Here is a 53,142-nt window from a genome sequence, read left to right as displayed (position 1 = left end):
TCGTCACATCCCATCCTAATCTCCCTTTTCTTCCCAATCTGCAGTCACTTTGTAGTCGTTCACCTAGCAGTCTTTTCCAAGGTTGCTATCACCGCCTAGACTCAGGCATCTGCCAAAAAATGTACCTCCATCTGGAGCTCATGCTCAATTGCCTGCTCAGCTCAGTACCTCCACTTTGATGTCATGAACTGTCATGTTCTCCCTGTCTGACCCACCTAACTACAAGGTCTCATGCTATCTTCCTCAGTGTTCCCCATCTCAGTAAATGGCACCGCCCCCCCATCAATCTGCTTATCTTAGAAACCAGGGAGTGGAGTAAAGCTGCATCATTACCTCCCCAAGTGCTCAGTACAAAATGTGCTTAACTCTGTGGTGAAATAAAAAAAAATTAAAGCACATTATAACTAAAGTAAGTCTTTAAAAATTCTGAGTTTCCCATAGCAATTACAATGGTGATTTTTAACAAGGAATATCCAATTCTTTGCAGGTCCCTTCTTTGCTGTTACAGTAAGACCTGTTTGGTAGTTCTGTCCTGCCTAGGAGTCAATAGTCAGACAACATCTCTTGTTGAATCTATGTCCTAAAAATATTTTAAAATTTGCCTGCTTCTCTCTGGTGCCAATGCCCCATATTCCAATCCAGTGTGACTGCTTATCAGAATTTCTGCAATAGCCTTTGAACCCCCCTCCCTGCTGTAATTTATTCTCCACAAAGCATCCAGGCAGAATGGTTCCAGGCATACACGTAACTGGTCTTATTAATTCATTGCTTGAAAGCCCTCAATGGCTTGCCATTGTCCTTAGGATAAAATCTCAGATTTTTAAGAATCCCAACACCCTGACACCTTGCCAGGAGCCAGTGTCACCTATTTCAGATCCTGGGAAGAGCCAAGCTCCTTACGAGCCTTGCGTGCAGTTTACAGGTTTACTCTCTGCCCAGAGCTCTCTCACACTTCTAGTTTCTTTTTTGGTTCTTACATTTAAAGTCTTTCCTTCAGATAAGCTTTCCTTAACCCCTCACACTAGGTTAATGCTCCTTGTTAAACACTTTCATAGTAACTCCCACTTTACTTTGGAAGTAAGTGATTATTTGTATACTGGATAGTCTAATCTCCCCTCCAATTTTAACGCAAACAGACACCCTTTAAAATGTCAGTAACACACTTCCTTACCCACAGGAATTCAGGGATCCTTGAATTCGACCTTGATTCTAAAGGCTATGCCCACAACTACCCTATGTACATAAATTTACTCACCTTGGAAGATGGCTTTTTGCCAGTTTTATGATGGCCGAATTTTGATGTACGGGAAACTAAGGTTTGACTGAAGAAAAATATAACCTCTCTGGCTAAATTCTAGAGCAATGATGTTCTGCTGTTGGTGAATTCTCTTTGAACCTGTTCCTGTCACAGATTGCTCATCTCAGCCTTCTCCTGTTGGGAGGATACAGTGGGGTCATTTAGCATACAGTCTGGACTGGCTAAACTGGCCCTGAGTTCTCCCATTATATAATCTCAACATCCGTAAATGGGGGTAACATTAACCACAATACAACCTATATGCCAGGTTTTGGTTTAGATGCTGGGGATACAAATTCGATTAGGCTGTTTAACAAAGCGCCTATCTCATTTAGTTATGAATGGTCGCCATTACTGGTGTTACAGTTATGCGTGGACATTTGCATATGTCACGGAGCTTGAGTGAGAGCATGTGATATTTATGACGTTTGTCACTTTCCGAACAGTGTCCCTGCGGGGCCTAAACGTCCACGAGAGTCAAGCTTTGGCACTCCCGTGTAGTAGCACGACAACGCCACTCCACTCCTCTGCACCAACAGAGGGTGCGCAGGCTCCTTCAACACTCCGCTGCATCTGCGCCTGCGCCCCATCGGCGGACCGGCTGCCCTCCCCATTACGGCCACCAGAGAGTGCGCGAGCTCTTTCAACAAACTGCTACGTTTGCGCCTGCGCCGCACCCACCGCCACGCAGCTCCTCCCTTCCGCTCCCGCCCCGCCCCCACCACGCCACGCGCACAAACGCTCCACCTCGGTTGCCCTAGGTTGCTGTTTGTTGACTTCCGGGAACGCGGTCGCCTCAGATGCGCACAGTGGCGCTATGGAGGCCCGAGGGGCTATCGGGGCCTGCCTGGTGGCTGAGGGACGGCTTTAGGCGCAACCGAATCGCCCCCGTTGTCTTCTCCGCCCAGGCACAGATTCCCCGTATTGCCCTCGGTATGGGGGAACCTGAGGAGGAAGTGCCCGGTGAGTCGCGCCCGCGGTTGTGGCGGCGGGCCCAGAGGGAGGGCGGACGGCTAGGCCCCGCCTCCGGGCCGGCCCCAATGTGACTGTCTCAGGCGGCAGACACCTGACTGGGGCCAGAGCTGTTGTCGCGTCCCAGTTAAAGACAGGAGCGAGGAAAGGATGGGTGGGACCTGAGGGGAAACAACGGATAAGGGGGAGGGCGTCTGTCTTTTTTTGTTCTTGTTTTTAATCCTCTCCCTACCCGAGGATATCTTTATTGATTTTAGAGAGAGAGGAGGGTGGGAGGAAAGGGAAAGAAACAGCTATGTGAGAGAAAGAAACATCCATGGGGTTGCCCCCGGTACTGCCCGGACCTGGAATCGAGCCCTTTTGGTATACGGACGAGGCTCCAAATAACTGAGCCACTGAAGTCTCTTTTGTTCTTTTAAAATAAGCTTTATATGAGTTTCTTGAAGTTAGAGGCGGTTTTTACCTCCCTGTAAGCTTCCCTAAATTCCTCCTAGATCTCCAGGATCCAGTATGTATTGAATACCTTAAAGAATGAGTGATTGGGGGCGCGAGGTAAAAGAGGATGGGGAATACGACTTAGAGAACAGAGGTGAAGAGGGAGCCATTAGTGAGGTTTTTTTAAAAGACTTTTTGTCTCAGTCTCGCAATATACTTCGTATTCTGACGTCATCGTACTGCGTAACAGAAATAGACTTTTTCCTGAAGCAGTACTTACTCTAACCACTTGGGATGTACTCCTCAGATATTTTCTATAATACATTCCTTTAGAAATGCTCAGTGTGACCCACTAAATTGGTTTTCTGACCCACTAAAATCAGTCACGATTAACAGTTGGAACAAAAACACAGGATTAGAGTAGACTCTTGCATTCACTGAAATACTAATTTTCTATGGCGCTCTTGACTGTACCATAGATTCCTGTCCTCTTGGGGTTCACAGCTTAGTGAGGGAAACAAAATGACAATACTCATACAGTTTGGTAATAGGCGGTCAGGGCACCGGAGCAGAAACACCAAACCCTGACTTGGGTTGAGAGTATCAGAGGACATTTCCTGGGGAGCCAGAGCAGGAAAAAACAGTTAAAATGATTCATTCTGAGCCTATTCTAGGCCTAACGGGCCTACCACATCTCAATTATCAGTTAGAAATTAGATGCCTCACAATTGTTCTCAAAAGGTTTTCCACGTGTCTGGTCTCGTGCATTAATATTTACTATTAATACTTATGTTCACTATGTTTTGTTTTCTGGTACCAATTAGTTTCTTTATGTGTGATCATTCTCTGAGATTTCCTTAAAGGCTGGATCTGGCCTCCTGTTTGGGTGTGCATGTGTATTAAATCATTATTGGTGACTGGTAGGGGTTTTGGCTTCCAAAATGGTACTGGATCAAAGATCCTACATCCTGGTGATGCTACGATGAAACTCAGTATTATCCTGTTTCTATGTGTGGAGAAAGAAAGCCCTCAGTAAGGGGCTTGACTATGATGTGTTAACCAGAGTGACTTGGTCCACCTGGTGACAGCAGGACTATTTGCAATTGAGGACTACCCTCCTTGTGATAGTATATGTCTTACTTTATACCAGTAAATTAATAATACATAATTTAGCAGAGTTCATACATAAAATTAGAATGTGGTGTGAGGAGTGAGAAGACTGAGTGAAGGGAGAGGAAGGAGGGTGTAAACAGTTTTCTAGCAGACACAAAGCTATCATGAGACGAGGAATATTAATAAATTACTGAGGAAATGGAACCAGGTAACATACTAAAAGCTGTAAATTAAAAACTGTCATATATTTGCAGATTCGGGTGCTGTATTTACATTTGGAAAGTCTAAATTTGCTGAAAATATGCCCAGCAAATTCTGGTTTAAAAATGATATACCTACATATCTTGCATGTGGAGATGAACATACTGCTGTTATTACAGGTTAGTATTAAAGTCTTAAATATTATAGATGCAATGTGTTTTAAACATATTGAAAATAACCTAGAAAAAAGGAAAATAATCTAGAAGGCCTTGTTTTTTTTAATTTTGTCAGAGAATTTTTGACAAATTGATTCATCAAGTCTTTTAAATTTCAAGTTTTCCTTAGTGTATTTAAATATGATTTTCAATACACACAACTTTCTTAGAATAAATCTATTTTAATAGATCTATACAATCAAAAAACTATTACTGGCCCTGGCTGGTGTAGTTCAGTGGATTGAGCACGGGCCTGCGAACCAAAGGATTGTGGTTCGATTCCCAGTCAGGGCATATGCCTGGGTTGCAGGCCAGTTTCTGGCAGGGGACACATGAGAGGCAACCTTACATTGATATTTCTCTCCCTCTGTCCTTCCCTTCCCCTCTAAAGATAAATAAATAGTAATTTAAAAAATCTAAAAAAAAACTATTACTGTATATTCTTAGAAACTCTTTAACATCTAACAGAGTCTGGCTGTAGGTATATGGATGAGGTAACCTGTTTCAACATGGAAAACAATGACACCTTTTAAGTGTAGCATTTTCATTAATTTGCAATAACTTCATCTCATTACTTTATATTGAAAATGCTTTAATTTATTTCTTTTTCTTTTCCACCAGGAAATAATAAACTTTACATGTTTGGCAGCAACAACTGGGGCCAGTTAGGATTCGGATCAAAGTCAGCTGTTTGCAAACCAACGTGTGTCAAAGGTTTGGGATCTTCTTTGTCAGTTTAGATACTTAACAAAGTAAAATACTCCCATATTGACTGTGTAGTTCTTTAATATGACATTACAAATGATACATATTGTAAATAATATGATATAAATAAATACTTTATTGTCTGATATTTTCTTGCAATTTATTGTCATTTAACTCTATTTTTATGACATTTAGAACTACTGTTACATGTTAGGATCTAAAAATCACATTGATTTCAAACCTGGATGTTACAAAAGAAGTAATAATTCTGCTATATTGCACTTGAACATTCATTTCTCTTGCTGTTTGTAAATCTACTTAGATAACACTATTCTATATACAGAGAACAAAAATATATTAGAATTTTGGGCTCTGGCTTAGTGATCTTTGTAATCAGGTATGCAAGCACTTAGGATATGTTGTATAAAGGTTTTTTTTGTGTGTGTGTTTTTTGTTTTTTTAAATTTTTTTTTAGATTTTATTTATTTATCTTTAGAGGGGAAGGGAAGGAGAGAGGGAGAGAAATATTGATGTATGGTTGCCTCTTATGCGTCCCCTGCTGGGAACTGGCCTGCATCCTAGGCATGTGCCCTGACTGGGAATAGAACCAGGATCATGTGGTTCGCAGGCTTGCGCTCAATCCACTGAGCTATGCCAGCCATGGCAAATAAAGGTTTTTTTAATGTGTAAATGAATGAATGAAGAACTTTAACAAAGGTATATGCCTATGAATATTGGACTTACGGTGTTTCATTGAGTGAGGTAAAAGGTAAAATTGATGATAGTGATCACAGATTAGGAGAAAGATCGGTTGGTACTGGAGGCAGCATAACAGAATGCAGTGGCTCTCTGCACATATTACTTACCTGTGGAGTTTTTAATAATATATAAAAGCCTAGGTCTTAATTCAGACCTACTGATTCAGAGTCTCCAGTGGTGAGGCTGAGCTATGTGTATTTTTCTCAGAACTCCCCCGGTTATTTTTTTAAGATTTTATTTATTTTTAGAGAGAGGGGAAGGGAGGGAGAAGGAGCAGGAGATAAATATCAGTGTGAGAGAGAAAAATTGACTTGTTGCCTCTCATATGCACCCCGATCGAGAACCAAACCCACAAGTTGGGCATGTCCCCAACTGGAAATTGAACCTTCCACTCTTTGCTTTGCTAGAGGATGTCCAACCAACTGAACCACACCCCAGTCAGGGCTCTCCTGGTTATTTTGATGCACAACTAGTTCTGAAAACTTTTGGCTTAGTTGACTTTACAGTCAGACAGGCTTGGGTTTAAATCTCAGCTCTACCACTTACTTACCATTTGACCTATATTATTTATCATTTTTATAACCATTTCATATTTTAATTGTCATATTTTTAGCCTTAAAACCTGAAAAGGTGAAACTTGCTGCCTGTGGACGGAACCATACCCTAGTTTCAACAGGTATGGCATTCGATTTGTATGACTTCCTGCCCAATTTGAGGTCTTGTTCCATTACATTTGTAACTTTGTAAAGTTAGTAGAAGTGACATCTTGGTAACAACAGTAGGATTTTTAAAACTGTAGATGGATAGTATACTTGTTTGCCTTTGAAAATATGTAGATAAATGGTAAGTGGCTGAAGAAAAAGCTTGTTTCCTTGGATTATGTCAGGGGGCAGCATCTCCTTACCTGTGTGCACACATCAGGGCATGGTTGTTCCTGTTCTTCATTTTCTGAGGCTGAGTGGGAGCCAAACCCACCCTCACAAAAACCTCTTTTACTGTGAGTCAGCACTATTTCAGTTAAAATCTAAAAAGGTTCTCTGTGTGTATAGAAACTGACAAGATGATTCTTTAAAAAAAAAGATTTTATTTATTTATTTTTAGAGAGACGGGAAGGGAGGGAGAGAGAGGGGGAGATAAACATCAGTGTGTGGTTGTGTCTCGTGTGCTCCCTACTAGCGACCTGGCCTGCAACCCAGCCATGTGCCCTGACTGGGAATTGAACCAGCAACCCTTTGGTTTGCAGGCAGGCACTCAATCCACTGAGCCACACCAGCCAGGGCTGAGAACGTGATCCTTACGTTTCTCTGTGTATTGCAGTTGACAACATGATTTTTCAGTTTATATGGAAAAGCAAAGGACCTAGAATGACCAAAACAGTTTGAAAAGAACAAAATTAGAGGGCTAGCACTACCTGAGTTTAAGACCTACTGCAAAGCTACAGTAATTGAGAGTGTGCTATTAGCCAAAAGATAGACAAAGATTAATGGAACAGAACAGAATCCAGAAATAGATCCATATGCATATGCCCAACTAATGTTTGACAAAGGTACCAAGATAATTCAATGGAGACAAGGTAGTGTTTTCAACAAATGTTCCTGGAACAATGAGATATTTAGGCTCTGGCCATTGACTAGTCCTTCCTATCTCCTTTCCCTTCCACAACGTTTCTGTCTTTAGGCTATTTTCCTTGCCTTGGCTCCTCCTCACTTCTCTGCCCTGTTCAGACTTTTCTTGCTGAAAAGTCTTTTCCTCGGATTCTTATCTTTTAAGATGCAGTGTAAGTCTAACTTCTTCTAATGGAGCTTTTGGTGACTATTCAACTTTATACTTATGTGGTCTCTGAACTGCTAAGTATTTGACCAACTCTGGCTTGCCCCATATGTATATATTGTGCGGTCCAATTCCATTTGAAAACTAGTCTCACTTCCCTCAGTTATTTTTTTTTAATCCTATTATTAGCCCTGGCTAGTGTGGTTCAGTGGATTGAGTGCCCGCCTGCAAACCAAAGGGTTCCTGGTTCAATTCCCAGTCAGGGCACATGCCTGTGTTGTAGGCCAGGTCCCCCGAAGGGGGTATGTGTGAGGCAACCACACATTGATGTTTCTCTCCCTCTCTCCCTCCCTTCCCCTCTGTCTAAAAATAAATAATAAAAATTTTTTATATATTTTTTAAGATTTTATTTATTTATCTCTAGAGAGGAAGGGAAGGAGAGAAGAAGAGAAATATCAATGTGTGGTTGCCTCTCGTGGGTCCCCTGCTGGGAACTGGCCTGCAACCCAGGCATGTGCCCTGACTGGGAATTGAACTGAGATCGTGTGGTTCACAGGCCCGTGCTCAATCCACTGAGCTACACCAGCCAGGGCTAATAAATTTTTTTTTTAATCTCATTTTTAATTTGCACTGATTCAGTCTGGTTTTGCCCTCAGTTTCCCCTATTATTTAGTGAAGCTTTGGCTTCGTATGATAGATATCACTAATTTTTAATATGTATGTGTCTCAGAAAATCTCTATTACTTCAGAACTTACTGGCAATATTTATTATGTAGGCATGATATACTTCTTATTTAATTAATAAAGTCATTAACAAACATTTATAGTGCTTCCAATGAGCCAAATGCTGTTCTAAGAATATTATAAATGTTAACTAAATTAAACTTCATAACTGCTCTATAAAGTAGGCACCGTTATTAGCCCTGTTTTGCAAATAAGGAAAGGGAGACAGGGAAAGGTTAAGTACAGCTTGCCCAAGGTTACCGAGCTGATAAGAGGCGAGCCAGAATTTGCACCCAGGAAGTATGGCTTTGGAGTCCTTTCTCCTAAATACAGTGTTGTACTGCTTTTCTACTTAGCTATAAAATTAAAAAATATATACAACATAGACTTTCCATGTTTCTAATTATATTCTTCTTGGATTTGCCTCATTTTACTTATTTGTTACTTATTATATTTTAACTTTAATGGGTATGGAAGTTAAAATTAATGAACTGTATCTTTTAAAATAGTTTGATTTGGATTGTAAACTAACTTGGAAATTATTTTTTTTCTTTTCTGCTCTGAGTTAATAAAGTGCTGCATGAGTAAGAAAATACATTCCACACATTCCACACAATTGCTACTTGGACTCGGGAATGATTTGTAAAATCTCACAGAAATGTATAGCTTTGCTTGTTTTATTTCATTTTTGACAATAAAATGAAGTTATGCACCAAATTACAGGATAATGTCAGCTTTCAACTTTCTTTACTGTTAATAGAGGAAATATCTGGTATATACTGGCTTTTCTCATACAAATGATGACTGCAGTTTATTGATGTTTTCTGTGTGCAGAAGGAGGCAAAGTATATGCAGTTGGGGGAAATAATGAAGGCCAGCTAGGACTTGGTGACACTGAAGATAGAGACACTTTTCATCTAATTGAATTTTTTACATCCAAGCATCAGTTTAAACAGCTCTCTGCTGGATCTAACACTTCAGCTGCACTAACTGGTGAGACTTTTTTTCATTTCAAGCTGGGGCACATCCCTTTCGACCAGGATATGTGAACTCTGTAAATTGAAGAGAGCATTGCCATTTAGTTTTCTTTCATTGATGATGTGTTTTCATAAGGCATTTAAAATAAACTTTAAACCATGACATATATTACAATTTTATACTTATTTAGCATTAGATGTCAACATACACTTTGAAGGTAATTGTTAAATAAATTCTCAGCTATTTTTCTATTTATTCATGATATTCTTAAATGCTATTTTCATTGAATGTTCTGAAAATTATACTTACAGCTTTAATGAAGTTACTTTCAGAAACATCATAGAAATCCATTGGATATATGTTGTTAAAAAATTAAAATTTGTAATGGCCACGTATCTCTCTGCCTCCTTATTAAAAGTCTATATGAGGAACTTCTTTAAAATTTGGATCTAAGATAAATTCGGTCTCACTAAAGAAGCTGCTGGTGTGCTTCTTTGTTCCAGTCTAGAGAACTGCTCTGGAACTTAGGGTGTTGCTCTGGCTGTGAGGAGAGCCAGAGTCAGCTCTGAGGCTCTATCCTTCAATTCTCTCAGTAGCACAGTTAACATTTTGACATCTTTCTGTTGGTTCTTATTTTCAATTTTTCTTTTAATTGCCTTATTATTAAATCAAAGATTTTTTTCTTCATTTTTAAAAAAGATTGTATGTATTTATTTTCAGAGAGAGGGGAAGGGAGGGAGAAAGAGGAGAGGAACGTCAGTGTATAGTTGCCTCTTACACCCCCACAACTGGGGACCTGGCCTGCAACCCAGGCATGTGCCCTGACTAGGAATCGAACTGGTGACACTTTGGTTCACAGGCCAGCACTCAATCCACTGAGCCACACCAGCCAGGGCCAAAGATTAATTTTTAAATTAATTACAAGGTAAATAAGTCTAGATGATTTCTTTCTAAAATACTTTCCTCATCTAGCTTTTCCAGACATCAGAAACCTCATCAGAAAGAATATAGGTTAACCTATATTTGAGATACTATGTATGCTAATATATTTCCTGATCCTCTGAAGCTAGGTTATATGTTTCACATGTAAATTGTTAAAAAAAAAGTAAAGTTAGGTGAATCCATTTATTTGTTTTTATTTAAAGCATCATCTCCTCAGTGTTCTCAGAGCCAGGTCTTCCAGGCCCTTTTGACCTGGGACTTACTTTCCCAGGAGATGATGTCCAGTGTGACTCATGGTGTCACTTAGAAGAAACCGTTTTCTGTTTAGAGGCATTAAAATAAGAAAAGGATATTATAGGAAAGGACATTCTGTCATTGCTATTAAGATAAAAATATGGACATGACTAAAGTGATTTACATTAGGTTAGTCTCTGTCCTTTATCATTATAGAAGCATTTTGTACTAGAAATTGAACTGTTACATAGCTAGCTAGTATATGTCTTAGGAGTACTTTTCTTTCAAACATATAATTTTTCTAAATTACAAAATAAATGAGGCATTATAAATATAATAATTTCATACCCCTGCCACTATTTAAAACCTTTATTCTTCCTTGTGTTTTCTTTTTAGAGGATGGAAAACTTTTTGTGTGGGGAGAAAATTCTGAAGGGCAGATTGGCTTAAATAATGTATCTAATGTGTGCGTTCCTTGTCAAGTGACCTTTGGGAAACCTATTGCCTGGATCTCTTGCGGATATTACCATTCAGCTTTTGTAACAAGTAAGACAGAACATTTTGGATTCATCATGTTATCTCCCATTTCTGAATTCTTAGTTAATAATAAAATGATACAGCATTCTACAGTTCCATAGAAATGCCATGTTAGTCTATGTAATGAAATCATTTTGTTTTGCTTTAACAGTATTTCTCCATTTCAGTAATGAGAGTTTATCATTTCAAATTCTCTTTGACTTGTTAACTTTTTAATGAAATTAGGTACATTCAAAACACAAAATTTATATATTAGAAACCCTTTTAAGTTTTGGATCTCAAACTTGTTGGAATACTTTGGCATGAAAAATAAGACCCGTGGCCCACTTTCCTCTGAATCTACTTGCCTATGTACCTATTCTACTCTTGTCCTGATACTTTGCTTTTATTGTTTCAGTAAATGAAGCATAGACTTTCAATGTGTGAACAAGGATAAAGACTAGATAGAAACGAAGAGATGTCAGCATGGGATATGATTTCTTTTGATGGGATTTTTCTCAGCATACTCAATTTCTCCCTTTCCTGTGCTCACTGGAAACTGTTTCTACCTTAGTTAAAATATTTGAAATATTGAACTTTATTATAGTCTACATCTACAGTAGTAATAATAGAAGTGTGATCATGGCTTTCCATCCTAATGATAGTTTTTTCTAACAGTAAAATAGCTAGAGGAAATAGTTTTGTGGTCCCTCTTAGACCTTTCTCCCCCTAAGATTTTGCTTTATACATTTACTCCTTGTTCCATGTACCTTGGATTCAATTTTAGAAAGTTCCGTTTGATTCATCTCATTGCTGCTCAGACTTACCAGTGAGTTGGAAGCAGCTTAGTACCAAGAGATGGCAAAATCCACCTTGGTTGGTATTGTTCACCACTGTATCAGTTTGTATCTTGAACAAACTGTTAATCAATAAATATTGTCAGATGAGGGAGTAAATGAATGAATGACCAATTAATTGTGTTTCTTGGGGCAATACTATCTACAGACTTATTAGTAACTTTAGGGTCTGTGCTCACTTTGTTCATAAAACAAATCAGAAAAGGAAAGAAAACCACAAATGTAAAAACAATCAAAACAAGCAAAAGTATTATATTATATTTAGGTTTTAATAAAACTTCCAGAATCACTTTTATGATTAAACTCTGCCTTTGCCAGTAAGGGAAGAAGTAGAATTGAGTTGTTCATCTTAACCCACAAGTCTTAAATGGAGCTTTTTTGCTTTGTTTTGTTGTTTTCATGCCTTTAAAAAATAGCTTTATTGAGATATAGCTCACATACCATACAACTCACTCATGTTAAGGTATGAGGAGCACCAGGAGTTTATAGACAGAGGTGCAATGGGACTCTTCTGGACTTAGTATTTCATTTCATGTGAGAGGCAAAAGCCAAAGGAAAGGGAAAGGGCGCTGACTTACTGAACACCAAGGTTTGCTACATACTTCGTTAAAAACCTGTGATAAATCATTATGTCTGTAGTATTTGTCCAAGTTTTTTAAGTAAAATATACTTGGCATACATTATTATATTAGTCTCATGCTTGAGCAAGTTTTAAGTAGTGCATCCCATGTGTATTGGATGTCCTAAAATGTCCCTAAGTTCTATGACTTGCTGGAAGGACTGTCAGGCTTCAATAGCAGGTTACACTCATGGCTAAGATTTATTACAGCTAAGGATACAGAACAAAAGCAACAGGAAAAATAAATATATCAGTGGAGTCTAGGCAGATCCAGCATAAGGCTTCTTAGTTCTTCCTCTTCCTAAGTCAAATAGGATATGCTTTGTCTTTGGTAGCAAACTTCAGAGACGTGTGGAATGTCTCTGCCCAGGGGAGCCCACTTAGTCTCAAGGTCTGATATGCAGGGGACTGGTTAGGTAGGCATATCCTACTAGCAGCTGGCTACAGCCTATGAAACTCAGGTCCTTCGACAGTGAAACCAGGTGTACCTCATCAATGTTGATGTTTGTGCACAGCAATCCTAAGAAGCTAAGCTGGCATAATCCATTGCTCCAGGTGTGCATAACAAAATCACCAATCGCAGACAGAACATTTCAGGGGCCATATTCTTGGGGGTTGATCCATGGTCAATCATGGTTCTCTTGGAGAGATGCAGTTAATAAGCCACAAGACCTGCTGTGTTACCTCTTTCCTCACACCAATGGTGATACATTCTGTGTCATTCTTTAGATTAGATTGTATACTTACAAAGGTTTTTAAATTCCTACTTTATAGAACTCACTTCAGTTCATAGAAATGAATAAGAGAAATTTCTTACTTTTAAGAAGTTCGTAGTCATAGTGGTGACTGTAATAACAAGCAAGACAGTGGTGTTGGTAATGACAAGCCAGCGATTAAGTGTCGGTTTCCTTGATAAGAATCTTTGTGGAGAAGTACCATCTATCAGTAAAATCTGTTATCTTAAGACTCAAAATATATTTACTCAGCTTTCTGAACTGAGTAAATATATTGAATTTACTGAGTTTCCTGAAACATTTAATAAAAAGCAATTATTCATTCATATATTCAACAATTATTAATTTACATGCTCAGTGTAGTAGATAGACACTCTGGGAGGTTTTTAGAATACTTTATGAGCATAACAATATCTGTGTCCTTGTGGGGGCTTAATGTCTATCTAGTTATTTTGTTTTATTTAAAATTTTTTTTAAAGATTTATTTTTAGAGAGGGGAAGGGAGAAAAAGAGGGAGAGAAACATCAGTGTGTGGTTGCCTCTCATGTGCCCCCTACTGGGAACCTGACCTGCAACCCAGGCATGTGCCCTGACTGGGAATCTAATCAGTGACCCTTTGGTTCATAGGCTGGCGCTCAGTCCACTGAGCCACACCAGCTAGGGCTCATTTTGCTTTATTAAAGGGAAGTAGAAGTAAGATAGTCCTCACTCCTTTGTTAAACAGCTAAAATAACTTTCCCGTTGTTTCTTAGTATAATGGTTGTGAATTATTTGTGAAAATTTTGGAGTAGAATAATCAAAGGGAAAAAATTTGGCTTTCTTTCCTCACCATATAGTAAAAATATTTCAAGAAAAGTCAAATTTATTAAGTTGATGTTTTCTACATTTTTTATTGAACATGAGAACATGCACTAAAAAAGGCCAGCGTCTTGTTTGTATTTATGTCATCATTGGTCACTCTTCTTTTTCTTTAACAGTGGATGGAGAACTCTATACATTTGGAGAACCTGAGTGTGGGAAGTTAGGTCTTCCCCAAGAGCTACTGATGAATCACAGAGTGCCCCAGCTGGTGACTGGAATTCCTGAGAAAGTGCTCCAAGTAGCTTGTGGTGGAGGGCACACTGTGGTTCTCACAGGTATGTGGAGACCCTGCTGATCTGTTTCTTGCTTTCTGTGGTAGCTAATGAAAAATTTTTTTAGTATATTTTTATTGTGGTGAGAACACTTATCATCTAACTTACCCTCTTTATTTTTATTTTTTATTGTTCATGCTATTACAGTTGTCCCTGCGTTTTTTCCCTTTGTTCTCCACCCAGCCCCAACACTTCCGCTTTCTCAGCCAATCTCCATATGGTTGTCCACATCCATAGGTCATGCACAAATGTTCCTTGGTTAATCCCTTCACTGTCTTTCATCTAGTTCCCCTCCCTCCGTCAGCTCTCAGTCTGTTCCATATATCTATACTTCTATTTGTATTTTGTTTGTTAGTTTATTGTGTTCATCAGATTCCACATATAAAGTGAGTTTGTATAATACAGTATTATCTATAGGCACAATGTTGTATGGTGAATTACTAGAACTTACCTTGCGTAGCTGAAACTTATACATGTTGATTAGCAGCTCTCCCATTCTCCCTCCTAGCTCCTAGCAACCACACTTCTAGTGTCTGCTTCTGTGAGTTTGACTATTTTAGATAGCTTATATAAGTTGACTTTGGATCTTTTCCTGTTAAGAGTCTCACCTTTTATTCCTGTAGTTAATATACATTTCTGGCCAATGGAAAAATTTCTTAAGTAGAAAAAATGGATTTTGAGTTGTTTTCACTAACATAACTGATGTTTTCATGATCTTAACACCTTTATTGCAACAAGTGACGATGCTTTTAGCTCAGTTTCAGACATACTGTTTTCCATATATATATATAGAAATACAGGTTTTTCCTGTGTGTTGCAAATATATGTTTTTCATACATATGTGTATAGGTTTTCCATATTTATCAAAAATTGACTTTTTCTGAAATATTTTCTTTTGGGGAAGCTTCCTTGTCATGCTGTTTTCTACAGTCACTGATAATTCTTTTCTTTGTGGCATTTACCATGTATAACTTGGTGATTCTTTTGTGATTTTTATGTTCTGTTATAGTAGTTCATTAAAAATGTTAAGATTTTAAATTACAGGTAAGAAAAGAAAGTTCGAACCTGAATAGTAATACCAGTTTTGGCTTCTGAATTTTGTATTTGGTATAACATGTCAGGTTATAACATCTCAGGTTTCTAGTTAATATATTAAGATATACTTACTACTTGATAATATGCTTACTAAATTGATGTTCCTATATTTGTTCAGCATTATCTTTATTTAGATGAGTAGTATAGATGTAATTAGGTAGCGAATTATGACTTTTTTTTGGTTAGAAAGAAGTGAACAGTTTCTGAAATCACCGTTGAGCTTTAGTAACCCAAAGTTAGAAGTATTTTAGATAAATGTTGAATAATGTCCAGTTCTCAGATGACATGCTTAATATTGCAAGGTGATGAGTAGTATTTTATCTTTAGATTTTCCTCTCTAACATAGCTTATCCTTGTCTTCTTTTTCTTTATTGTTTTCTTAATCCTCACCTGAGGATAGCTTTACTGATTTTAGAGAGAAAGGAAGGGAAAGAGTGGGGGAGAGAGAAAGAGAAACATTAGTGTGAGAGAAACACCAATCAGTTGCCGCCTATATGTGCCAATATTTTATAAGCCAATATCAGACAACTTATGAAACTTAAGAGTAATTGTTGGCCAGCTAGAGATAGACAATTGTTTTAATTTACCTGCCATTTTATATTAAGCTGAACATTTAGAACTGGAGATATGCTATGTGATGATTAATTAAACTAAGAGATGGTATTTTTTTAAACTAATAAGCATCTGTTTTGTAATTGTTTCATTGTGGCTTTATATCCTTGACACAGCATATCTTTTACGAATTAATATGTATATGTCTTATTTATGAAATAAACATTCTTTTCAGATAGAAAAAATGTAAGGCTATGATAGTAGATAGTTATGTATTCATTAGTATCTTCCATTGTCAGAATAAGATGAGTTGATTAGAGAATTAATTTTTAGAAAAATATTCTTTTTCTAATTTATTTTTTATTGAATTTGTTGGGGTAACACTGGTTAATAAAAGTATATAGGTTTCAGGTATACAGTTATATAATACATCATCTGGATATTGTATTGTATCTTTACCACCCCAAATCAGGTCTTTTTCATCACCATTTATCCCCCCCTTTACCCTCTTCTACCTCCCCCGACTCCCTACCTTCCCTCTAGCAATACTGTTGTCTGTGTCCATGAGTCTTCCTGTTTTTTTTTTTTTTGCTTAACCCCTCAGCCTTATTGCCAAGCCCCTAACCTCCTTCCCTCTGACAGCTGTCTTCTGTTCTCTGTATCCATGAGTCTCCACTTTGTTAGTTTATTTGGTTCATTAGATTCCACATATAAGTGAAATCATATAGCACTTGTCTTTCTCTGACTGGAATATTTCACTTAGTATAGTACTCTCAAGGTTCATCCATGCTGTTGCAAAAGATACGATTTCCTTCTTTTTTATGGCTGAGTAGTATTCCCCCACAGCTTTTACAACTGAATGTCCTATGATTTCTTAAAATCTGTGTGAATGTTTTCTCATTTAATCCTTCATAAACTCTGTTAGAAAGTGATTATAATATCAGAGAATTTTAGTACCTCTCCAACTTACCACAGCTAGTAATACTAATGCAGATTTGGGCTGTTGCCAGAATCCAAAGCTCTTTTTCTTCTTTGTAACGGAAGAGGAAATGTATGTATTGAACTCTAGAAAAGTAAAGTGATAGAATAAACACTGTGCTTCTTAACATAGTGGCCAGCGAGAGTTGTGTGTCTAAAAATGACTCTTTCATCACCACTCATTTTTCCTGTTTTTGTGTTTTTCCCATTTCTAGAGGATATGTGAGCATAATATTTACTAAGTTATTGGAGGTCCTTTGGAATCACTTAAAAACATTAAGATAGATGAAGGCTTTTTTACCCTCTTTTCATTATTATTGAATTTCCTAGTAAATGTACTTTACTTATAAGTAAATTTAGCATTATCTACTGTGTTTAAGTTCTTGTGCAAATTCTCTTGAAAATGTTTTACAAAACAGACTTCTATTAAACTACCTTTGAAAGTGGGGACTCCTTCTATAGGAAACACTGAATTTTTTTATTAAGGCAGTGAAAAGAATTAACTTAATGGCAGTCGATACTTTTTAAAAAGCTGAGTGGTAATTATAGGGACATTTTAGGTTGTTCACCAACTTAGTATTTTTGGTAATTTCTTTTATAGTTATATGTAAAAGATGACATCAGGCCCATGCCATAATTTTTACAGTTGTGTATCTTTTCATTTTCCCTCTTCCTTTATCATTGAGAAATGTATAGTATATGTAAGTATTAGGTATTCTTATGTGGGCATTTCTTTCAGAGATACATAACCTTCATTATGAAAGTTTGACTACCACAATTTTTCTACATATAATGGTGACAGTGTCTGCTTCCCTACAATCCTTTTTTTTGTATTTGCTCCTTCCTTTTCAGAAAAAGCTGTGTACACCTTCGGGCTGGGACAGTTTGGTCAGCTGGGTCTTGGCACTTTTGTCTTTGAAACCGCAGAACCCCAAATCATTGAATCTGTTAACGGACGGAAAATAACCTCTATTTCTTGTGGAGAAAATCACACAGCTTTGATAACAGGTACAGGTCATATTTCTGGTATATACTTATAAAACTGGGTATATTTTACAAACTAAAGACTATGTGAAATTAACATGTCTAACTTAGAAGAATAACTGTGAAAAATGAATTCCTTTTTAATGTGCCAAAATATAAAGTTTGTAAACTCTTTATAAATTTTAATTCAATTTGAAATCAATGTAAATGGCCCTGGCTGGTATAGCTCAGTGGATTGAGCACGGGGCTGCGAACCAGAGTATCACGGTTCAGTTCCCAGTCAGGGCACATGCCTGGGTTGCAGGCTAGTTCCCAGCAGGGGATGCATGAGAGGCAATCATACATTGATATTTCTCTCCCTCTCTCCTTCCCTTCCCCTCCAAAAATAAATAAATAAAATTTAAAAAATAAAATCAATGTAGATGATCCAGAGATTTAGAACCTCAGAATCCAGAGATTTAGACCATAGTATTATCTTTGGCAGAAAGGTGGAATCTTTTTGAAACTTCATCAATTTGAAGGTTCTTAACTCTGCTCAGGCCAGAGGGAAAAGTCTTACAAGAAAAAAAAACTTACTTTGTGTATATTCTCATACCTATTATTTTTATTACTATTTTTATTACATTTATTGTTGTAAAATTGATTAATAAAATTAGATGGTTTTCAAGTGTATTTCTATATTCTACACATCTTTTTGCTAGAAAAGAAAAAAACTTATATTAAAATATTCTCCCTGTTCAATCTGACAGCTACATTCAGACTGTTTTTATGATGCTTTTGCCACCAGGGGGCGTTTTCAGGAGTGACCCTTTCCTACTTGCTCCACAGTGATAGAAAGGCACCTCAGACACCAAGTGAATACCCGAGTCTTCTAGATCTTCCACTCTGTCTTTTCTCCTTTATCCAGAGGGAGAGAGAGGGAGAGAGAGACTGCATCAGGCCAACTTATCAACCTCAGAAACTAGGTGCTGCTAGTGTAGGACTTCATAAAGGTCTTTCCCTAAGATGACTGATTTGGTTACTTGTAGGTAATTGACATACTCCACAATTTTAATTGCTTTAGAACAAAAGGCTCTGTAACTTCACTATTTCCAGCTCACATTTCTATCTAAAAATGAAACATTTAAAAGCTAGAAATCGTATAGTGTTTTAGAATAATCCAGGTATTGCTATTTCTTTTTTTAATTTAATTTTATTGTTTATTTTATTACAACTGTCCCAGTTTTTCTCCCTTTGCTTTCCTCTGTCCCACCCCATCCCTACTCCCACAGTCCAGATGTTGCTATTTCTACATTTATTTCCCTTCTTGTAAACAAACTGCTGCTACAGTGGAGAAAGCCAGTTTCTCATCTTAGGGGAACGAAGAGTCAGCAAATACAAGGTCCTACAATTCACTGTCTTTTCTTCCCAAAGAATCTTTCAAAGAGACCTACCTGCCCATTTTCAAGTATTGATGTCTTTGTTAATATATCATGAAATAGAGCACATATATAGATACACAAATGTTTATATCCAATTGTATGTGTGTATATATATACAGTGTAAAAAACTGCTATTCATTTATAGTCCTAGGATTTTTGTTATGTAGGTATCCCTTACTGAATTATCTTAATCTCATTTTCTCTGCCCTTAACTGGCATTTTTCATCCATTCTAAATTGCCATTGATGGTAAATACACACTTTTTATGGATCATCTAACATACAATGAGGTTATTTGGCTAAACTTTCATAATATCTTTCCTCCTGATGAAAGACATTATAGCACAAATAATTGAACATTAATGTAGTTTGCTTTTTTGCTCATGAATCCTCCCCAGGGAACAGGTGTTGTGAATATTTTTTCTCTAGGATTAATGAGAGGTATGTAGTGGGTTATCTATAAATTCTTGCCAGTTTCCCATTATAGCCAGTGGCTCATATTTTAAAAAGCTCTCTGAGGTTAGAAGTGGAGTCTGGTGGCTTAGATTGTAGTTCATTTTTTTCCTGACTAAAGATAATCAAAAGAGAAAACTTTAAAAAGCATTTTGGATAAAGAAATCAGGGTCAAAGGAAGGAGAAGGAAAGATGATAAGGAATATACATAAAGAAATAAATACTTTATATTAAGAATTATGCCCTGGCTGGTATAGATCAGTGGATTGAGCTTGGGCTACAAACCAAAGGGTCACTGGTTCAGTTCCCAGTCAGAGCACATGCCTTGGTTGTGGGCCAGGTCCCCAGTAGGGGGTACACGAGAGGCAGCCACGCATTGATGTTTCTTGCCCTCTCTTTCTCCTTCCCTTCCCCTCTGTCTAAAAACAAAATAAATAAAATCTTTTAAAAAGATTTTATAAGAGTATAAATTGAGATCATAAACAATGGTTAATGCTGATTTGTAGGGTATCTATTTATTTTTGTACATTAATTTTTGAACTTCCCACTTTACTGAACTGTGGTATGCTTATCATTTTTCAGTCAGTTCTCTTGGATGTTCTTAGAATGCAATTACTTTGCCATCTTAAACTAGAAGGCCCCAAATTTGATCTTATAATTTTCCAGCTTAAAACCATTCATTTAACTTATTATTGCCCTTAGGATAGAGTTCAGAAATTCTTAAGATGAACTAACAGGATCCTCTGTGTTGTGGTTCCTTCCTACCTCTTCAGACTCATCTTATACCACTCCCCCCACCCCTTGTTTTTCAGGCACGTTGTTGCCTTTCAACTTCTTGACTATCCTATATATATATGTATTTTATTCAGAGCCTTTGTATGTACTGCTGACTCTGCTTGGAAGATTCTTTGTTCTCTATTCTTGCAGCTAAACTCTGATCATCCTTTATGCCACCATTTGAAAGCCTTCCATAGTCCCCAGACTATTGGGAGATCATCCCCCTCCTCTGCATCCATACTGGCACCTTTCTCTTTACTTTTGCTTCCATGGCACTTACCCCACTTGAGGTGAAAGTGAAGAAGAAAGGGCTTGAGGAGTGAAGGTTCAGAGTAGCTGCTACAGCAGTGGAGCAACAGGGTTAACTGAAGAGAGACAACAAGATTACTCATCATCATTGTGGGTCCACCTAATATGGGGGACCCTCAGGATTGATATAGGGCAGGGATATCAAGCTCATTTTCACCAGGGGCGACATGAGCCTTGTGGTTGCCTTAAAAGGGCCAAAAGTAATTTCAACTCCTTAACAGTTAAGGAGTAGTTACATTTATACAGTCCTAAAATTATTTCGGCCCTTTGAAGGCAACCGTGAGGCTGATGTGGCCCCTGGTGAAAATGAGTTTGACACCCGTGGTATAGGGATTCATCTGCATGGTTGGTTTATTGCATTTTTGTCAGCAGCGTTCCACAGCCCAGGAGCAGAACTGATAAAAGAGGCAGCTGGATTGATCTAAGCCTGTAGTTTTCTGCTGGTAGTGATTTTGTCCACCCAGGGGACACATGGCAGTGTCTGGAGACATTTTTGATTGCTACAGCTGTGCAGGGCTGAAAAAAAAACAAACCTAATCAATGAATGGAGGAAGAAAAAAATGAATTGTATTGGGACGTAGAGGGTCAGAATATAGCATTCTCTTTCCCCTTGAGAAGATGGCATGTAACAACAGGAGGTCTCATGCTGGTGTTGCTGCTCCGCACAAGGCTTCAGAACAACTTGGTTTCAACTTTACAAACCACCAAGGGCTTAGTGATTTATTCTCAGAGTATCTATTGTCTAATATTATGTACAGGACCACAGAGACCATAGAGAGTGTGGAAGCATCAATGAATCGGTAAATTCAGTGCATAATGTGAGGGGAAAATTACAATTGCAATGTATGTTAATATATTTGTCTATTTACAAATAAATTAATATAATCAGGACTTTTATAATTCTCTTTTTTGCATTTTAGATGTAGGCTGTATGTATACTTTTGGAGATGGTCGATATGGAAAATTGGGACTTGGAATGGAGAATTTTACCAATCAGTTTGCTCCTACTTTGTGCCCTAATTTTTTGAAATTCAGAGTTCATTTAGTAAGTGTATTAGCATTTCCCCGTTTATATTTTCACATTCCTTTATTTTAGTCTTTCAGTTTTATATAGAAAATAAGCACTTTTAAGTTGATATGAAAGAACATCATGGCTATATCTAATAAATACACTTGTTTCCTAAAAATCAAATGTCAGATATAATGTCACTTTGAAAATCTGTGCCTTTCCTAATTTTCTTCTTTAACATCTTCCTTTGTGCCCTAATCTGGACTCTTTTATTTTATTCTCATATGTCTCTTGTAAGCCAGGACTGTGCCACGCCTGAAAGCTTTGTGACTCCTGTAGCACCCAGCAGAGTACCTTACTCATAGTAGTCATATATAGGTATTTGTTGAATCAGCTATTACTAAGACTCTCAAATTCTGCACAAGAGAAAATTAATGGAAAGTTTTGAAATTATGTTTTGTTGGCTAAATGTTATTTAGATAAGAAGGTATTGTTTCCAGTGTTATTACCAGCAGGCATTTTGTATCCATTATTTCTAACACTTTTGCCAATTAAGAACTATGGATGTGAAAAATCTGTTTCTTTGGTGATGATATTACTTGAAATTTGTTCTCCCAAAACTCAGTGTCTAATGCTATAGAACACTTCCATTCTTTGATTTGATATCCACTTAGTGAACCCTGCTCTGAGCAAGATACAGGGATACAAAGGGATACAGTGCTGAACAAGAACAAGGGATACAAAGCGTACAGTGATGAACAAAACAATCAAATCCTCATTCACTGGGCTTATACTCTTATAGGGAAGATGATTTTTAAAAGTGCTGTACAGAAGTATATAAGTTTTAACTTTGGAAATATTATAAAGGACAGGTTCAGAATATGCTGTCCTTATGCTACCACAGACAGTTTAAAATGGCTAAAACTCTGTGTATTGCAAATACTACACAATGGCTTTTAAGCACTTTATTGGAAATCAGTTATCTCTCACAGTCCTTTGTGTGTTGATTTTATTTTTCATTGTTCCATCATTGTGTGTGTTTGCCTTTTGCTCTAAGGTCTTTTAAAAATGTTCATGTAAAGAAAAAGCTTCAAGCCCTGGCTGGCATAGCTCAGTGGATTGAGCGCAGACCTGTGAACCAAAGGGCCACCAGTTCAATTCCCAGTCTAGGGCACGACCCTGGGTTGCAGGCCAGGTCCCCAGTAGGGGGCATGTGAGAGGCAACCACACATGAATGTTTCTCTCCCTCTGTTTCTCATTCTCTTCCCCTCTCTCTAAAAATAAATAAATAAAATCTTTTTAAAAATCCTACATTTTCTTTAAAAAGAAAGAAAGGAAAAGCTTTGAGCCATAATTAGCTAGCTCAAGAGACTGCCAAGTAGAATTTCTCTGAGTAATTTTTTCAAGTGATTGACTGTTGCTCTCAGATTAAAATAACCTTTTATAACTTGTAAGGAGAATTGTAACATTATGTTTAGTTTTTTATCTATATTATATCAAATAATTTTTGTCTATACTATCTAAAATTGAAAGTAAAATTGTATCTTAAACTTGTTCTAATTTTCAGTCATAGCAATTTAATGAAAAGAATATGTGGTTTATTGATTCTTGAACAATGCAGGGGTTAGGGGCACTGACCCCAAAAGTAGAAAATCTATGTATAACTTTTGACTTTCTTAAAACCTAAGTACAATCATCCCTCAGTAGTAGCCACAGGGGATTGGTTCTAAATACAAAACCCCACAAATGCTAAAGTCCTTTATATAAAATGGCATAGAACAATGCATACAGTTAGCCCTTTGCATCTGTAGATTCCCGCCTGTATATCGGAAATATTTTTTTTTATCTGTAGTTGGTTGAATCTATGGATGTGAAACCCAGGGATATGGAGGGCTGACTGTTTATTTTTTAAAAATTAACTTAGTTGGTTAGAGCATTGCCCCAATACACCAAGGTTGCAGGTTTGATTTCTGGTCAGGGCACATACAAAAATCAACCAAAGGATGAATAAATAAGTGGAACAACAAATCAATGCCTCTCTCTAAAAATCAATAAATAGTCTAAAAATAAAACCATATAAGTGGACCTGTGTAGTTCAAACCCATGTTGTTAAGGGTCAACTGTATGTTATAGTTCATGCAGTTGTGTGTATATATGTGTGTGTGTCTATAGGTAGATATAGTCATTCAGTATAGAAAGTCTGCCACTAAGTAAATGTTTTGAACCTGAAAACTGTTAAACACTTATTTATGTTTAAGGCCAGTAGCAATTGATTTTTCTTTGGATTTATGCTGTAGGTTGCCTGTGGTGGATGTCACATGATAGCTTTTGCCACTCCGCAACAAGTTATAGAAACATTTGAATTTGAGGAAGAGAGTGAGCCTTGCACGTCAGGAGCAATTTCTGTGCCCATCAGCAACGTGACCTCAGGAAGCATACTGCACAGTACTTTATCGGCACGTGTACGGCGAAGAGAGAGGGTACAGTTGTGGTCTATCTATCCTATATAATAGTATTGTGTAGTACTGCAAATAAAACTGGAAGAAAAAAATTCTTTTTCTTTTTAAATCAAAGAAAGATATTGCCAAATATATTTACTAAATAAAATTAGAGTTGAGGACATACAAACTTTTGAAGGGAACTCAGAGTTAAGCTGTTAAATATACACATTAGAAAATTCAAATTATCACAAATAACCTTGGCTTATAGACAGTGATACTTACCACTACCTTATCACCTCAGATTGAATGCTGAGTTGTTTTCTCAATCGTATGTGTATTGATCTTTACTCTCCTTTTATCTTTTAGTTATAGTGCATGAGCAATGGAATGTTATACATTGTAAACAACGAAACATGGAGAACCAAGAAATAAGGTCTTCAGTTTGAGAGAGGACATATTTATTTCTCAATTAAATTTAGAGAGTCTCATTCATTGCTTTAAAATTATTTCATTGATACTAGCATATTTTTAAAAAATAAGATGCAAATAATTTTTACAAAAGGCATTCCGTTTTTAAAAAATTAGTCTAGGGCCCTGGCTGGCGTAGCTTAGTGGATTGAGTGCAGGTCTGCGAACCAGAGGATCGTGGTTCGATTCCCAGTCAGGGCACATGCCTGGGTTGCAGGCCAGTTCCCAGTGGGGGACTTAAGAGAGGCAACCATACATTGATATTTCTCTCCCTTCCTCCTTCTCTTCCCCTCTAAAGATAAATAAATAAAATCTTAAAAAAATAGTTTAGGTTGTAAAATATATTCCTTTTTAGGTTAAAAGGTTAAGTTTGACTTTTTATTATGAAAAAGTAGCTACTGAGAAATACCCCATGAGTATTTTGGAGTTTTTGTTTACGTCTCATGAGTAATTTTTTGTTTCTCAAGGAAGGCAGACAAAACACACACATATTTTTCCCCATTATGTGAAAAACAGGCTTCCAAATTGACAGTTTAAAGCAACTTCTATACAGAGACTATAGCAACATTTGTCAGCTCTTGGAGATTATAAAAAGTGACTTGTGTGGGGCATCAGCTATCTTTGAAGTCTTGCTCTTAAATATTTTTTAGCAACCGCAGGTAGTTGATGTCTGTATTACATATATAAAATCATCTAACAGTTTATTTAACCTTTTATTTTTAAGGAGAAACCCCCAGATTCTCTTCAGATGACACAAACACTACCTCCAGTTCAAAGGACTATTGAGCCATCTGCTTTCCCCCCCCTGAGTTCAGTTTCTCTCTGTGTATCTACAACTAATCTGACAGAAATGATGACTGAAAGGGGGGACCACATTAAGCACGTGGAACCAGGTAATATTTGCTAGACGTTATGCCTGCTCTCAGAAAAAAAAAAGTACCTTTTATTCCTGTTGTTTTCATGTTTACCTTAAGATGTTTTCTACAGTTAAATATTTTTTCTAGTTAAAGACTTACATCTCTCATTTGAATGCAAATCCAGGAATGCTCTTACCAAGAACAAGCCTTGTCATTCACCCAAAAAAATTCCATATAACAGCAGCATATCATTGTAGGGCAGTGTTTGGTATACATAGTGACTTAACTTATGTTATCTCCTTTAAACCTTGCCCTGGGTGGTGTGTCTCAGTGGATTGAGCACGGAATTGTGAACCAAAGGGTCCCAGGTTCAATTCCAAGTCAGGGCACATGCCTGGGTTGCAGGCCAGGTCCCCACTTGGGAATGTGGGAGAGGCAACCACACATTGTTGTTTCTCTCCCTCCCTTCCCCATTCTAAAAATAAATAAATAAAATCTTTAAGAAAAAGGTAAAATAAAAATCCTGAAGCAACTGTGAATTAGGTAAGAGTTATATTCTTAATTTTTATAGATGAAAAAAGCAAGGCTTAAGATTGAGTGACTTGTCCAGGTTGCTCAGCTTATAAATGAAGTGAATAAATTTGAATACAGGTCTTCTGGACCTATGTGAAGTTCGGTATTTAGGCAGTATACCGTAGAGGTTAAGAGCCTGGTTTATGCAGTTGACTTGATTTGGGACCAGATGACAGCTCTAACATTCATGTGACTAACTTTGGGAAAGTTGCTTGATTTTTCTAAACCTCAGTTTCTCTATCTTTGAAATGAGTTCAGTAATACCTACTTTAGGGAGTGACTGTGACAGTTAAATAAGGCATATAATACACTTAGCATTGAGCCTAGCACCTCCAGAAAACTATTAGTAAATATAGTCCTGATTTAGTGTAGTAAATACCTCTACTTCACTACCTATATATAGGTATTATATATGCATCTGTAATGTGTATGTATGTTAAATTATATAAATACGTTTATGTGAACATAAATTTATATATAAATATATAAATATACGAGTATAAATATATAGAAGTATAATATAATACCTACATATTAAATATATATAAATACTATATATTTGGTATAGTAAATATAGTAAATACCTCTACTTTACTACCTATTAGATATAGCTTTCATATCTTTCATGTTTTAAATTATAATCCCAGGTCTTTAGCTATTATATACCTCTTGTAAATAATTTGGTTTACAGACATTTGTGTATCTTAGGAGTGTATATATATTACTTCAGGGCATGTGCTCAAATGATAGGTGTAGGGCAAGAAGCTAAGACCAGGAGATCTGAGTAAGCAGTAGGTTTGGAATTAAGAAAATAATCTGGGCATCTGGGATTAAGTACTGTGGCACGGATAATTTTTAGCATTTTATGGATCAGGAACCTAGACAAATAGTTGAAGTAATAAAAGATGAGGCCCTGGCTGGTGTGGCTCAGTGGATTGAGTGTCGACCTGCGAATCAAAAGGTTGCCAGTTTGATTCTCAGTCAGGGCACATGCCTGGATTGCAGGCTAGGTCTCTGGTAGTTGCTAGGTGAGAGGCAACCACACATTGATGTTTCTCTCTGTCTCTTTCTCCCTCCCTTCCCTTCTGTAAAATAAGTAAATAAATAAAAAATCTTTAAAAAAAAGATCAGGAACTCAGGCAAGAATTTTGGGTGGTGGTAATGGGATATATTGTCTACAACTAGGACCTTGATAATGACCTAGTTTCCTGCATCTCACCCAGAACTTTTGGATGTTTTCTTTTGAGATAAAAATTACTGGCATTTCAGCCCTGTACACAGGAAAAGTTGATTATGACAACAGTGTATACAAAGAAAAGAGAAGTTTTTGGTTTAGGGAAATTATTTCCTACTTTAAGATTTGGTTGTAAAGATATACAGAATTTTGTAGCTATATCAAAATGAAAAGCCATCCCTTATCTATTTGTGACCATTTGCTAAAACTTTCTTAATAAAAAGCATTTTGAAAGTTGTATCTAACATGTTATGTAGCTTTTTCTTAGTTATTTACAGATTTCAGTATTTATCGTAGAGGAAAGGTGGTCACAGAAGACCTTGTTGAGAAGGTGACAATTAAGCTAAAATGTAAATGACACAAAAGACAACCACACAAAGAGAGAGGATTTATGTACTTTGGGCAAAGAAAATTAATATAAGTAAAGATTTGGAGGCAGTTATAAGGAAAGGAAAGACAACCCTTGGGGCTAGAAAGTGAGGGAAAAGGCAGGACAAGGTGATGTTGGAGAAAGACAGTGAGAAATTATTCATGTTTTTTTTTATTTTTTTAATTTAATTATTGTTTTACAGGCCATGACAAGCCAATATTATTTGAGTGTCTTTTAAAATTCCATAGAGTCATTAAAGGATTTTAAACAGTGGGGTGAGATGCTTCTATCCAACCTTCATTTTAAGATGATCAGTTGCCTTTCTGTGGATTGTAGGGAAGTCAGACTGGAAGTAGGACGAAGAATACTTAGGAGCTTTTTGTAAGCTATAATGATGTTTGGACCAAGGTATTCACAGTGGAGATGGAGAGAAAGGGGGCAGATTGAAAGTACATTTTAGACATACAACCGACTGAACTTGCTAAACTTGTTAACGTATTACAGATAGATGTAAAGGAAAGGGAAGAATCAAGGTTGATTCCTAGGCAGGAGGATGGTCGACAAGTTTGAGGGGAAAAAATAAATACTGAGCTTGAGATACCTGTGAAACATCCAAGCAAAAATACCAAGCAGGCAGTTGAAAATGCAAGCCTAAAGTTCAGAAGAGAGGTCTGGACTAGAGATAATATATTTAGAAACTATCAAAATAGAGATGGTATTGTCAACCCACCAAAGTTTGTGAAATCACCCACTAGAGAGTAGAATTGGAAGAAAAGAGAGCCCAGGATTTAGCCCTAAGGACATCTATCATTTAGCTACCAAAGAAGCCTTCTTCAGCCTCCTCAGCCAGTTGGGTAGGAGGAGGGAAATTAGGAGAGAGTGGAGTCATGAATTCAAACTACTTTGCAAACATCAAAGAAAAAGAGCTCAAATAGCCCGTGAATTTAACACCATGAAGATTCCTGGTAGTCTTGACAGGAGTAGTTCCAGGGGGGAGGATCAGGGCAGAATCTGGAGTGGTAAGAGTTGAGGTATAATGGGAGATGAAGAAGTGAAGTGTAGATAGAGTGCGAAGATAGTTTTCTTGCATATTTTGGTCATGAAGAGGGGTACAGGAATCGACTGGCAGCTAGAGGGAGATGTGGGGTCAATGGCAAATATTAGAGCATATTTGTATGCTAATGGACATAAGCCAGTAGTCCCAGAGAGATTGGTAGTACATGAGAGAGATGGTATAACCAAAGGTGCAGAGCTCCTGAGAAGACAGGAGGGGCTCACATTCAGAGAACTCTTTGGTAAGAAGAAAAGCATTCTACATTTTAACAGGAAAATATAGATAAATGTGTACATTTGTTGGTGAGAAGATAAAGCAGATCAGATCTAATGAGTACTAATTTCTCAGTCCAGTATAAGGCAAGGGCATGACCTTAAATGATCTACTATTTTTCAAACCTCCATTCTCTGCCCTCAATCTGTCTTGCTTAGCACTTCATACATTAATCTTCCTCAAATGTTGTTTAGTTCCTATCTGCTCCAGTGCCTTCAGAGGATCCCAAGTATTTTTTAAAAGAAGTGTAAATTTCTGCATATGACTCCTACCTACTTCATTTTTCGATTGTCTTTTTCTTATAATCCTAACTGAGGTCCCAAGCCTATGGACTAGCCCATGAGCCAAATCTAGCCAGACCCCTGTTTTTGTACAGTTTTACTGGAACTCAGTCATGTCCATATCTTTAATGTGTTGTCTATGGTTACTTTCACACTACAGTGGCAGGATTTGATTAGTTAGGATAGAGACTGTATGGCCACAAAGCCTAAAACGTTTACTTTGTGGCCTTTTACAGAAAAAGTGGGCCAACCCCTGATTTTGATCAAACTGAACTTTTCACAGTCAGACTCAGTGGAAAGGCTATGAAAGTTAGACAGACCTGAGATTGACACTTGGCACCACAAGGGTCACTGAACCTTAATTTATTCATTTATGGATTCAAGATATAATACATACCTTTCTTGTTGTAATGGGATTAATTCGACATGTATAAAAGTGTATGTTTCCAGCACATGGTAACCCTTCAACACAAGCAACTCTGCTTCTGTTAGCACTGACCTTCATTTTCTCCCTTGTCCACTTTCATCTCTGCCTCTCAGAATTCTACTCATCCTTCCCTGTACCTCCTTAGTGAAACATTTTCTGATTCCCACCATTCGGATGTGGTTTCTCATTCTCCTATGCCATATATTTAAATTCCCTTATAGATTACAAGTTCATTAAGTATGGGGCCAGGTGGATACTTGAAATATCAGAGGGACTGCTTTGTAAAGTAAAGTACATGATTTCTAACTACCATGCTGTACACCTAAAACTAATACAGAATAATATTGAATATAAATTATAATTGAAAAATAAAAAAGTATAGTTTCCAAAAAAAGAATAGTTAAATTGGTATCACCTGCATCTTATGTCACATGGAACAAACACAAACTGATTATTGGCTTATTTGAACTGAATGAATTTACAAGGGAGAGATCAGTGTGGACTGGCATTTTTAGTGAAGACTTCATTAAGGAGCTCCTCTCAAATAAATGTACATGTTCTAAATGGGGGTATAATAATTGAGGAAAATGTAAGGCAAATAGAGCTTGTAACTTCTAATTACCTTTATTATATAATTACTTTTCAGTTTTCCATGAAAGTATCTAGGAGCTTGTACCTAGTTATCTGTTGCTACATAACAAATGACCCTAAAATTTATGGGTTAAAACAATGACATTCGTTATCTCACACAGTTTCCGAGGGTTAGGACTCCAGGAGCAAGCCCAGCTGAGTAGTTCTGGCTCAGGGTATTTCATGCAGTCACAGACAGGCTGTCAGATGAGGCTGCTTCCATCTGAAGGCTGTACTGGGGCCATTGTTAGGGGGCTTCGCTTTCTCAGCACATGGGCTTCTTGCTGGGTATATTCAAAAGAAGACTTCCCCTGGAGCAGTGATCCAAGAAAGAGAATATTTGGGACCAAGACACAAACCATAATAACGTCACAGTTATGTCTGCTTTATTTTATTGGCCACACAGACCAATCAGGTAAAATGTAAAAAGGAACTTCGTTAGGGTATGCATACCAGGAGGATGCAGGTCACTGGGACCCTTCTTTCAAACTGGCTTTCACAGTGCTTGACACATGGGTAGTGTATTTATCCTAAAGGAGTAGTGTTTGCCTATTCATATGAATGAAGCAGTTGTTATCTCATCAGTGTCAAAATCTTCAAATTTTCAAAAATATTTTAAAACCTGTTATCACTGTGAGTGAATTCTGTTTAATTCCCTAAACGTGGTTAAAGGACCTTCAATAAAATTATATCTGCACTTTATATTACAGAATAATTTCTGTTCCAGCTGTCTTTCATTTTTCCCTTGCAAATCTGGTTTTCTCTTTTCCGTTTTAATCATTCAGGTAATTTTCAAGATAAAATGACCAGAGGGAAGGATACAGACAATTCTTCATCTGCAGATACAGAAAGCCTTGGAGAAACTACTGATGTCTTAAATATGGTAATAGTTTTCTTATTTATGTATTTAGATATAAGTTTGAATTTTAGTTCATCATATATTTGTGTGTGTCTGTGTATGTATATACTTCTGTAATATTATATGCATAAAATGCTTTTTCTTTTGGTTTCATTTTGTTATTTTTAATCAACTTTATTGAGGTATAGATTACATGCAATAACATTTATTTCAATCCACACATTATGTATGCAGTTGAGTCGATTATATTACTGTCTGAAGTGTTTTGTATTATTTATATATATTTTTAGAATGTGTAAGTGTATATATATACACATATATATATATATATATATATACACTTATAGTCTTCATTGTTTTTAGAACATATACTTTTTTTATTTATTTCAGACACATATGATGAGCCTAAATTCCAATGAAAAGTGTTTAAAATTATCACCAATTCAAAAAAGAAAGGTATAATATAGAGATTTATTTTTATCATGGTGGGTAAGAACAGTTTAAATTTTTTTCTTTGAAAAGTTTCTGGAAAGAACACAAGAAAGGTAAGCATTCACTTACTTTAGAACTGAAGAGATAGGACTACAATATAGATCACCTCAACTTGGGTTTGTTCTGTTTGTGTGTATTTTCTTCATTGTAACAAAGAATGACAGAAGGCCAATGCTGAAATGTGCTCTTTGGAGTTACTAACAAGTCAGAATAGCCATACCTTCTTGACATCACAGCACTAAGACTATTGTTGTAGTTCTTAAGCATTGGAAGAGGCTGTTGTTTATCAGAGTGGCTCTCAGACTTCACTTGAGTATTACTTTGGATAAGTAACTGTACTGACCTTACAGAACGAGGTAAACATCTTTCCTAGCTCTAAAACTATGTACTTTTAGTGAGAATATTTAATACCAGTTGCTTTTCCGGTGTTTAGAATCGGCTTTAATTTATCAGGGAATTAGTCATATAAAAATGAGATTAAACATTTAGGAATTAGCCAGAAACTGTGCATGGTTGACAAAAATAGACCTTTAATACAGAAGATAAAGAAAATAAGTAGCATAGATGGTAGGTAAAAAAAATAGATAGGGGGAGGGCAAGAATAGTAGGGGAAATATAGAATCTAAAGAACTTAAGACACGTGGTCATAAAGTAAGAGGGGGAATGGTGGGGGAAGGGGTGTGCAGGGTGGAGGGGAATGAAGGGGGGGAATAGAACAACTGTAATGGTATAATCAATAAAATATATTTAAAAAAATAGATCTTTAATAAATAACAAATGACTAGCAGGAGGAAGCAATAGTCTAGTTGTCAAAACCCTGGAGAGATCAAGGCCTTCCCTAAAATTCTTTACTTTTCCTAGCTTTACTGACCAGGGGGTGAAAGTATGAGGAGTTTGGAAATTAAAAAAGTAAGTTGGAGAAATGTAAATTAAAGGAAGAAGGCTATAGAAAGCATTTAGTTTATATTTCTAGTACCTTTTCTACATTGTTAAACTAAAAATCCTTTAAATCAAAGTCACTGAAATGCAAGAGAATCTTGCTGAATTATAAAATTTAGTGCCAATCCTCATTAGTGTTATCTTTTTTTACTGAGAGTCATGGTGAATAACAGCTTTTTTATGTGTGAGGGAGCTGTTCTAACACAACGTGGAAGCTCATTAAATGCTGTTTATTTAACTCACTTTACTTCTGAGCAGACAGCTTCTCTGTGTCTGTACTTCCTCTTTGATGCTGGGCACTGCCTGTGTTGCTTCATTGTGCTAGGGAGATAAAGGCACATCTAGGAATCATTTCTGGCACCTGGGCCTCTGTCTCTCTTAGGGCTCTTGAAAGAATCATGACTTTTTAAACAGTAGGACCTAGAATAAACAAAAAAATGGCATTTCCTTTTGAACTGATAATATATTTTATACTTCACATAATCCTTTTAAATAGAAGCCTTACCAGGCTTGCTTTGGTGAATAAAAAAAGATTTATTGTAGCATTTGTATATATTAATTTTAACGTACTTTATAAATAATTTCTTTAGCAAAATGTTGACCTCATCCTAGGCCTAACACTCATCACAATTTATAAAACTCGATTTAGTGAGGTTTTACTATCTAGAGACCCAAATTTAGTGAATATTTCAACCCATTAGCTTATAAAATTTAGGTCAACAACTTGATTTTTGCCTTATCTTGTCTAGCAGGAAATTAATTCATACTCTTAAAATATTCAAATCTCAATGTTTCATTTTGTAGTTTTTATTAAAATCTTACATTTTACCTTAAGTATTTTCCTTGTAGTGTTTTCATGTATGTAAATTATTATAATTAAGGATTATAGTAGATAAGAGGGTCCAAATTTTGAAAACCCAAGGTTTTGTTTTGAAAAAATATATTCATTATTATTTAGTATATTGGTAAAGATTTTATTTTCAGTTTTTATTTGTTATTCTAGAAGTAAGCTATTCATTTTTTCAGTTTTTAGAAATTTCACATTTTCATTTATTTTCTTGAATTTTGTGGAATTGAAAGACCAATTAAAAATTGACAATTAAATTATAAGAAAGGTAGAAAAAATTGAACACTGAACGTAAGAGAAGTAGACATTTTTAATAGTATTTTTGCAAAATCAGACTGGACATATATTATATTTAAGAATTTATTTAGATTTAGAAAAGGGTCAGAGGATAAATATTGATGGTACTGTGAGTAATGGCAAAATTATGGCAAGTAGTAAGAATTTAAAAGTTAAACACAGACATGTTACTAAATCAAAATTAGATACACCATAAACTCAGAGAGCAGCATAAATTATCCCCAAAGAAAACAAAATCTGGACAATGTTTGGTAAAACTGGACGTTTTTGTTCATTTAGTAAAACTGGTAACAGTGCAAGTTCTTGGTAGTTTTTGTACTAAATAAGTTACCTTTGTCAACTAATAGTAGTATGATGATTACTTCAAAAAATTTACAGAAACAAGAAACAATTGAGCAACTGAAGCAGCATACAGCTCATACTGAAAAGGATGATAGCAATGAATATGAAAGTGAAGAGATGTCCCATAAAATGAAAGAAGGGAAAGCATATAAACAAATTTTGGCTAAAGGAATATACATGGTATCAACATCTGGGAATGTGGAAGCATGTTCAGATGAGGATGTAGGTCACGACTCAGGCCAACCTGGGCCTCAGGCCAACACCAAAGAGAAGGGCTTGCAAAAAGAGACATTTAAATTTACAGATAAGTGTGTTATTTATCCATTTGATGATAAGAAAATAGAAAATAAAAGTGGTGGAGAATGCAGTCAGAAAGATTTAGAAGCAGAAGAAATAGTCTCTGAGAAGGAAGCTAAATTGGCAGAAATGGCAGGTCTGAAAGGTATAAGAAAAAGTAAAGAGAACATAAAAATTATTGACAGATTCTATGGTGACTTACCAAATAGAGCCATGAATATTGATGAGAATTTTGAAGAAAGTGTTTTTGTTAAGGAAAGGAAAATGACCAAGCAAGATGAGATCTTTGACAGTAAAAGAGAACCTCTAGAGGAATCAGACAGTGACACGGAAGGTGAAAGTGAAAGTGAGCCCAGTACAACTGATGGCTTCGAGCGGCCTGAGTCAGGAGACTGTAGTTGTGGAGAAAAAGATGATGATGATGAAGTGGAAACTTACCAGAACTTGTGTAGCACAAAACTTACTGAACAAGAACGTGAGGAAGAACTCATACTATCCGAATTCATTACAAAATACGATTTTAAGTATGACCGCTTGCCACAAATTCCAGAGGAAGAGGAAGAGGAAGAGGAAGGAGCAGAGGATTTAGAAGGAAGTGGAATAGAGGAGCAAAAGGTAGAGGAAAATGTGGAAATGCCTGGAGGAAAGGACAAGGAGGAAACAGAGATCCTGTCACATGACCTTACAGACAGAGCAGAGGTGAGTGAAGGCAATGGAAAGTCAGGGGGAGAGGCAGAGGATGTGCCTGAAAGTGGATGTGAGGCAGTCTGGAAGGAGGGTAATTCAAGAGTGGGACAGAGGCAAAGTGAGGAGGGAGAGGAGCAGAAAGACGAGGGAGGAGAAGAAATGGAAAGCCAGGGTAAGGGAGAGAAAGATTTAGAAGATGAGAAGAGACAAGAGCAAAAGGAGAGGGAGCATGACCATCAGGAGAAAAAAAACAAAGGGATGGAAAAAGGGGAAGGAGGGGAGGAAGAAGAGAATGAGGAAGGGGGACAAATGGAACAAGGGAAGAGAGACAGAGAAGAGGAAGAAGAGGAAGAAGAGGAAGGAGTGAGGGATGGAGGGGAGGAAGGGGAAGAGGAGGAAGTAGAGAGGGAAGGAGAAGAAGAGGGGAAAGAGGAGGAAGGAGAGGGGGGAGTAACAGAAGGAGAGAGTGAAGGGGAGGAAGAAGAGGGGGGATGGGGGGAAGGAGAGGGGGAATGGGAGGAAGGAGAGGGGGAAGGGGAAGAAGGAGAGGGGGAGGGGGGAGAAGGGGAGGGGGAAGGGAAAGAAGGAGAGGGGGAGGGGGAAGAATGGGAAGGGGAAGAAGGAGAGGAGGAGGAAGGAGAGGGGGAGGAGCAAGAAGGGGAAGGGGAAGAAGGAGAGGGGGAGGGGCAAGAAGGAGAGGGAGAGGAAGGAGAGGGGGAAGGGGAAGAAGGAGAGGGGGAGGGGGGAGAAGGGGAGGGGGAAGGGAAAGAAGGAGAGGGGGAGGGGGAAGAATGGGAAGGGGAAGAAGGAGAGGAGGAGGAAGGAGAGGGGGAGGAGCAAGAAGGGGAAGGGGAAGAAGGAGAGGGGGAGGGGCAAGAAGGAGAGGGAGAGGAAGGAGAGGGGGAAGGGGAAGAAGGAGAGGGGGAGGGGGGAGAAGGGGAGGGGGAAGGGAAAGAAGGAGAGGGGGAGGGGGAAGAATGGGAAGGGGAAGAAGGAGAGGAGGAGGAAGGAGAGGGGGAGGAGCAAGAAGGGGAAGGGGAAGAAGGAGAGGGGGAGGGGCAAGAAGGAGAGGGAGAGGAAGGAGAGGGGGAAGGGGAAGAAGGAGAGGGGGAGGGGGGAGAAGGGGAGGGGGAGGGGGAAGAAGGAGAGGGGGAGGGGGAAGAAGGAGAGGGGGAGGGGGAAGGGGAAGAAGGAGAGGAGGTAGGGGAGGAAAGGGAAAGGAAGGAGGGGGAATTGGAGAAGAGGGAAGAGGAAGAAAATCGGAGGAGAGAAGAGGAGGAAGAAAGCAATGAGGATGGTGAGGGGAAATATCAAGAGATAGGTGATGAAGGGAATCAAAGGCTGGGAAGACAGGGTGAAGGAAAAGAGTCCAGGAAAATTAGCAAAATAAAAAAATCTGTAAAATATGATACAGATAAAACATACCAAAGAAAGTTCATTGCTAACACAGAGAGAAAGGGGAAAGAACATGAAATACAGCGGTTTGGAATGCCAGTACGGTCAAAACAACTTTTAGAAAATGGTTCTAAAATTTTTCTGAAGCCATCAGGTTCCAAGAAATTCTGGAATAATGTGTTACCACATTATTTGGAACTGAAGTAACAAAGTAAATTTGAGCTGATTATTTCCAGGCAAACAATTTGATTGTCTTACACATAATAGGCTCCTAGTACATTTTCTTAAATTGATTTTATGTCATGGTTACTTTATGTATGGTACAGTGACACCTGGTAGAGACAACACAAGGCACTGGTAAATTTTGGCTCCTCTTAAACTAATATCTTGGTGTATTTTCCCCCCAAATTATTAATCTGTAACTAGAAAATATCAAAAGATCATAGAAGATAATATATCTCATTAAAGATAGACTTATGAAATAGGAGTACACTATAAGACTATTTTGTTTATGCATACAAAAATCGCACAGATCCTTAAGGGCTACCTGGCTTCTTATAAATATGTTAGCACAGTTATTTTCAGTCTGATTAGGTTACCTACCACATAGGATAATTTTATAAGAATGGATGGTATTCGAAAGCTAACATGAAGAATTCAGATATTAAAGAAATAGTGCTGTCTTTTCTACCTTTTATGTGTCCTTTTCACTACAATCTACCAAGTGATGGTTGGATTCAGAGCTCAGATTTTAATAATGCAGTCTCTTAGTTACTACCCAGGCAAATGACAGTATGTATAATAAAGTGGAGATTAATTTAAATCTGTAATTTGGAAGTATGTGAAACTTGAATATTGGCCAGGCCAAGCTACTCATTAGGCCTCAGTTTTCTCATCTGCAGAATAGAATGGATTAGATGATATTACAGCTATACTTCTAACTCTTAAATTCTTTCATTCCCAAGCTGGTTTACTCTATCATATTTGTTATTTGCATTAAAAATTTTTTAAGGAAGAACTGTACTTTAAAATTAATCTAATTTTCTATAAAATATTGTTTGTTTCTCTTAAAAAGTTAATGACAGCTTTAATATCTCTTATCTTCTGTCATTCTGTATTTCTGAACTCCTGTCATTTCCATGCTTTAACTGTACTGTAGGAAACTTCATTCTTAGTATATATTTTTATGTACCTTCAATGTATTCTTCACTGACTATTCTGTAATTCTGTTTGTTGCTTGTCAAATGTTTCAAGTAAAATAAAAATTAAGTGTATGCAGTCACTAATTATTTGTAAAAAGACAAACTAATCTTAGATATATTTTAGAGAGGCTAGATTTCCACTAGTGTAATTTCAGTCTTCCTTTAACATTTTCCATGTATGTAATGCAGGTAGTTTGTTTGGTTCTTTATTCATAGCTCCCTTTTCAACTGATTTACTGGTCCCATAACTTGGACATGAGGATTTCTTATACATTATTTTATCAAGGAGGATTTTGATGCTAAACTTCTTGTAAATTGTGTATAGTTGAATTCCTTGCACCTTTGATACTCCCCGAGTGAGAAAGAACATGAAGAGAAACACTAAAATATGAAGTGAAGAAATTCTTAGGAGCAACTGTAAATTTTGTTTTAGTTGCAAGGATCTCTGGTAGCTTCCCCTAACTAAATGTGCTGATTTGGCGTTGCAGGGTTCTTCCAAATTCTACCGCATTCATTGTTAATAGAATATAATTAATACTTTGATAAAGATATATGTGCTGGTTTGTTCTGGTGAAAAGCATGGTTTATTTAAAAACTAGGCTTAAGATGATTAAACAAGTTCAATGACAGAAGTGGAGTTTATAATGCAAAAACTTCCAGGGAGGTGAGAAATTCTTAAACTCAAGTTAGTGATGTTAAAGATATAGGCATTCCTCTTCCACTGAAGAGATAATCAGCCAGCAGTAATGAAACGATGTTTTTAAACTGTGTCTTCCTCAATATTTGAGCTGGTCTAGATAACCACTTTTTAATTGTCATTTCTTACTATTCACATTTCCCCAGCCAATTTTTTTTTGTGCTCATTTAGAAGCAGTAATTTGTGTAGCACAGTGTTCTTATCAAATTACTAGCCTGTTAATTTTTAGACCTGAATTAATACTTGGTTAAATAAGTTGGAACAACTGGTCTCTTCTTTATGGATACCATCTGCTGGTCAATCAGACTTTTACTATAGTTATTCAGTGATCATTGAGACAAATATGACTAGTATGGAACCCATTGAGTTACAATTTAAAATGTTGACCCTGGCAGGAAAATACTTCAAAGTAAGCAGTAAAGGAGTGCCACAGAAGAATCTACTGCTACTGAGCATAATTGAGATGAGTGCAATTCAAATGTTTGTTGTTGTTTCACATAGAGATAAATTTGCTGTATACAAATATATATATAAAATGGTACCATGGAGGAAGGTGCTGTAATTCCTTTATTCTTTCCATTGTGAAAAATAAATATGATATGTGCCCAGTGCCTGACATTGAACTTAACATTTGTTACATATTAGTCATCCAACAAATACCTATATACCAAGCATCAAAAATAGAACAGTAGTTTCCCCCAAAAAGGTGGACCTCAAGAAGTGAGGCTGCTTACAGTCAACCTACTGTGGCCCTCTGCCCTGTCAGGGACATTAGGTAAGTATAGATTTCTTGGAAAAGACACTATATAAAAGGAGTTCCTGGACTCCACCTTAACTGTTGTTTAACAATGTCTTCTTGTTTACCTTTACACGTATGTTCTTAGCTAGGACTGCCCAAAGATAAAAATATGATCTTAAAACAGATCTATGACTTTCCTGCATTAACTGCCTTAATTAATAAGAAAATGGCTTTGTGCCTTGGTTCCACAGGGAATAAGATATGGCTCCGGTTCTCAAAGAACTCTTAGGTTGTTTCTTCAGGCTGACCAGAAAATGTATGAGTACAATAGAGTGCTTCAGGAGTACACCTCAGCTGCCATAGAAAAAGGCTAGGAAAGAGCTTTCAAGGAGCAGTGGTGAAACATGAACTGAGTCATGAAAAGTAAAACCTAGCCAGGAAAAGGGGAGTGTGGAGAGCAGGCGTTCCAGGCCAGTAGGAGCCATGAGAGTGTTTTGGTGTCGGTGTAGCCTCGAGTATCCTCTATCCTTGAATAAAGAGGCAGAAGGCCTTACTTGTTTGTAAAAGATGTTAAACTTAAACAGCAAGAGTAAGATAATCACTTGGGCTTTTGTAACATCATTCTGCAGCAATAGGGAGGATGGATTAGAAGGGAACAGGACCAGAGGCAGGGATGCCAGTTAGGAAGCATTTTTAGACCAAGCAGAGGCTGAAGAGTAGCTGGACTAGGACAGGGAGGGGATGGAGAGTGTGGGGCATATATTATTGAGAGAGATATAGGGATGGAATTAGAGGTCTTGGCAAAGAGATGTAGCTTGGAGGGTGGGAAAAGGCCAAACTTCTTGTTTCTGGCCTGGAGAATTGGGTGGAAAAAGTGCCGTTCACCAAGGTGGAGAACAGAGGAGTAGGGCCAGGTTTGGGCAACTGCTTGGGGTTTATTGATCCAGGAGATAGATGTTCAGTAATCAGATGCACACCTGGGTCTAGTGTTCAGGAGAGATTGTGGAGTATCATATGTGTAATTATGAACACATAATTACCAGCACGTATATGTAATTAAAACAGTGGAGTTGAATGAGAGGCAGCATTCATAGTGTGAAAAGGAACTGAAGACAGAATTGAGGGAGACGTCAGTAGGTAAGAGGAGGATGAGAAAGGGAAGTCTCAGAAGGAGATGGGGTGGGAATACTTCCTAGGAAAGAGAGGTGTTGCCCAGGCCAAGGAAGAAAGAGAAGTGAGGGCTGCAGAGGGCCTGGGAGAGGCCCAGCAGAGGGCTGTGCAGAGCCCACATTACCAGCAAGAGTGAGCTCCACGAAGTCTGTTTTGCAGAGAAACAGAATCAGAACTAGACTCTGAAAAATAAATATCAAAGAGCACTACTGACATATTTCTCAATTTATGGAGGAAGATGTATATGTTCTTCGAAAAGAAAATCCTAAATGTTTAGGTGCTGTGACTATATACAGTGGTATATATAAGAGTAGGGTGTTAGTGAAGTGAACTATCGACATAAGAGTCTGCAGTGCTTTAAATATCAGTGTGGGGTGGTGGACTCTGAGAGCAGGCATGGTGGTCTTCAGTTTATCTGAGCAGAGTTGGGAAAGAGCATGGGCTCTGGAGCCCAGTAAGCCTAAGTTGAAATCTCAGCCCTTCACTGATTAGCTGTGTGGACACTTACACAAGTTTTTTTTTTTAACCTTTCTCAGTCTTATTTTTTCCTCTTTTAGTAAAGGAAGGAGGGATCTTTTGATAATTAGTTAACATATGAAACATGTTAGGGGTACTCAGCGTATGGTGACTTGTATCACTGTAATTATCTACTCTGGCCACATCAAGTCAGGTGCATTGCTACTCTCTTGAGTCATCAAGTCACTGGCTAATGTGCATGAGTTTTTTTTTTTCCTGTGAACCTCACTTTTGTTTAGATATAGCATAGCAACTCCTAGAAAATTGGCTTTGGAAGTAGATCTGTGGGAATGAAATGGGTTACAATAGAAAACCCTTAAATATAGGGTTGAGTGAAATTCTACCATTACATACCATACATGGGTCAAATACTGCCCCTTAACATTTGAAACATGATGAAAGGCTGATTGCACTCACATGGTTAGCCTAAAATTTAAATGTTAGTGCTGTTATGGGGACCATAGATTTCTCTGTGTCCTTATGTTTTTATCAACACAGTTAAAAATAAGTCACACATAAAGTGTAATCATGTATCATACATTTGTTTATGGTGAAGAAGAAAATACGTTTTCTAAGGAAAAGGTAGGGAATAATAAAGAGTAAAAGTAAAAAGAGAATAAAACTATATACCAGCAAGATGTTCTATATCTTAAGCATTACATTCATTTTTGCAGGCCTGCTAATGAGAGTCAAACTATTATGTATTTGCTGGTAAAAATGTGAGATTAGTAATAAAGTAAGGAATTGGTACATAATAAAGAGGAATAGTTTAGAATTATGAAGTAGTGTCATTGGAAGGCAACAATTGGGAAGTCACAACTGGAAGCCCATGGGTGCAGTCTGGCCTGCAGATTTATTTTGTTTGGTATATAGCCCATGCAATCCTTTTGCCAACAATGAACTATCAAGAGATTTTACATTTAAAAATGTTTTGTAGACTCTTGGAAAACCTGAGGGTCTGGGAGCATCGTGCCCTATGATAACTCTGACTTGTGGCCTAGGCAAGGCCTTTCCTCCACTTTCCTGCCACCCTGGGTGGTCCTCACAGGCGTGCTACCCTCTTCTCTTGCTTGCTCTCTCTGCTGGGCTCCTGGCAGAGAATAAAGGGATGTGTACAACAGGGTAGAACAAATAAGTGAACGTTTTGAACGAACTGTTTTCTAGTGGTAAGATCTGGGACATTACAGCAAAAAAAAGTGTTAACACTAGGGATCTATCTTTTTACAGAGGGGCCTTTACAAAATTGCTTATATTTACATACAAATACTGTTTGCTCATGTTTTTTTCTCTGTCAGTAATCTTTTTAATTGCTAGTGTCGTTTTCCTACTTTAGGGATAGACTGTAAAATACATTAATTAGGCGCCTTGCTCAGGCAGTGACTAATGGAGAAAGGCTTGGAAAGCAGTGCTTACATCTTTGTATTTACTGCCCGTCCCACTCTCTACTGCCTCAGTGATTCCTAATGTAATTAAAACTTACATGTTAAGTAAGCTCTTTTTGTCTTAAAGAAACCTTGAAATTGAGACTTTAAAATATGCACTTTCCTACCTGTTGTGACTTAGATATAAAGTTTTATGCTCTATGAGCCTGTTTGGAAAACATTTTGTACTCTGTATGACATTAGCATAAAGTTTTATGCTTTATAATTCTTTTTTAAACTTTAAAAACTCTTTTGAAGTTAATACACATATAGGAAAGTATAGCTCAATGTATATTCCACAAACTGAGTGCACCTGTGTAATTAACATTCAAGTAAGGAAAAGCATGGTGTCAGGTCTCCAGAAGCTCTCCTTTAACCCCTGTCTACCACTTCCCATCCCCCCTCCCAGGGCGACCACTAAGCTGACTTCTGATAACAATCTCTAGGTTTTAAAGCATGCAATGTGATCATATTCTTAAGGAAATTGAAAACTTATGAGGAATGTTTGGTTTCTTGATATTTCCCATAAGAAATGTAAAAGGTAGTGCTCTGGGCCAGACCAAAGACTGCAGCTCCCCACGCGGCGTCTGACTGATGAAACAAGGGTCCTTTTGTGGGAGTCAGGCCCATTCACTTCTTTATTGTGATCTTAACACAAGATGCATTTCCACTCACCGCTCAAGACTACCACTTTACTTCCTATGCAGTTCTGATGATAAGAATGTATTTAAACTTTATCCTTTCTTTTATAAAATGACAGTATTCTACCAATCTCTCCTAAATTGTTTCGGTTTGAAGGTAAGTGCTGTATGTCATTTAAAGTAGTTGTCCAGATGTGCATAAATTAATTTTAAATGTGCTTAATGAGTGCAAAGTGCTACAATTGATGTGATTTCTAGTGAAAATATCATTTTCTAAGAGCTTTCTCAAATTTAGAAAATGATGTAGTTTTAGCAGTTCTTCATTGTTATAGATTTTCATAAAGTTAATGAGTAAAATTGTAGTTCATTATTAAGAAATGTGTTTTGCTTATTCCTGAAAGAAGGCAAAATTTATAATAGCATGCTATCCTTTTGTTTACATTAATGCCTTAGTTAGCTAGCACAATTGGAGTTGACCAGGTGCTAGATTAGTCAAACTCTCCAAGTATTGAGGACTTTGCTAGAACACAGCTCACTGACTCTCCCTCTGGGAGATAAAAGGGCTGAGTCTGCAATTCTCTGTCAGAAGCATTGTTATTTCTAGTTGGCCTTCATTTATGCGTATTCATGAATACATCTGTTTATCAGGAGAAGTCTTAAATCTAGCAGCATTGCTTCTCATTCTCCTCCAAAGTCAAGCTCTCTCTGATCATTTTAGCTGCCCATAATGTGCACCTGGCTAGGCCTAATGTGTAAGTCACTTAGAGAGGAAATTATGCAAAAAAAAGGAAAGCCTTAGAAGTTCTTGGTAAATAGTAGCTACCTTGTAGTTAATCCTATTCACCCTAAACCTGTCTTTCCTTGTACCCTGTTCCCCTCTCCTATGTTCCCCTCTTGCATGCACTGCCTCATGACCTTTGATTAACCTAAATCAAGCCTTCCCAGAGTAACTTCTGAAACTCTTTTTTAAATCTCAAGGCTTTACTTCTGGATTGCTTGTCCTTAGTGGGAATGCTATTAGACCACAACCTTAGTGCTGCTTGCCTGAGGATGCCTCTTAGATCTTTTACTAAGTTTTCAAATATAAACATATCCTCTCCCTAGCCTGAATTCTCTCACATTTTTTTCCAGAAGACAGATGAGTTAATTATTAAAGGCATTGTTTTCAAACTACCCAGTAAAGATTCTGTTGGGTGTTAGGCTTATCCTTAGCCAAATGACCGATAGGAAGCTGACCATGAGAAGGTAGTTACAGTGTTGAAGGGATATAAAGGACACATGGTCTGAGGCAAATAGGGTGGAGGTGTACTTTATAAAAATGTTCTTTGAGGGAACGAATGGCACTGATTACTGCCTTGCCTATTTTAGGGGTCATTTTACCATTAATGAAGTACATACATGAAAAGCATAGGGAAAAATCCAGTAAGGAGCCTAATATCTTCATGATAAAAAATAAGCATTATTCTACCCCAAATATGAAACTGCAAAAAAATCTCAGTAGGAATAAAGATAAAACTAATGTTTTCTCCCTGTACTTAATAAGCATCACATGATTTATTCTCAGTCTAACAAATTCATAGACAGGCTGTTACATAATTTGGATTAGCAGGAAAGGAGTCAGACTAAGTGCTGCCTCAGTGTGGTATTCCCTTTGTTGTAAATAACTAAGAACAAATCATTTAAACTGCTCTTGTCCCTTTATCTTTTCCCTAGAATATAAGTAATTATACTTACCTCTCCTGAATAAGTAAATTGTACTTCTTAAGTGATTTTAAATCCCTATGTTTTGGAAAATGAACATAATATATAGATATGATTATGTTATAATGCACCACTAGATAAAAAGCTTTTTAACTTCTGTAAAGTTTAAAAGCATTGAGACAGCCCTGATAGCATATTTAATTTTCTTTCCATTTTAATCTTTTCATAGGTGCTAATAGAATATTGGGAATTCTAGTTGTTAAAAATGAAATAGAGCAACAGGCATAAAATCCTTGGTAATATACTGACTTCATATGCAGCATGGGTTATGCAACTTTTATTTCTTTGACCTCAGTATTTGAATTCATATCCATGTGTTCATTGAGATGGCATGAATTATTTATGTGAACAATACAAATCTCTATTTTTTAAAAAAATTGATCTCTTCTTGCTTTCGATTTTGCCATAGAATTACAAACTCTCAGAAAATGAAGACCCAGAAGACAAGGAAGAGGAAGTTAATGAACATGTGGAGGGTGAGAAGGAAGCTGCGGAAGATAGTAAACATGTTCCTGAATTTGACCACAGTGAAACCAGCAGCGATTCAGTTGAAAAGGTATTGATAACCATTGAAAAGGTGGGATGATGTGTGCTTAAATCCTGAGATCCTGCCTAAGAGAAGGCATATGGGTACCCTGGTCTCTGCAGGGGGTCGATTCCAACTTCCTTTGGGAGGAGAAATATTTCCATCAAAAAGTTTGTTCATGCAAATTTATGAGTGAGACACATTTTGTTTCTAGCCCTCTTTCTGTACTTCTTGGCAGCATTCTGTTTCCTGCCTGAGAAATCAACTGATATGAGCCAGTATACAGTTGAGAAATTTAACAGCGAAATTAAGCACTGGGTCTTTGAAATGATGAAAACACAGAATTTTGACATCATTGTACTGTACTGGTGACAGAAATGGGATGTGTGTGTGCCCACATAAATGTGTGTATTTACATGTATAAGGGACAAATTAAAGTTGTTCACAGCAGTATTTGAGGTTGTGATCAATTCTTCAGAGATGCAGTCTAGAAGGAATTATTAATAGGAGGACTAGTGGGAGGTATTAGTGAGGAAGAAAAAGCCATCCTAAATGTGGAGCTATGCATGTCAAAAACATCTGTTCCATTTGGCAGTTTTACCTAAGAGTGACCCTGCTAGGAGACAGTGATACATTTGAAATCATTCATTTGCTAACACTACCCTGGATTAATTTCAAGTATGGAATTCAGAATTCCAACCTTTTTGTTTTCATTGTTTGGACCTCTTATGCAAAACACTGAGTTCATCACGCCTTGTTATTAATGAAACATTTATTACATTGGTCTGGGCAAGGCTCCTCTCTCGTTATTGAAATGGATCCCCTTTAGCCCCATTTCCCTTCTCCCTAATATATACGATCATTGAAACATGTTTGTCCTTTTATTTGAATGTATACTTGTAAAACATGTTGTTTTGCTTGCATGTAATTTTTTAACTTATTTTTTTTTATTTTTCAAGTACAGTTTTCTTTCTATTGCTTCCATCCCAGCCCACTACCCCCTGCTTCCCACCTCCCTCCCATTTCCACCCCCCTTAGTTGTTGTCCATGTGTCCTTTATACTAGTTCCTCTAAATCCCTCCCCTTTTCTCCCTGAAATTTCCTCCCCTCTACGTGCGTGTATTTTTAATTTATAAGATGATATTGTGTTACAGAGGTCATTCTCTTTCTTGATTCTTCTTTTTCCAAGACTCCTTGTTCTTATCAAGAAAAAGATCTTCTGTCATTGCTTTCTTCTTCTTTCAGATGGAGGGAAGGATTCTATTTTTAAGCCACATTTACAGTTAGGGTGGTCCCTAAAATTCTTTAACGTAGAATTTATTAAACACCAGCTTGACATTATCAAATACTGAGCTGAATCATCTTAATATTCCTGAATATTCTTTTAGTAGAATTCTTGAATTGTACGATTTTTTTAATCATACAGTGTTAAGCTAGGAGTGACCTTAGCACTCACTCAGTATCTAAGGCAAGAGCCAGCAAAGTGAAGTAATTGTCACATGTTTATGTTAATAGCTAGAGGCCAACTTTGGAACCCTGCTTAAAAAGCAAGACTAGGTTTTCTAGCACAGCACAAACATGTTTTTTATTATATTGTTTCTTTATTATTTATAGGATCAAGAAAATAAACAGGAACCAGCCATTTGTGAATACAATGAAAATCCAAAAGGTATGGGCTCATTTGACTTCAAAAGTATACTTTTAGAAAGGATAGATATATTACATATATACATGTCTACATATATATGCATACATGTGCCTTTATTGAGTAATTATAGCTTACACACATGTATTCTATTTTATACTTTTTGCTGTCACATGACCCTCATAACAAGCTATGAAATATGTGACATGATCTTATTATTTCTCATTGCTAACCACCACAGCTTCTTCACATAAAAATATTCATACTACTCCTAGCTGCTCATGTCAGTGTCAAGTGGTTTAGGACAGCCTATTGACTACCTTTTTATTTTCTTTTTAGTCAGTAGTATTAAGTTAAACTTTTGCCCCAAATTTTGATTTGTGTCTCCAGTGAGCACTGCCAGACCCCATCGCCCATGACCAGTCTGGCCTAGAGGCACAGCAAGCCGTCTGGTTATTTCCCTCAGAGACCAGACCTCAGTCTTTGATCTTATCCTGGACATTTAAGAGGAATCCTTTCCCAGGCCTGTCTCTTGGTATCAGAAAACAAGTGCTACAGAATAGAGGGACCTACATTTTCTACACCCAAGTCATCTGTGTTTTTGTTGTCTGACCCCAGTATTATGTTTCCACACCATCACATCACAGTGTCTTTTTACTGTGTTCCCATTAAAAATAATTGTCATAATAGTAGATATCTGAACTTAAGCAGAGAAGAAATAGTTCCCTTAATAGTTTTTCCTTTCTAACTTCTGTAGAAAGAGTAGTAAGTTTTAGAATACTTTAAGAAAAATATAAAATACTTTAGTATTCTTAGCATGTAGCCTAAAATGTTAAAAAGAAGATAAATATAATATTTAAGCAGTTGATAATATAAATGAAAAGAATGCATATGCTTCATGAGTATACTTTAAAGATCATTATTCAACTATATAACATGTGGATTAATTTGGAACACAAAAAAATAACATGTCCATTTAAGTAAAAATGATTTAATTATAACTAAGTTAATTTTTAAAAAGGTAATTTGTATTTTACAGAAGTATTTCCTGATATTTACTGTTACCTTTGTAGCTATATTTTGGGTGCCGGCCTTCTAAACTTTTACAACACTGGTCAGGTCATTCTGGGTCTTTTGCCTTAACTCATTTTTTCAGGAAATAGGCAGTATAGACCTTTTCTGTTACTCCAGTGGTACAGTCTTTTATTATTACTCTGTAATTCAGGGTTGATAGAGTGTCACTGAAAGAAAGCATCAGCACTTTTCTTTTTCTCATTAGCTAGGAAACATTTTTCTAAATATATTCTATTGTAGGAAACATGTGTGAACGCGCAAAGAGCAGTTCTGCAGAAAACCTCAGAGGCAGTGAATCTGCACCAGCTAAAGACGTGAAAGTATCAAAGAAGGTAAGTGAAATGAACTTCTCATTTCAACATTAAGACCAAAGTATTGAATTGCTTGCTCCTTCTGCTTTTTACATGGTGATCCACATAATTTAACTCCTCTAGTATGAGTTTTCATGCTTAGAAATGTGAAGAATTTCACGTGAGGTTTCACATTTTTAACATGCATATTTGTTTATTGGACTTTAGATAGAGTCGGATGACTCTGCCAAAATTTAATAGCATATTTCTTTCAATCATCACATCCATACTGATTCATCATACAATAAAGGATTCATAAAATAACTTTATTGCTTAAATTATAAGAGTGTGATAATCATGAGAGTCTAGAAGAGAGTAAGGTAAAGCCAAGAAATAGAGAGAATGAATGAAAAAATAAAGAGGGTTGTGCTTAGAAAACATTACAACATGCTACTTCAGTCTCTCAGGAGATGACTAATGCCTGTTTTGGAGTTATTAAAAGTTTGATGAATATATTTCTTCTCCTTGAAAGTAAGTTGCTCTTTATCTTTCAGAACTTTAATCATGAGGCCATATTTCAGGGTAAAAGAGGAAACATGAAAGAAAATGAAAAAGAAAGGTGCATTGTTAAAACCTATTCCACCTTTAGGTTTCAGCTTAGATGTCATTTCCATATACAGGCCTTTTGTGACCACCAGTACTTGTATAAATTATTACGTCCCATTATTCTTTCACATGATAGTCTTTTCTTATCCATAGTCACTATATGCTTTATGTCTCTCTCTCCCCACTGGCCTTCAACTCTGTGAGGACAGAAACGATAATCCGTCTTACTTTCCAGGGTATCTTCAGCACTTACAACAGTCTGGGACATGGTAAATGCTGAGTAAATACTTATGGTTGACAATGAATTGAAAAATGTAGGGGAATAAGAAAGAGGAAAGGGTGGAGGTATAAAACCAGGATCCCCCCTTAGAAAAGTAAATAGCCTGTTTCTTGGCCATCTTTGGAGGTATATACCACTCTGAAATTTCTTTCAGAATTACTTTAGAAATTTCAAATGTTATTTTGGTCCTGATCCCCATACCGTTATCTTTTACTAAGAATTATTGCATGATCATTTTTATCTTTATAAAAATTATATTAAAAATGTAGACTATTATACCCAAAAGATAATTGTGATCTGGCTCAAAGAACATTTTGTTTTCTTTTTTTTTAACCCTTACCCTAGGATATATTTATTCATTTTAGAGAGAGAGGAGAGGGTGGAGAAGAAAGGGAGAGAGATTGATTTGAGAGAGAAACATTGGTCCATTAACTCCTGTGCATTCCCCAACTAGGGATCAAATCCACAACCTAGGTAGGTGCCCTGACCAGGAATCAAACCTACAACCTTTTTGTGTATAGGGCAATGCTCCAACCAACTGAGCCACCTGGCCAGGGCTCAAAAGACACTTTGGAATTATCTTTGGAATTGTGAAAGATGTATTATCATGACATTTGATCAAGGTTTAGGAACTTTTGAAATTCTCTGCCTACTGGACCAGAACATTTAACAGTTACTGCACTGTGCTTCATTGCATTCCTGTGAATGTTTTTCCAACTATAAGAGCTCAGGGAAGGACTCAAGGAAAGAATCAAATGTGAGAGAGGAAGGTGAAAAGTGAAAGAGTCAGGAGACATAAAAACCTAAGGAGAGGAAAAGTGAAATGAAGCAGCAAGTAAATAAATTTAAAAAATAAAAGAATGTTGGAAAACACACCTCTGACCAAATGAAAATGCATATTCTAGAATACGTGGCCAAGTTTCAGGGACTTTTCAGGCTCTCCAGTCTCCAGCATAGGCTGTAGTAGTAGGATTTGGGTATATTGAACAGGATAGAGGGCTGAGCCAGGGAAGGAATGCCATATGGGAGGCAGAATAGCACATACCTGTGGGAGCAGACCAAGCCGGGCACCCCAGTGCCAGTGCCAGTCCTATAAGATGATGGTAAGGTTAGGCCAGGATAGGGGCCTAGCTAAAGAATTCAGTTTTAAACTTTGATTCTGCTTGAATTCTCATTTATACCTAATGGAAAAATATATTTCAGTAAATACACATTTCCTTGGTTAAAGGAAAGAAACAAAAGGTAATGAAAAGTATATAAAAAATCAAGCAGTAAGTATATTCCCTACTTAAGGAATATGCTGTTATTCTACGTACAGGGTTTGGTACAAATAATGCTCCCTTTTATTACAGAATCTTTTATTACAAATTTATAAGCATGTAATTCTGTAACATAACAATATCACACTCAAGCACACCATGTGATACTTTAGATGAAATGCTCAAATTGCTATCCATCTAGTATGAGACATTCACGTACCCTACCAATGACACTGAAGCAAGCCTTGTGTTTAAAAAAGGGAATAGATGACTTAAGATTTTTTTCATTCATTCTCACATGACATTTTTATCTACAGTATCTCTAACCTGTGTATACTATCAAAGCCAAACAAATCAAACTGTTCTTAAAACTTGGCAAAAATGGTTCATTAATGCATATCAAAATAAACAGGTGTTGGATTTTACATCCCCCCCCCCCAATTAGACACTTTGAGGATAATCTTTCAAAAAGAAAAGAATCGCACTCTTGGTGTCTACAAGACAAAATTCACCACTGAATTTTGTTTTGATGATTTTAAATGCTTCAGATAACCAGGATAGGATCCATGGTTTTGATTGGAAGCAGAAATCTTTTGGTAGGTGATTGTTATATGCAGATATTACCAAATACTGCCTTTCTAAACTACATATAGTTGATGCTGATTATTTGGACCTACAGTTAGCCGCTGATAAAATTGTGTTATTGGCTTGATTTCCTTCCACCCAAGTAAGCTAATTTAAAAAGCAGTAAGCTTTTCAGCTACTAAAAAGAATTTCTTTCCATCGTGGCGTCAGTTTATTTGTGTATTTACTCAGCATATATTAATTGGGTATCTCTTATGTGACAGGCACAAGGCTAGAGGATGCAGATAAAGAGGTTAAAGATCCAATGCCAGTTTGAAGTCAATAGATTTCTTATTCATTGTCAAGACCATAAATACAAGTCTGAGATGAAAATTTCTCTATCAAAAGTATGCCTGTGGATTCTTGCTTTTCTTGGCAACTACCTTTTCTCTGCCATGTCTTAGTTTCTCAAGAAGGACTGATGATAGTCACTAGTAAAATAAAAAAAGCTTATGGATGCTAAGAATGTACATATGGTCCCCTGTAAAGATGTGATGAAATAATGTTAAGACTTGTTGAGAAAATTATACCCCCAGATACTATTAAGTGAATATTTCACTTACTGAAATTAATTCTTTGTGTTTTTTCTAGACTTTCCTTTTTAAAAGAAAGAGTCTGAAAAGCATGCCGAGTAATAATGAGCCACTTCCAGAAATAAAGTCAGTAGAAGGTCAAATAGCTTCTAAAAGCAGTAAGAAGGCTTTCATACAGAACCTCCTTGGGCAAAATAATCAGGATACATCACCCCCAAATACTGAGAAAACATCAAAATCCTGTGTAATACTTTAAATATCTATTTATGTGGTTACCAAGCACGTTGTAATTTATACTTGAAAAACATGACTTCTGAAGGAATGTTTCTGATAACAAACTTGAAGATATAAGCTAATAATATGTTTTATTTGGTTTGAATAGTATGACCAGTGTTGATATTTATTTATGCTAATATTTTTATGAGCAGTTTCAAAATATGTTTATCTCAAACTCTCCAAGGGTTGTGGCCTTAACTGTTCAGTGTTCCATAAGAAATATATTTTTATATGTGAAGGTTGAATTAAGATATTTCACAGTTTTTACTAAATGATTTTACATCTGATAATTTCATAAGACAATATTTGCAACTTCAAGACACTGTAACAGTTTGAAATGTATTTGCAGTTATTAAAAACTGAATCAAAATTGTTTTTAATGAGCATATTTTAATAAACTATATCTGGTCTATTATACTGTTCAAGTGGTTGACTATCAATAAAACTGGGGTACATGGAGTTATCAGTTGATAAAATGGGGGCAAAAATCTGTCTAATTTTAAAATATTGAAAGCCATAAAATGGTTTTACCTCTGATTAAAGGAAATTTCATTGTAGCTATGTAAACAGTTTCGTCTTCATAGAGAAACTGTTGAAATTCTTTTTGCCTGCCATTCCTTTCTTCAGGGAGATGATTTGGTATGGGGATGTTGCAGATTATCAGGTGTGTGATCTGGAGTGTTTGACCACACCATAGATCGCCACCATAGGAGAACCAGACACAGCCAATCTTGCTGTTTCAACTATATCTAGCATTGACAGTGGTGACTAAGGTTGGCTCTATCCCTCAGTGCTCTGCCACAGTAATAAAAAGGGTAAATCTGTTAAGCCTGCACTGAGACATTGCTTTCCTGACCTCACAAATGATGCTTATTTAATGGAGCAAACTACCTTGATTTTATTCATTCTAGCTTCTGAACATTTTCTTCAATCACAGTGACCATTGCCCCATTTAAACAAAGAAAAAAAGCCACCATCCTTGTGTCTTATGCACAAGGGTCATGAGGATGTTAGTCTAGAATAGATGTGATTTTGAAATTTATAAAGTAGCCTTTTATGTAAATAGTGCATTTAGTGCAATTCTAATTTTATTAAAAGCAAATTTAATAAAATTCCTTGCTATTGCCACTTATTGTAATAGTACATTATTGCAAAAATACATTGCCAAAATATAAAGTATAGGAGCCAAGTGGAAATAAAGTTCACAAATAGGACTAAGACATGCTAGCCAGAATTCTAAGATGGCCCCCGAGGTTTCTGCCTGCTGGTATACTTACCCTAAATAATCCCTTCCCCTTGAGTGTGGGTGGGTCCATGAATATGGTGAGATATCACTCCA

The 53,142-nt window shown here is 37.0% G+C and overlaps 1 protein-coding gene across 1 annotated transcript; it reads left to right on the top strand.

The window, feature by feature from the left end:
- The first annotated feature begins 2,025 nt into the window (after positions 1 to 2,025).
- RPGR (retinitis pigmentosa GTPase regulator) lies at positions 2,026 to 51,949 on the top strand. Its single transcript, XM_037059564.1, has 18 exons — positions 2,026 to 2,260; positions 4,072 to 4,197; positions 4,855 to 4,947; positions 6,311 to 6,373; positions 9,025 to 9,183; positions 10,741 to 10,890; positions 14,048 to 14,206; positions 17,681 to 17,836; positions 21,692 to 21,816; positions 24,078 to 24,260; positions 25,414 to 25,582; positions 31,174 to 31,271; positions 31,638 to 31,703; positions 34,201 to 35,160; positions 45,100 to 45,246; positions 46,831 to 46,885; positions 48,176 to 48,267; positions 51,586 to 51,949. Exons 1-18 carry the CDS (start codon positions 2,098 to 2,100, stop codon positions 51,781 to 51,783), a joined length of 3,162 nt encoding a protein of 1,053 aa, XP_036915459.1. The 5' UTR covers positions 2,026 to 2,097; the 3' UTR covers positions 51,784 to 51,949.
- Positions 51,950 to 53,142: the final 1,193 nt, after the last annotated feature.

This window comes from Sturnira hondurensis, unplaced genomic scaffold (assembly GCF_014824575.4).
Source record: "Sturnira hondurensis isolate 20B ecotype Veracruz unplaced genomic scaffold, ASM1482457v3 Scaffold0011192, whole genome shotgun sequence".
NCBI lineage: Eukaryota > Metazoa > Chordata > Mammalia > Chiroptera > Phyllostomidae > Sturnira > Sturnira hondurensis.
Note: the sequence above shows the minus strand (reverse complement) of the source record. Positions and strands in the feature narration are given on the sequence as shown.

What these genes read in the sequence shown, in the direction of transcription:
- RPGR (XM_037059564.1), top strand. Translation starts at nt 2,098, where the DNA reads ATGCGCACAGTGGCGCTATGGAGGCCCGAGGGGCTATCGGGGCCTGCC. An exon ending in CACTTCAGCTGCACTAACTG is followed by an intron (nt 9,184 to 10,740) that starts GTGAGACTTTTT and finishes TTTTCTTTTTAG; the next exon opens with AGGATGGAAAACTTTTTGTG. An exon ending in GCAGCGATTCAGTTGAAAAG is followed by an intron (nt 45,247 to 46,830) that starts GTATTGATAACC and finishes TATTATTTATAG; the next exon opens with GATCAAGAAAATAAACAGGA.